Raw genomic sequence first — 72089 nt, 5'->3', positions numbered from 1 at the left:
GAAGAACTCTACGTGAAACAGCATGAGGTGAAAGGACATCTGCTCGAAGTGGAGCTGTTGTCATTGGATCCACGGGAATATGACAGAATTGAAGACTTCTTCACCAAATATAATGATCTATTGCTGCAACTCAAGGGTTGTGGAATTGACAAATCCAAGGAGGAGAGTCACCAAGTTTTCTCTATTATGTCAAAGCTCAGACCGGAATACTCTGTCTTTGTGTCTACATTTCATTCAGTAAGGCTTCCAACAGGTAAATCCTACACTATGCCTTTTCTCAAAGAGTTCATGGAGTCCCTTACTTTTGAGCAAGATAAACTCATTGGCATGGGAAAAATCAAACCTCCAAAAGCACATGCACTTGTTGTGCATGATGGCAGCCACAATAAAAATCACAGATCTGATTCAAATTAGAAAAATCAGCAGCAAAAAGATAAGGGAAAAGCGCATTCCCATCCAAAGAAGGAAGGGTACACCAAGCCCTTCAATGACTCCTCCGGCTCGAGAAATGAGAAAGGAAAGAAAGGAAATAGATGCACCTACTGTCAAAGAGGATTCCATCCAGAATCCTCTTGCATGAAGAAACAAATTGACCAAATGGCAGAAATCCTTCAGAAGCACAACCTTGGGGACCACATCCCTCAGGGCGCCAAGAAGAAAACTGAGGATCCGCCACACGGGAAAGGTAACAATTTTCCCCTGATGCATGGATTATGGATTCTGGTGCATCACATCATATGGCTGCTGCAAAGGAAGTCTATTCCTCTTTGGATGCATGCAAAGGACCTCCCATCCTCATGGGAGATGACTCACCTATTGAGGTCACCGGAAAAGGTAGAGTGGAACTTTTACACGGAAGCTTTGAAGATGTGCTTCATGTTCCAAAACTTTCGGTAAACCTGCTTTCAGTTTATCAGATCACTCATTCCGGCACCAGAAAGAGAGTGGAATTCACTCCAGATGCAGTGAACATATATGACCTACATAGCAGCTCCAAAATTGCAACCGGTGAGGTAAACAATGGAGCCAGACTGTATACATTTTCTGAATTTATTGAATCTGAATCCTCCTTATTGCTTACACATGCTGATGATAGTAGTAGGCTTTGGCACGAGAGGTTTGGTCACTTAAATTACAAGTATATGCAGCAACTAAGCAAGCATGAGATGGTGGAAGGCTTGCCAAATATCAGTTTCTCCAAAGGAGTTTGTGAAGGGTGTGTCCTTGGCAAACATCCTAGAGAAAAGTTTGACACTAGCAAGACTCACAGAGCATCCTCTCCTCTAGATCTGATCCATAGTGATCTCATGGGGTCTTTTCGTCGTCCTTCTATCAACAAAGCAAGGTATGTGCTTACATTTATTGATGATTTCTCACGGTATACTTGGGTGTATCTTCTCAGGAACAAATCTGAAGTTTTTGCACACTTTGAAGATTTCAAAGCACTAGTTGAGACACAGTCAGAGAGAAATATCAAAGCCCTCCGTACATACAATGGGGGGGAATATGTTAACATGGCACTTCAAAACTTTTGCCTTCAGTCCGGCATATAGTTGCAGTACACAATTCCATACACTCTGCAGCAGAACGAAGTTGCTGATAGAAAGAACTGATCTCTCAAAGAGATGGCTTCCTGCATGCTGCATGCTAAGTCACTGCCTCATAAGCTATGGGCCGAAGCACTTAATTGTGCTAACTACATCAAGAATAGATCTCCTCATAGGTCTGTCAAGGATCAGACCCCCTTTGAGGCTTGGAGTGGCACTAAACCGGAGGTCACCCACTTCTGTGTTTTTGGCTCCCAAGCATGGGCCAGGATCCCCTCTAAAAAGAGGAAAGCTCTTGATCCACAGAGCATTGAGTGCATCTTTGTTGGATACCCTGATGGTGTGAAGGGATACCAACTCCTAATTTCCTCTACAGACAAGCTCATCATTGAGCGAAGTGTCAAATTTGAGGAAAGTCTCTCGCATGCACCTCAATTGCCGCATGCAGACACCTTTTATCTACCTCATGTCCGAGATGATGACTCAGTACACTCAGATGCAAATACAGAGCATGCAGATGCCGCAGTAGAGCATGCAGATGCAGAGACAGAGTCTTCAAATACAAATCCAGTGCATGCATATGATGATCCACATCCAAGCCCAGATCGGGCTTCTAGTAGTGAATCAAATTCCCCTATCATAAATCAAAGAACAAGGAGCTTACGTGAGATATATGCACAAGACCACCCAGCTGCTAGAAATGGTCTTGTGGGGGATAATTCTGATCTGCAGAGGACTAGCTCAGAGTTTATTGAGCCTCCTCTTGCCCTCACTGCCACTGAACCATCGCCATCCTGGCATTGTCATTTGGTTCAGTCTTCTGATCCACAATCTTATGCTGAGGCTGTTGGGCATCCATCTTGGGAGTCCGCCATGGAGGAGGAGTATAACTCCCTCCTCGAGAACCAGACCTGGGATCTAGTCCCCCTTCCTTCAGGAAGGAAACTTGTCTAATGCAAATGGGTCTACAGGACCAAGAGTGTTGTAGATGGGCAAATCACTAGACAAAAAGCTAGGCTAGTAGCCAAAGGCTTCCAGCAAGTGCATGGCATTGATTATGATGAGACCTTTGCTCCAGTAGAAAAGATGGATTCCATATGCCTTGCACTTGCCATTGCAGCTACCCAGGGGTGGGAAGTACATCAGATGGATGTGAAGAATGTCTTTCTTCACGGAGACCTATCTGAGGAGATCTACATGGAGCAGCCACATGGTTTCATTTAGGATTCATCTTTGGTCTGCAGACTGAAGAAATATCTCTACGGCCTTAAGCAGGCCCCGAGAGCTTGGTATGCGAAGATGGATTCTTTTCTCTTATCACAAAACTTTGAAAGATGTAAGTCTGATCTGAATGTTTACATGCTCAGGACACATGATTCTCTTCTTATCTTAGTTTTGTATGTGGATGATCTCCTGATCACCGGCAGCTCGACTTCAGCCATTGCTACAGTCAAGAGGGCTTTGCATGATAGGTTCTTAATGATGGACATGGGTCCATTACACTTCTTTCTTGGTCTTGAGATCAGCCAGGATACCACAAGCATCAAACTCTCTCAGGTTAAGTATGCACGGGATCTCCTTGAGAGATTTCACATGACTGACTGCAAGGCAGCACCGACTCCTTTTCTGTCTGGGGTCCACCTTGAGGATAGAGGTAACACTCCATTAGTTGACAGCACTCTCTACCGACAGCTAGTGGGGAGCTTATTGTACCTCACCCACTCCAGACCAGATCTCTCATATGTAGTAGGGGCAGTTTCCAAATACATGCAGGAGTCGCATGAGCTACACTGGAATGCTGCCAAGTACATCCTCCAATATGTGCAAGGCACCATCACCTTCGGGATTCACTATGCAGCAGGCACTGCATTGAATCTCCTTGGCTTCGCAGATTCTGATTGGGTGGGCGACAGCATTGATCGCAAGTCCACCTCCAAATATTCACTCAGTCTAGGATCTGGCCCTATCTGTTGGTCGAGCAAGAAGCAGGTTGTTATTGCTCTCTCTTCAGTGGAGGCCGAGTACAAAGGAGTAGTCAACATCACCATTCAGGCTCTGTGGCTACAACACTTCCTCACTGAGTTAGGCATCCAGTTCCACCAGCCCACTGTTATCTGGTGTGACAACCAGAGCACTCTCAAATTTTGTAGGGATCCAGTACAGCGGCAGCGGACGAAGCACATAGAGATCCATATGCACTACATCAGAGACTTAGTACATGATCGGGTCATTGATTTGCAGTTTTGTCCTTTAGCATAACAGACTGCAGACATATTCACCAAGACATTCACTGAGCATAAATTTCGCTCTCTATGCGATCGTCTTGGAGTGAAGGACACAGTTGCTTAGCAATTGTCTTTTCTTCCTCTTTTCTTTTGATTACATTGTATTTTGAGGGAGGGGTTTTCCCACGAGCTTTTCCCTCTTTCCTCAATTTTAGTACAAGTTGCACTGTATTTTGAGTGACCTTTGGCTGTAGTTTCCAAGGCCAATTTTCTATTTTTCCCCATAGTGGTGTTCAGGGGGGGTGTTGGAAGTACTACACACCTACATGCGGACACTTAGTTAGAGCATGGGACTACATGCAAGATTCATTTTGCATGATTTACTCCCTGATTTTCTCTTTCTTTAACTCCGCAACTGGTTAGTTCTTCTGCATGATTTACTCCCTGATTTGCTCCTCATTTAACTCTGCAACTGGTTAGTTTTTCTGCATGATTTACTCCCTGATTTTCTCCTTCTTTCACTCCGCAACTGGCTAGTTCTCTGCGGAACTTGTTGTAGGTGTTGAGTCTTCCAATTGATCACAACTATGGTGCATTACCTTGGGATCTTCACCCAGTAATGCTATATCATGAGCATTATAACCTATTTTCTAATGAAGCATTCTTTTGTTCTTTCGATTTTCTTTTAGTGTTTTTTCTCTGCAAAGTTGTGTGTTCAACCTTTACTAGCTAGATTCATCTGTGCGGGTTTTCTAACACATTTATAGATTAAACCCCAGATCACCTGCAAAACTCAAGTAGATTACCTGCAACAAATAATATTCCCACAATGTGTTTCTCTTTGGCAAAAAAAATCTTGCCAACTTTATTCTCTAGTAACAATACAATCATATGACAACTTTGATTTTAATCCACAAATCCCTAAAATCATGCTCTCGCTCCTTTATTCTTTCGGAACAATACAATGATATGACAACTTTGATTTCAACCCACAACAAAATGATACTCTAATACCATTGTAATATCTCAAATAGATAAATTTCTAATGATTATGGAATATTATAAAATGTTTCATTTATTTTTAATTTTGAAATTTTATAACAAAAAATTTCACAAAATTATAGAAATTAATCTAAACAAGAAGCACTACAAATTTAGAATAATACGAAACTCAATTTTATTTATATGATAATAGCTATTACAATATAAATAATTAAGATAAAATAAGAAGAAATTGATTGTTGAAGCTCCCTGAAACTTCTAGATGTAGTCTCCTCAAGGAGTGTTGGGTTTTCGTCCAACACACACAATGGAAACCCAATGGTTTTCATCTTGGGGCTTGTTGAAGTTAGGAACTTCATTCTCCAAACCTCACTATAACAAATAAGCAACCAAACCAAGATATCTCAAATGATCTCGTCATCCTCCTTTTAAAGGCTCAAATGATAAATCTTCAATCTTCTACAAGTATTTTATTTTGATTATTTTAGTTTTATTCTAAAAGCTCCCCCTTACTTCATTTCACTAACTTTTAATTTTATTTTATTTTACTTAAGTGACTTTTGGCATTTTCCTTTAATTAATCTTTTTCTCTTCTTTTATTTAATTAAGTGACTAACTAAAGTTATTATTTAATTCGAGAAAAATGGTAAATCACCCACCATACTCTCTCTAGCTATTGGAAGTCATTGTTCATCATTTCAACCTTTAGATTTTCTCGTTCTGGTTCCAATGAGCTATTACAAAAAAGTGTTCCATCAAATATTACTCCTAGAATATCATCTTAAGCGTAATTAATTAAGTTAGGCTCAATAATAACCCCATTTACGGGAATTATCAGAATGCAACGGAACCAAAAGCAAGTTGTGTGGAATTGACCCTGATGATGGAATATACTAAGTGAATGTCATCGGATCCCATAAAACTCCTTAAAACCCCTCTAGGACCTCTGATGATGGAATATACTAAGCGAATGTCGTCGGATCCCATAAAACTCCTTAAAACCCCTCTAGGACCTTTGATGACGTAATCTTGCTCCTGTGCCCTGCCCATCATGTACCCTGAAAATCCATCCTAGTTGTACTACAAAGGAAACTGGAAATGAATACATTACAAGGTTGAATCATCATTATAAACCCACTAAAAGTGTTGATTTCCAAAAATAGATGCAAAAAATACCCGAAAAAGATGGTTGTGTTGCGTCTGATACAACAAATTGTGCACAAGAATAGTCGTGAAAAGATTATAACACATACCTAACAAACCATGTTTTTAATTTCAAAATAAAAATCCAAAACTAAGTTAATTGATAAAAATTAGCTAATATCATTGACATTTGTCACATTTTTTCTATTAACTTTTAATGTTAAACTTTTTGCAAACCAAATAAAATCAAAGAAAAGAAAGTGCATGCACATGCTTGAGATCCTTTTTTTTAATAAGAAGATAGATGTTATAAATAAATGTGGATTTTGAAGAGGATGATGCCATATATTACATTCCAATGCTATCATTGCTTGCCAACTATAATGTCTTATTGAAGTTTATGTTAAATTATTTATGGAATCTTTGTGAAGATTGTTTTCATGAGCAAGTTGATCGATTGAAATTGAATTGAATACATGTGGTTCCTTTTAGACCTATACTCCATGTGAACTCTTTATCCAGTTATTTTTCTCATTTCTCAATCTACCTTGTAGATTAATTTTGATTTAAAATTTTACTATTAAGGATCATTGACATAGAACCGTTACAAAAATATGGTCAATTTTTGTTTGCATAGGGACATGAACTTTTTTTAAGTTGATAATATATTCAATTTTATGTTCACAAAGCAATGGATCTTTTATCCTTTATTAGGTATGTACCAATTCTAAACTTACAAGTATCACACTCAATCATGAAGGGCCTATTGAAATCCAGTGTGGTTAACTACACAAAATAAATTAAAAATGCACCTCCTTATTTTTTAAATTATCTGAAGACAAGAACTAATTTATTCACCAAGAGAATATGCCAGAAAATTATGAAAATGCAACATAAAGGAGGTTGAAAGATCCAATGTCAATGTAACATAAAGGAGATGAATGATGCATTCTAAAGAATTGTATGCAATATTTCTACAGCACATTAAGTGGTATTATAAGCACTGATTAGACTAATTTCACTTGCACTTTAATGAGATATTTTTTAATCACTAGTAAAATTGGTTTCTTAATATAAGAATTGTCATTTGACATTGAGTTTAAGATTATTTTTTAGAAATTTGGTCTTTTGATCGAGGATCATTCTCAAGTGTAAGAGGTAGGATCCTCAAAATTTTAGTTGTAATATATCCCCATTTTTAACTCTTGTTTCTCATGCTCCCACCTATCTAGGAGTTTCCTTTGTGTATATCATGTATTCAGATGCATTATTTTGATTTGGTTCATATGTATTAGTTGTTCATCAAAACTTCATTATAAAGTAAATATTAATATTAACCATTAATTTGTACATTAAACAATATCACTGTTAATAAAATTTATATATTCTACATTAAAAAATTATTGTATATGCATTATTTTGATGGTAATTGTATTAAGAATGTAAAAGGCAAGGACTAAGGTACAAATAGCACTTGTTTAGTGTTATGTGATGATCTCTACTATTTTTGTATCCACTATGTTGTTCAGTTAAAAAGAATAAATATAGAAGTTACAAAGAAATAGCTTATGTTATATTTGTTAAGATAAAGTCAACCATAGTTCTTAAGCTTTTTGTGATGACAAGTGATACTTTAATTATGTTCTTTATTTATTCACTTGTTTGTTCAAGAAGTTAATTTAAAAGTTACAAAGTGACAGCACTCCCACAAACACCTCTATCTCAAAAACTACGCTATTTTAATAAATGAAGATGTGGAAATTTGAGTGGGCCCAATGGTTAAGGACATGTGCTTCCTCCTTGGAGATCACGAGTTCAAAACAAAAGGAAGATAGGGTTTGTACATGTTTGATTGATATAGCTCGTTGTGATGAGGCTCAAGGGTTAGGTCTCCCTTTAGCATGAGGCTCTAAAATGATCATTGATGGGAGTGTCTTCAGTGGTCTCGACCCTTGCCAAGTCACACGTTCCTACTAGTATTTTCTTGTGGGTTGTCAATACTAGCTTCACCTAACTTTTAGATCTTAAAGAAAAAAATTAAAAATAATGAAGATAGCCTAAACTTTCCAAATCATGTTTCATGTTACATGACATGTTAAGTTTGAGTCTTACCTCGCAACATTGTGAGAAAACTATTCATGTTAGGGAGAAATTTATCCAAAATAGTTAATGAACATTGTAAAAGAGTAGCACATTCAAGACTTCAACTCAAGCATGTGTAAAAGTAATTTGTTGTTGAAGTATTGAAGATGCGTTTTTTTTACATTAATTCTTTGAATTTTCACCACCTATCAAGGTTTGGAAAATCATTTCGCATTTGGCATGTCATTGAAACTGTGTCTTTTAGGATAAGAAAACACTAGTTTAAGAAGACACAATGTCATGTTGTCATTGATACAATAAAACTTTAACATTAATTTGATGTGATATACCTACATATGGTTAAATTACAAGCATTGAAAGCAATAAATCTGAAATGGAAAATATCATGGAACACATTATTTAAGTTTATATAAACATAAAAATGACAAAAGTTAACAAGTGAAATTAGAAGGAAAGTTGTTTATATCTTCTTATTAGAAATACTTTTATGCAATAGTTGTAGGTAATTCAAAGTAAAAAGTTAAAAATATTAAAAGGCATTTAAAAGTTATGATAATGCACTACTTATGCCTAGTTTAAAAACAAAATAAAAGAGTGGTTGTTCCATGTATTTAAAAGTTGAAGTAGAATTGAATAAATTTGGGTATATATTAGTAACTATTGACAATGTCATAAGTATAATTGGAGTTTTTAAATAAATAAATTGGTGAATAAAATATGTGGCATATTAGTACTACGCATAACACATCAAAGTATAACCAAACTAAATCACTTATTTTTTTATATTTTAAGTCCAAGTTATCTAATACTACCTAATTAATAGCAAAGCTACTTAGAACATATCTCTTAAGGGATTAAGGAGTTAACTGGTCAGTGATTATGGAAAAGTAATTTGATTCTTTTGCAAGTTTAATTTTATTAACCATGATGCTAATCAAGAATGCAACACATTTGATCCCTAGCTCATGCACCCAATGATTATTTTGGAGCCCCTACTATTATGAATATCATAATGTGATGGCTTTTGGCTAGATTCAAGTCTTGAAAAAGTGCATATAGACATTAGTGCATATATGTGTCAGAAACAGAACCAGCAGATACCCTATAAGGTACAGATGCATGGCGCTGAAAGGAGAGAAAAAACAGCATCACCCAAAGAAATATCGACGAACCCCATCGCCAAAACCTAAGAGAAAACGTCAAAAAAAGAACAAAATATGAAAAAAGGTCGCAGAGCAGAACGCGACAGCCAAGAAAGAAACCGCCATGAACTATGGAGAGGCGCCATGTAGAAGGAACCCCTCACAGGCCCTAAAAATGTACCCTCGGCAACAAAAGAACAAGCTTCCAACCGAAGACATGGAGCCAGCTCCAAACAATGGCGAACGAAGAATCAACACACGTCACAAAAATTGGGAAAGTGAATGGTGACAAGGACCCTTTATCATCACAAAACTGAACTAACCCACAAAAGAAGACCTGCAAAAAATTGTCTGCTAGAGGACACAAAGGATCAGCTCCATGAAAATATTATGAAGCGTGGACTAGGGGACGAGGGCAACTAGAGTTCCAGTCATCCTGCCCCTAATGCTAAAATAACCACTTGAAATGACAATCGGATGCAATTGTACCAGCTTCGAATTTGGATCACCAACGTATGCGGCCCTCAAATAGCTCTGATACCATGTAGGAATTTACAGGGTAAGTTCCTCAGATAGAACACCAGAGGACACCGCTCACAAACAGATCACAGATCAATACACCAATATTCTTGACGTGGTTAAAACCCTCAAAGAGGGAAACAGTCCACACCCTGAGCCAACACAATCACTTCAAGAAATTTATTTATAAAAGAATAAAAATTTACATAAGCTTCTCTCATGAACGGTCACCCTACAAATGACCCTCCATGCTCTTTAAATAGAGATCATGGACCAATCGGGTGTTAAGCCATGGATCAAGTGTTGGTAATACCAAGGAGAGAATGAACCGTCGGATCACTTCATGTCTAGAACATATCGTGACCGTTGGATTTTAAGTTATAAATGTACATAGTAAAGAAACACACTTTACCTAACTCTACAATAGACCAAGTTATACTTAATTATCTCCTATGTGTTCGAGTATCCTAACATCCTCCCTTAAGAACAACTTGGGATAGGGTTGAAGGATGTATAAATATGACACAATAGGAGAAGTAAGGAGGCATTAGAGCCTATCCCCCCTTAGTGACAACTTCCTTAACTCCGACCATCAATCAAAGTTTAGTAAACTTCGCCTCTGTGAGAGCCTTTGTAAAGATGTTTGCAACTTGATCATCGGTTGAACAATATTACACTTCAAGAACATGGTCATGAATGAGCTTTCTGATGAAGTGCATGTGTAGTTCAATGTGTTTGTTGCACGGATGTTGGACTGGATCTTTGCATAGTTGAATGGCACTTTGATTATCACACCAAAGTGTAGTAAGATGCTACTGCTGAAAGCCAAACTCTGACAGGATCTAACGAAGCCACAGGGCTTCCTTACTAGCTTTTATGGCGCCATGATACTCTGCTCTGTTGAAGAAAGAGAAATGGCACTTTGTTTCTTGCAAGCCCATGTAATAGGTCCAGAACCAAGAGTGAAGACATAACCTGCAGTAGACTTCCGATCATCAGGGTCACCAGCCCAATAGGAATCAATGAAACCAACCAATAGAGGAGATGCTTCTGCACTATAATGAATCCTAAACTGAATTGTACCTCGAACATAACGAAGTATTCTTTTAATTGTTTTCCAATGAATTTTATGTGGGTTTTGCATAAACCGAGCAATAAGGCCAACAGCAAAGGAAAGGTCAGGACGAGTATGGGTTAGATACAAAAGTTTTCCTACAAGCTGACGGTATAAGGTAGCATTAACTTCAGGGGAAGTACAAGTGACTAAAAGTTTGGCTCAAGACTGAAAGGGAGAAGGGGATGGCTTACAGTCTTCCATGTGAAAGTGGTGTAGAAGATCACAGACATACATGGACTGGGAAAGGGAAATACCTTCCTTGGATTGCAAGACTTGAAGACCAAGAAAATAATGCAAGTGTCCTAAGTCTGTCATTTCAAACTGCTTTTTAAGGCTTGTCTTCACATGGTTTATAAGGTTGGGATCACTACCAGTAAAGATAAGATCATCAACATAAAGAACAAGAATGATGAGAGACTTACCCACTTTCTTGGTGTAGATGGTATTGTCAGAATGACACCTAGAAAAGCCAGTGTCTAAAAGAAAGCTATCCATTCTGGCATACAAGCCCGAGGGGCTTGCTTGAGACCATAAAGAGATTTCTTAAGCCGACATACAAGGCTGGAGTCTGTTTGTATAAAGCCAGGAGATTGTTCCATATAGATTTCTTCATGCAAGAAGGCAGATTTAACATCCATCTAATGGACTTCCCATTTGAAAGAGGCAGCAAGGGAAAGAACAAGGCGGATAGAGTTCATTTTGGAAACAGGGGAGAAGGTTTCAGTATAGTCAATGCTTTCAACTTGTGAAAAACCCTTAGTAACAAGACGAGTTTTATGTTTATCAACTTTTCCATTTGGTCAAAACTTGGTTCTGTAAACCCATTTGCATCTAACAAGTCTTCGTCCCTTTGGAAGAGGAACAGATCCCATGTATCATTTGCCAATTGTGAACAATATTCTTCATTCATAGTTGCGTCCCAATCTGAATGGCCTGAAGCTTCTGCAAAGGTTTTAGGATCACAATTCGTCGAAGCTTGAGCCAGTAAAGAAGAGGCTCTATCGAACTAAGAACATGTACGTCGCTGATCTGTAGGATCACCTGCAAGAGCACTTGCTGCATCTCGAGTAGCACAGACCCATTTTGGAAGTTGAGGAGTTGAAGGAGGATCCTAAGAAGGTGCGGGAGGATTGTCATCCTCATTGTCATCATCTGAAGAAGAAATATTTTCAGAAGTAGAAGGGATAGAGAGAGGTGGCACATCCGTCGAACTAGGCTCGTAGGCCAATATATTTTCAACAAACTTTACATCTCTTCTAATAATAACATTTTTGGACTTAGGTGAAAAAAGGCTATATCCTTTGACATCTTCAGAATATCCAACAAAAATACATTTTTCACACTTAAGTTCTAAGGCTTTGTGTTTCTCATCGGGAATATGGGCCCATGCTTCACTTCCAAAAACACGAAAGTGACTTACATCTGGTTTAATTGAGCTCCATGCTTCTTCTGGAATGATATTCTTTAAAACCTTAGTAGGAGTGTGATTTACTATGTAATTTGCACAGTTAATTGCTTCTACCCAAAAATTAAGACTATGTCCTTTAAACTGAAGCATACAGTTAGCCATTTCCTTTAAGGTGTGGTTCTTCATTTCAGCTACACCATTTTGTTGTGGAGTATATGGAACAGTATGTTGCATTTGAATTCCATGCTTAATGCAAAAGTTGATGAATTTGTTGTTAACATATTCTCCGCCATTATCAGATCTTAGCTTAAGAATTTGATGTCCAGATTGTTTCTCAACAAAAGCCTTAAAGGTCAAGAACATGTTAAATACTTCACTCTTGAGTTTTAAGAAGTATACCCAAGTGCGTCTGGAGAAATCATCAATGAAAGTTAAGAAATACTTGTAGCCAGAGAATGAAACAACTGGAAGTGGACCACATAAATCACTATGCACAAGTTGTAAAGGGGTTGAGGGAGTGCCAAGAGGCACGTTTTTCAAAACTCTCCCGATGATGTTTTCCGAGTACACATCCGGAACAAACACAATCTCTGCAAGATACCATAGGAAGACTTGTCACCATATTTTCTTTACATAGATTTTGAAGGAAGCGATAGTTTAAGTGACCAAATCACTCCTGCCAAAGTTTGCTCACTTCATCATTATGAGCAACAAATACCGAGAGAAGAGTTGATGACCCAAAGTTGTTAAACTTATACAACCTTGTAGAATCATCAGCAATGTCAGTAGCTAAAATCTCTCTGAGATCTCTTAGGTCCTTAATTACAAATCATGAGGTGAGAATTCAACAATTTTACCTTCACCTGAATGAGTTATCTGATATAAAGATAGAAGGTTGCAGAATAAAGTTGGAACACATAATACATCATTAAATTGACCATTGTCTAGATGAATAGTTCCAATCCCTACAACACTATGAGATCTATCATCACCAACATATATTTTTGGTGTTGCAATCATTTAAAGAAGAAAACATGGCTTTGTTTTTTGGCCATGTGATAAGAAGCTCCAGAATCAATGAGCCACTCATGAGAATGAGAAGAAGAAAATACATTTAGTGCATAACCAGACCGAGATGCTTGACAACTACATGCAGAAAGTGTTATTCCTAAAGATGAAGTTGAAGTTGAAGTTGAAGAATGCTCCAAATGGATGTTATGCTTCTTCATTACTGCTTCCAACACTTCCATCTTCTTAAAGCATTTGAATTGTAAGTGGTCATCTCGATTACAAAAGTTGCAATGTTTATCAGTCTTCTTTCCTTTGTTTTTATTTTCCTTATCATTTTGTTGAATTGATTTTTCATTTTAAGACTGAAATTGCTTAGGACCCTTGTTTGATTTAGGACCATTCTTTTTAAGACACTGCTTCTTAGGATTCTTTGAATTTGGTTGTTGTTGGGCGGCTAAGGCTTTCTTAGAAGAGTTTCCAAGATTAAGAAAACCAAGATGTAAGAGTTTTTCTTGTTCTCTTATTAAAAAATCACAAAAGATATCAAAATAGGGGGACTTGTTGTCTTGTCCTTGAGAAATAAATGCTTCTCTAGTAGAATGGAATGTGGAAACAAACACAAAGTACGTTGGTCCCAACTTAGTAAGAATGGAATAAATAAGACTACAATCTTCTTTCTTAACCTTAACATCTTCCAAGAGAAGTCTAAAGGTCTTGAACTTGGACAAAAAATATTCAATGAAAGAAAAATTATTGGGGTCCAACATAAGCAACTCATTTTCGAGTTGATAGGCTCTAATTTTATTTTTAATTCCAAAAACTTTAGTGAGTTGTTTCATTGCTTCATTAGAGGTATCAAGTTCTGCGATATGGAATCTAAGGTCTAGAGAAATAAACATCACTATCAACCCATGTGCTTGATCTTGCCTATTTTCTCATTTAGATGTCTTATCTTCATCTTTAAGTTTAGTTTATTGGCCTGAGGCTATTTTGTAAAGACCTTTACTTCTATGTAAATCCACAATGTAAGACCACCATTGGAAGTGGTTAGTGCTATCAAGAGTAACTTGGCATGGACTTTCCATTTTAACAGAAACTGAAGTTGTAGATGTTAAAACTAAGTGTTCCAATGGAAAGATCTCGAAAAATTAGGCCGATTCAAAAAGAACAGCTCTGAAAACCGCTTCTCGATGAAGAAGTTATGGCTTTTTGAATAAAAGTTGTTGAATATGCCGACAAAGTGTGTGATGTGCGGAAGTGAATGACAATGTTTTATTTTAAAAAAAAATCCCCCCTTTCCAAACTTAATTTAATTAGCTCACTTTACAAAAGATTTTATGTGACCCACTTTTATAAATTAGTGAAAGTCACTTTTACAATGGTACTTTATGAGCTACTCACTAAATTGTAACTTAAATAAAAGATAAAGAGACTTTAGAATGGGTGAGAACATTTTTACATAAAGTAACTTTAAAACATAAATTACATGTGCTTTTTGAAAAAGTAATTCAACAAAAAGAAAGACTTGAACCCAAGTCCTCTATTCTCATAAAGTAATTTTGGACCAAGTGAGCTAGTTTAAAAGCTTAGTAATTTTTGGAATTTGGGATGTGTGCTTACTTGAAAAGACTTTTTTTCCCTACAAAACAAAAAAACACACAACCCAACACGGACATGCAAAAAAAAACCAAACCTTATGACTTGAAGTTAGCTTTCGTTGTAAACTATATTTTTTCCTCAATGTTTCTGATTTTCCGAGATCACACTAAGGCGCGGCGGAAAAGAACATACGCGTGAGAAAAGCCCTTCCTCTATGTTTCTAATTTGCCCACATCGCACAGAGTTGCAGGGCAAAGAGCATACGCAAAAATGAAAGGTATAAAACCGGTAATAAAAAAACAGAAAGCTAAATAAATCGAAATAAACAAAGAGATGAATAACTATAACTGCAAAAAAAAATTGTATACCTCCAAATCTTAAAAATGACGTAGCTAGGGCTACCGGAAACCTTTTCGCGTGAAACAAAAGGGGTTCCTCACTGGAACATATGCTCCTAACACAATAGAGTAGTCCTATCGGCCCTAAACCAATCAGAACAGTGGATGTAGGAAACAACAATCGAATGCAGTTGTACCAACTTCAGATTTGAATCACCAACAGATGCGGCCCTTAAATAGCTCTGATACCATGTATGAATTTACAGGGTAAATTCCTCAGATAGAACATCAAAGGACACCACTCACAAACAAATCACAGATCAATACACCAATGTTTTTGATGTGGTTAAAACCCTCAAAGAGGGAAACAGTGCACGGCCTGAGCCAACGCGACCACTTCAGGCAATTATTAATAATAAAATGAAAATTTACATAAGCTTCTCTCATGAATGGTCACCCTACAAATGACCCTCCATGCTCTTTAAATAGAGATCATCAACCAATCGAGTGTTCAGCCATGGATCAAGTGTCGGTAATAACAAAGAGAGAATGAACCGTCGTATCACTTCATGTCTAAAGCATATTGTCACCGTCGAATTGTAAGTTACAAATGTACATAGTAAAGATACACACTTTAACTAACTCTACACTAGACCAAGTTATACTTAATTATTTCATGTGTCAAAATATCCTACTAATATATACAATACCCAATAACTAATTAAAAATTTTACCATTTGACCAAAAATAATTATAACATATATTACCGACCTATGATATACAAAAGCTATAAAAATGAATAGAAAAATTCATAATAAATTCATGCAGACAGGAAAAGATTCAAAAGCTAATAAAGACAAAAAGTGCCATGGTTTCTTATTTTAACATGTGATATAAAAAAGCTATAAACGGAAAAATTCATAATAAATTCATGTAAACAGAAAAAGACTCAAAAGCTAATATGACAAAAAGTGCCATGGTTTCTTATTTTAACATGTGATATACAAAAGTATAAAAATAAATGGAAAAATTCATAATAAATTCATGTAAACAGAAAAAGAGTCAAAAGCTAATAAAGACAAAAAGTGCCATGGTTTCTTATTTTAAATAGCGTGTTCATCTTTCTTATGGTTGTCAATACCTTTTTAAATTGCTATCATCCATATTTTTCAATTGTTTCTTCGTGATTCAAGATGAAGGTACATAACAATCAAAAGTTCTAAATGCCTTGTATTAAATATCAATTACCATAAATAATAAAATATAAATATTGAATCATTGTCTTTAACAATCGTACATAATTCATGACAAAGCAATATCAAGGAGAGGTTCTTTGAATATTTTTAAACATTTTTAAATTGCAAATTCTCATGAACCAATAAGTAATAAATATATATATAACAAAATAATTTGGTAATATAAGTAGTTTATTATAAAACCAATTCACATGTAATTACAATTTGTGTAGAAAATTTAATTATGTGAAACATTGTTATTTTATTGTAACACAAATAGAATATCAATCTAACCTAACTAAATTTATTTTATTACATTGATTCAAATTCACTCCAGAAATTTCTCCATAGTATTTTTTTGTTTTTTACTTTGAGAAAATGACACCCTAACTGCAGAGGAACAAATCAAAATGTAACTAAATAGTTATTCAACTATTAAAATCATACAATCATTCAACTTTATTTCAAGAACAGAAATTTGTCTTTTCCCCTTACGAAAAGGCCAACTCTAATTGCAGCAGAACAAATAAAAATTTAATAAGATTGTCATGATACAATCAAGAGGCACAGTTGTCAATCATGAAATATAGGGTACATAACAAAAGGTAATAGAATGCTAAAAAATTAGAGAAGTCAATCCTAATTTTATGTGAAAACAATCTTGTTATCTTACCATACTTATGATCCCAATAAAATTAGAGGAAGGAGTTGAAAGGAATAAATCAATCTTTTTCCCAAAAAAAATCTATCATTCATGGAAATTTAGCAATTGCAGTTCTTGGGATTTGCCATAACAGAGCATCCAAATTTATCAGCAACAATTGTACAATATAGTTTCCTAAATACAGTAGTAAATTTAACAACTACAATTTAAGATGAAGTTGTCCAGTACATCCCTTTAGTGTCACAAAATACACGTGTATCCCATATCCTGTCATGTACAAATACAGCCCAAATATCGACCACTAGGATATGTCTTTCGTACAAATATGGCTGAATTGAGGTTACACTGCATCCCAGATGATGCTAACAATGAAATCCGCAGTGTATTCTTTACAAACTCATTTGAGAGAAATTTTAGAAGTAACTAAACCCTGAAAGTAAAAAGGCAACACAACTGAATCTAATCCCTCATTTCGCAACATGAATGTAAGTTTGAACGAGAACTTATTGCAATCATGCATAAATTGTTTGAAGGGGGGATCTGCTGGCTTTAAGGGCAATTCAAAGACAGATTATCTTCAATATGGGTTGGGTTCAAGGAAGATCTTATTCACCATTCAGTGAGTTCAATCATTGTGGGTTGATTTCAAGGAGAATATTCTTTGATGTCGGCTAACCTTTTCATCTCCCAAGTAGCGTGTGCAATGCATTTTCATTATATTCTCTTCTTTTGAAGTGTTACCTTGAAGCATTATCACTGAACCCAAGAGGTCAGGCACTACAAACAGCCCACTTGCACAGGTAAAACAGCCCTTCAAGGGTAAACCAAGGCAAACCATTAAACAGAAGCACTTCCATTCAGCAAAGTTATATCTATTGATGTATATATGTGTGTATAATGTATTTTATGTATCTCGCGTTCTAATGTAGTGTATCCAGATTCTTGAATGGTATTTAACTTATTTATTTTCTCATATTTTTGGCATGTGTGTGCCACAACAATATCATATCATATGACATCTATCCATATCCATTTAACTTAAGTACAAGCATTTTGAGTGATTACCATAATTAGCAATCCTTCTTACTCTCTACCTTAGAAGTCCAACACTTCAAAATCTGCTTTGTACTTGACAAACTGAGAAAGCCTACAGCCTATAGGACCATACATATATTCATTTTAGCAGTCATTACAATGTCCCACAATGGCATAACATGTTCTACTGAAACAATGGTTCCTCACTGGTACAGTGGCATTGGTAGTCATAACCTGAAAGGACAGACGGTACCAGGAAACTTTCACATCAGAAAATACCATAGGTAACCCATCTTTCACATCTAGGGGTAAACAATAAATTTTGGTGCCACCAAAAGGTAGGCATTTATTCACCCTGTCATGTTCAACACACAAACTTTCCTCTGAAAACTGAATATTTTCCCATTAAACTGCATATCTGCTACATCTGTTGAGAAATATTCACCAAAAGATTGCTTGATTTCATCGCACAAGCAAAATTAACCACTGGAATGAGTAGAGGAGCCAAAAGGTAGGCATTTATTCACCCTGTCATGTTCAACACACAAACTTTCCTCTGAAAACTGAATATTTTCCCATTAAACTGCATATCTTCTAAATGTGTTGAGAAATATTCGCCAAAAGATTGCTTGATTTCATCGCACAAACAAAACTAACCACTGGAATGAGTAGAGATAAGGTCCATCTTCTCTAGAGGTGTGGAGAAGTTCGAGAATTGTGTTCTCACTTCAAAATAATGTTAATAGGACTGCACATACATAATAGCCGTACATAACTTGGAAATTTCCAGGTGATGAGCAATACCAGAGATGGATTGGAGGTCTCAAGTGACCAATACATATCATCAAAACCAGGCTGAAAAAGTGGGCTCCAAAGAAATATAAGGCGTAAAATCGAACCCCCAAGTTTAACTAACTAACAATAAAAAATAAAATCAATGTCCCTATCCAACCAGTACACTTCTAATAACAAGCTCCCTAAACCTCAACCTCCTAAATCAACAATACCATCGCCACTGAAAGATACTGGATTGCAAGACCAGTTATGGTTTTCTTTTGAGACAGCACAATCCAAAAAGATAAATTTGGTCCAGTATTTTTTTACAGATTACCTGTGAATGAAAGAAAGCACCCATGATTATTACCATGGTGAACATATTATAATCGAAAGTAGCTTATTAAATTTTGTAGTTCTCATACAAGCAAACAGTAGGCATGCCATAGCCTGGCTGTGAACTCTCAATATACCATTAGTCCAGTATATTCAACATATTAGGGTCACAATGTCCACCAACATGAACAAATAACGATCTCATCAATATTATTTATCGAGAAGAGAGGTTTCGTGTCAAACAATAGTTACAATGATTTCCTAAAATCCAAGTCTTATAAGTCAAATTTAACATACAAATATTAACGCTGAACTAATGCATATGGCACACAGGCTCAGCAAAATATGAATTGCTACTAATTACACCATAAATATAAAGCAAGAAAACTTGCAAAAATGATTCCTCCAAAAGGATAGCTTCTAAAACTTACTATTACAATAGTATTATCTGTAATATTTGCGCAGGTGCTTTTCAGCGATATAAGTACCCCTAACTTATTTCCTTCAATCTTGGATTGTACTTTTTGCTGCTGCGTCAACCTTGATATTCGAAGCATCATCTATACGAGTTAATGAAGGAGCACCCATGTTCTGGATAGAATCAATTTCTGTGGCTGGAAAATTTGCTTGAGACTCGGCAGATGAAGCTTCTTTAGCATGCAAAACTGATGAAGTCGTGGGAGCAGTTGAGGACTGAACATTTGCTTCTAGAACCTGGCTAGTACTCCTTGGTACCTCCGCTGAGAGATGAAACTCTTCCCGAGTTCCTTCTCCAAAATGACCAATGGGATTGGGAGCTGCAGGGATATCTTTTACTTGCTGAGATCCTTGGTCCAGCTCCATTGATGATAATTCTTTGGAAGCATGGACTAGTTTTAAGCGGTAATCTGTCTCTGGTCGCCGACAGATTTTCCTCAATGGTACTATTTCCTGCAACTTCAAAGTGAAAATCTGTAATTTACATTTGTATTTGACATTAAAGAAATAACCAACACCTCTCTTAGCAGGACAAACCTCCAAGATTGACATTTGGCAAAACAAAATTGACCTTTGTTGTAACGCTAATAATATAAACATGTATCGGGGACAGACATTGGCATATGCACGCAATTGAGAAAAGATATCTTACTCCATAAAGTGCATGAAAAACATACCTCAGATTGGTCATTGTCATACCGAACCAAGAACCTACACCTACAACCCCGCACATCATGTCTCCTTCTTTGGGCATCCAAAACATGAGCATCAAAGTATAGTGCTTGTTCTTTACCTTCCTGGAAGAATTCAGGAAAATATTGAGGAATATCAATATGGATAAAAAAATTGAAAAAGGTCTTATAATAAAGTACTGAATGTAATTGTCAATTGGGGTTATCCGGGGTGGTTGGGAGGAAGGAAGGGAATCCTCCCCACCCAGGTTCAATTCCCACGAGTGACATGACAGATGTTGAAGTAGAGGATGTAACTGTGCATAGTTAATTCAAAGGCAGAACTACCTGTGAAAAAGAAAAAGTAGAGAATGTATTGTGCATAGTTAATTCTAAGGCAGAATGATACCAAAAAAAAAAAATTAGAGCAGTACCTGAAAACAGAGTATGAGGTCTCCTGGCAGCACGGCTACACATTCAGAAGATTCACAGGGAAGAGAACGCTGTCTCACACACTTTTTCACATTGACCCATTCATCTTCCTCAGCTCCAAATCCTGCAAATCTTACACGGACTTCCTGAAAATAATGTAAAAGTTGCTGAATTTTCAGGCACAAAAAAAATAAAACAAACTGAAAAATATATAGAAAATTTCAAGATAATCTCTAGTATCTATTGCTTCACAGAGATATTACAGAAAAATATAAACTTCAGCAGAAACTGACAAAAGCATGAGTTTTATCAGCTACTCAGAAAACACAAAAACAAGAAGGAATCCATAACTAACTCCTTTTAGTAGGCGCCTATTTATTTGAACAAACGCTAGCAGCAGACAATACTTACTGGATCACCTGACTCAAACATTCTGTGTGTGACAAATGAAGAAACATCGTACCTATGTCAGCAAAACACAACCCTCGTCAGATAGAGGCTTACACATATGGCAGAGAGATTATAATGATTCATCCTGCACTCCTATAAAATGCACAAGTTCACAGGAACAACTGCACATCGCATCAGAAATGTTCCAAAATTTCCACTTTATTCCCAATATCAAATACTTTGACCTCGGATGATGAGTCATTAACAGCAACAAAAGTTAAATAGGACATCAAACTTTAACTGTGCAATAATTGACAAGTAAAAAATGCCTTTCAGCAATGAACTTATAGAAGATGAAAAAAATCATCAAGGAAATAGATAGAGAAAAAAGAGAAACTTAGGCTTCATTCAGAAAAGGCAAATAGCCGGAAAATATATCAAATTCTCAGCTGCAGCCCCCACTTAATGATTCTACTTGACTTTAATTTCTCTAAGTAAATCTGAATGATGTCTACAATGACAATGAACATTTAAAAAAACAGAGAAAAAAGTGAAATGAATTAATGATTGGAAAACCAGCTAAATTGCCCTGTTATAAGCTTACACATCATGGTTTTATTACCCATTACATGGTGTGACTTGACGGTGGGTTGGTATTTTCTGTCAATATATATTATATTTTTAATTTTTTGAAAACGTTTCATATATTACTTCAGAGAACGGATAAGTACATTAGGAGTTGAGAACTTCTGAGGATCCTTCTGATTTGACAAAGGGTTCCATATTCCCTGCAAGGAAAACATCAGCCATTGGAATCAGGACAAAAAATCCACTTTGCCCAATTATGCTCCAAGGGAATCTGAACCAACTCAATCTTGCAATGGTACACAAAGCTGTGTATGTGACAGGGATGACAATCCAATGGGCAAGGTGGTAGTACCTAAATACCCTAGGCATCCATACACAAATCATTTGACAATTCCAAAATTAGGAAAACTGCATATCCTGCATCATAAGGGTGCCATTGTCAGTATCATCAATCAGAGTTTGGGTGAAGATGTATGGCAAGTTCCAAATGGCACATAGGATACATGGGTTGACTGAACCTCTATATATTTGAACCAATATCCCCTCCTAACTTAGGAAAAGTACAAATGCTGCATCCCAAAGGCATAATTGCCAATGACATCAATCATAGTTTAGGTGAAGATACATGGTGAGTTACAACTGGCACATATGGTACATGGGTAGATGGACTCTCATTCCCAAGCAGTCATTTGAACCAACATTCATTCCCTCTGCCCGAAGCAATGCACTCTGCAAGTGTTAATGGTTCATTAGGACTGACTGTTGTAATAGGGTTTGTGTGTTCTTTTGGATTGAAGGGAGGCAGATTGGAAGGTCTCTACCCTGATGAAATTAGAAAGGATCTCAGTTTAGGGGAGCTGGAAGGAAACTTGGGGGTAAACAGTGAGAAGCAACCTATTAAGAGTCAATGTTCAAGGCATAGTTGTTGAGAAATCTATAGGCCAGAAGTTAGGATGATTTCTCTATCTATGATAACTGCTTGTGATGTCTTTTTACCTTTTCTTACTTATTAGCTTCTTCTCTTATTATTATGTTCGATCTTATCATCAAACAGCTATTAAAACAACAAGAACAATAGTACCCAAGAACACAGGATATAGGCTGAAGTCAGGGCCAAAACCTCTCCACTTTAGAGGAAAACCCGTAAATCTCTTCTCTTCTTATAGATTCTTCAATTGACGAATTCCAAGACCTCTGGACCAAGACCAAGTACGACCTCTCCGGATGATGTGCTACCTTTTCCCAAGCAAAACCCAAGTCAAATCTCTTCAAGCAACACAAATTCGACACCCAGCTTCAGAATTTCAGCCTCTACTGCAGGTCTGAAATTTTCAGCCCTCTGCAATTGCTATTGCATCCACACGTGAGCAAAATTTAGCCTTACAAGGCCTCCCAGCAACTTCGCTTGCCTTCCTTCCTTGTCTAGGGCTAGTAGGTGACCTATTAGGTCCTTCTAGCAACTTTGATCCTGTTCTAGAAGATAGAGAATTTTGACCTTGAAGCAGCAAACCCTAGCCTTCCTTCTTCGCACATGTGAGAGAGAATTAGCCCAGAAACTTCTTTTCTTCGTCCTCCTCCTTCCTTGCTAGCCTTCTTGTGCTTCTCCTTTGCTTGAATGAATGAGAAGTGAATGTGTCCCAAGGAAGTCAAGTTCCCTCCTTCATACAGGCTTCTTAAGGTGGACGTGACTGCTCAAAATAGGTCAACTTCTTAGCTGCCAGGCCGACTTTGTCTTGAAGGGTATTTTGACACTTTTAAATAAAAAAATGTTTCTTTTTACAAGTTACAATGTACCTGACAGGGTCTTCAACTTATGACAATGACTATTTTGACCTAGGACAAACCCTAGAAGCACTCAATGGGTGCTTGAACTCTAAAATAAAAAACCTTGAGCGTGAAATCCATGCTCAAAAATAACAATAATATTTTTTCTTAAATTTTATAAAATACAAGAATCAAAAGTACATTATATATTTATGAAGACCGAACCTAGTTACACATTTTTCAACAAAAGTTGCAAGTGTATTAGGTTTAAGGGCAGAGAAAATCCACCTAATTACTGGGGAAGATGTCATGTTGATCCAAATCATCCCAATGCAAGAAAAAGCTTTGGATGGAAGATTTTTGGGTAGGATTATAATAGTAAGTACACTGCAGGACTAGGTGTGTTAAATTTGGTCAATTTCTTTAGGTTACATGCAAATATTTCACATTTTGTCTAAAGGGTGGATGGCATTTGTTTTCAATGTGGGGAAAATGAAGATAGAGACAAAATGGGGCATTTGTTCTGGGCTTTGTCAATGTTAATACTCAATCAAGGGACGCACTATTTTGATTTGGGGACAAAAAGAGTCGGTCCATCCATTATGGGTGAAGTTCTCATCCCTGCCTTTGTTGTCATAGAACAAACATATGATGAAGGAAATAGGGAACAGTATTGGAGTTTTTGTTGGTGGTCATGACGATTCAAACAAGTTAGTGGTGAAATATGTGTCGTGTATTCTTGTTGTAATGAACTTAGGGCGTGAGCTTCCTAAAAGTGTCGAGATGGTTGCAGGCTCTTGGAGATATGCTCAGATTTCAAACTATGTAAGGGTCCCTTTTTCACGTAGTTTTTGCCATAGATATGGGCACTTGAAATATGAATGCCCTGGTGGAAACCCTATGCCCATTAAATAAATCAAAATGGACATGATAAACCCAAGGGGGCTACTATTCTAGGTGAAGGTACTAAAAATTCAAAAGATGGGGTGGGGAAGAACGTCATCAAACCGAAGCTAAAGTGAGGGATAAAGTGTTGGAAACACTGAGAGGGGGAGGGGGTGAATCAGTGTTTCTCTTCAATTAGTTAATTTTTAATCTCACAGAGTATTAATCATTAGCATCAGATAAACATAAACACCATTCAACAATGCACAACAATAAAGACAATACACCGGGGTTTTTTGGGTGGAAACCCTTCCGAGAGAAAACCCACTGAACGCTTCTTAATATTTTTCTTCAATAATTTACATCAATAGGAAGCTCCAACTTCCAAGTTTTCAGCATCAACTGAAGGAGGCTCCAACCTGAACGACGCTCCAACGCTCTAGTTTACTAGCTCCAACCCCCTAGGTTTACCAACTTCTACTGGAAGGACGCTCCAATGCCCTGCTCAGGCCCCAACCTACCCAAGCACCACCCTACTGCACTGAAGTGTTCTCAGGCTCCAACCTAAAGGAGACTCCATTATCCTGCCTTACACCACCCTATTCAACAAGCGGACCACGTTTCACAAATTTTAGACTAGATCAACATGTGCTCTATATCCAAACAACATCAAAACAATTTGCTGCCTCTACAACACTATCACAAGATCATCAACTTCCTCTGCTCAAACCCTAGAAACATAAGTGACTTTGTTAGGTCAAATAGGTAAAATTCCAATATAAAGTTTCTTAACTTTTTGTTTGATTTTCAGTGAAATATTTCTTCCAATTGTTGGTCTATAATTTGTTGTAGGTGAAATCTCTATGAGTATGTTTTGTGGTCACTATTGATAATAGACAGTGGTAACTATAGGGAAGGTATTTCTCATTTTAAAGTAAGAAATATACAGTGACAGATTTGATAGATAGCACCTGGTAACGAAGGCAGACAATAGGAAAAAATATAAGCATGAACAATAGTCCTTAGAATACGACTCAAGCACTTGCTTTGGAATTACGCTACCCTGGAAACATATGCAAGCTCTATTCTGCCACTGCCCTTGTATCACTAGCAGTCCCACACCCTGCTTCTTACTTGCTAATTTTAGATAACAATGGTATGTTCTATGCTTAAGAGCAATATACTTCAATTTCTTATTAGCCCAATATCAATTTCCAGTTTAGCAATCACATTAACATCAATAGTAAATGTAAATATAACATAAACAATAACCAGAAGACAAGCACAAGAGGGCATAATATTTGGCAGATGCCAGGGAAAAAACCCCAATGTGGGGAAAACCCTTTGATGAAATCTTCTTATTATTCTTCAAAAGTTCAGCAAAGAGAGAAAGAGTACAATATACAAAATTCATTTGCCCAAACACAGTCAAACCTATCCAGTCAAACTGCAGTCAACAAGATGCCCTAACCAGAAAGTCAACGTTGGTCAACTTAGCATAATTACTCCAAATCAGCTTGGTCAAACCCAATCAATTCAACCTCCAAGAACAGTCTGAATTAGCCCAAAACTATCCAGAAAAAGTCAGTCAAACTCGGTCAACACAGAGTCAAACATGTGGTCAACGCTAGTCAAACAACCCATAAAACCTCAAAATTTGTGCCAAGAAATGCGGCCTGCCCAAACAAAATTTCTCCCAAGAAAAACACAGTCAAACAAGGTCAATTGTTGCCCGATCAACGCTTGTCAAACTTGCTGCAATTTGGTCAACATAGAAAATAGAAAAGTACAGTCAACCCTTCGCACATGTGGAGAGAAAGCTGCCCAGAAATCCGTACAACCCAATCAAATAAGGGGAGAGAGAGATATGTGAGTGATGATGAGTGTCCAAATGAGGTAGATGCTCCTTCTATTTATATGCAACGTTGAGGATGAAAAGACATGACTTTTGGGCTTCTGAGCCTACATTAGTTTGTTGGCCAACCTTGACAATTTGTCCATAATAGAAATAAATACATAATTCCATTTATACATGTCAGAATGAGACGATCTTTAGATCAATCCTACACCTCTCGGAAAGAGGAATCCAATAAAAGATAGCATCTCCATCATATGAGCTATCCAAGGTGGAGTTTGGCCCCAGTTGCCAAATTTAACACTCCCTCTCAACTAGGAAGAATTCCACCTACCAAACCATGTGACAATATGTACCATCTTTGACATCCTTGTTATACTCTGCTCTGCTCTGCTCTGATGAACCATGAAAAAATAATGATGAAGAAATAATCGAGAGTGTGTCATACCACTCTCCACTGACCCGAAGTCAGTCTCCAATGATCAAGAGTGTATCAGTCCACTCTCCACTGACCCGAAGTCAGTCTCCATTGATCCCAGATCAATATCAAACATCCTAGCATACGGAGTATGATAGTACACGATGCATCCATCAGTAGTACTATGGTCCCTATCCTCATTTCCCTACTCATTGGCCAGATGAGAGGTACTTCCCATGAGTCCCAGACTACATGGGTAGGATGTATCGGCAGGAGAAGGTGAACCACTCATCCTGCTCATATGCCATAGGAGAAGGTGAACCACTCATCCTATGCATATAAACCATCATGGGGTATCACAGGAGAAGGTGAACCACTCACCCTGTACACAGCACACCACTAGGGGAAGGTGATCCACTCACCCTATGGTCACTCATCGCTCCAAGAAGTACCCCAAGCCCCCCGTAGCTCCCAGAGCTCAATATCCAACTCAAACAGGACCCTCATAAGAGGGTCTCTCCATGACTCCAAGTCATTCACGAAAGGTTAAGAATTTGACCTTCCTCAAGGGCTTCGTAAGAATATCTGCGACTTGATCATCAGTCCCAATGTGATGGAGCCTTATTGCTCCCCGTTGTACCATATCCTGGATAAAGTGGTACCTGATATCAATATGCTTGGAGCGGTCATGAAACACGAGATTCTCAGAAAGACAAATCCCACTTTGGTTGTCGTAGAAGATAACGGTGGTATCTAGCACATGTCCAAACAGCACACTAAAGAGCTTCCTCAACCAAACAGCTTCACAGGAGGCCATGCTAGCAGCAATATATTCGACCTCGACGATGCTCAAAGCAATTGTTTTTTGCTCCCTGCTCATCCAGGATATCGAAGCAAAACCTAGTGAGAAGGAACATCCCGATGTGCTCTTACGATCCACCACACTGCCAGCGCAATCAGCATCAGAATAACCATGGAGCCTCACATTCCTGGTGATGTATCTCAGTCCATAGGTGATTGTGCCCCGAAGATATCTCAAAAACATTCTTGGCAACAATCCAATGTATCTGATGAAGCTCGACCATAAATTGACTCAATGTATTTACTGCAAAGCATATGTCCAGACGGGAGTTCACCAAGAACATCAAGGCTTCGACGAGTTGACAATACTCAGAAGGATTTCCCAAATCGGCCCCAGCAACACTTCCACATAACTTCTTGAAGTTAAGTTCCATCGGAGTAGTCACGGACTTACAATCCACCATCCCAAATCTTTCAAGTAACTTCACAATGTATTTTCCTTGAGAAAGGAAAATCTCACCTGGCTTTTGCCAAACCTCCAATCCTAGGAAATAATGCATCAGTCCTAGGTCCTTCATCTCAAACTCAGAAGCCAACTCCCTCTTGCATTGATGAATGAGAGGGTCTGCACCTGTCAGAAAGAGATCGTCCACATAAAGTACCAAGATGAGAGGTCTATCATTCTCAACCTTAAAGTAAAGGTTCAGATCAGCTTCACTTCTTGTAAATCCCAACTTCATCAGATAGTTGTCGATCCTCTCATACCAAGCCTGGGGAGCTTGCTTCAACCCATAGAGAGCTTTCTTCAACCTGTGTACATGTGTCTTACGATCTTGAACTTCGAACCCCTCGGGTTGTTCTACATAGACATCCTCCTTAATTGAACCATGCAAGAAGGCGGTTTTGACATCCACCTGGTGTAGGTTCCATCCTTGCGCGACAACAAAGGCTATAATCGAACGGATTGTGGTATATCAGGCAACAGGTGCAAATATCTCATCGTAGTCCACACCTTCCTTTTGAAAGAAGTCTCCAGCAACAAACCTGGCCTTGAACTTTTCAGCACTTCCATGGGCTCCATGCTTGATCTTGTACAGCCATTTAGATGTGACAACAGATTTGTCCTTGGGTCTAGGGACCACATCCCAGACATAATTCTTCATAATCGACTCATACTCTTCGTTCATAGCATCCTTCTAAACTTGGTGCTTCAGAGCTTCTTCGAATGTGCAAGGCTAAGTTTGAACAACGGTGCTCATGGCAGCTAAGTACTCTTAGTACCTATTCGACTTCTTACTTTCACGAAAGTTCCCCTTGGTGCAATATGTCTCTCAGCATCTTCAAGAGTTTCCCTAAGCCATGAGGGTCTCCTTTTTAAGGAGGGCTCATGAGGAGGTGGATCAATGGGATCCATTGTTCCTTCAACATCAGGCATCGGCTCATCCTGTGATTCTCACTGGTTTCCTGTATCTGCTTCCTTGTCCTTCCTTGGAATAGGAAGGTTCCTAATCTTCCCAAGGGCAGCATCTTCATTGAAGATGACATCATGACTGATCTCCACTTCTCTTTGACCAAGCACATAGATTCTATATGCCTTAGAAGTTTCATTATAGCCCACGAATGTTCCTTTCTTCCCAGATGCATCCAATTTGCTTCTCTTCTCTTTCGACACATTAAAATACATGAGGTTACCAAAAATTCTAAAATGAGAAACATCAGGTTTCTTACCGGTGAAAACTTCTTTAGGAGTTTTGGAGTCCAATGCTTGATGAGGACATCTATTTTGAACATATACGACCGTGTTGACAGCTTCTCCATAGGAATTTTGAAAGGCTTTGATCATGAAGCATGGCACGAGTGGCTTCTATAATGGAACGATTCTTTCTTTCGGCAACACCATTTTGCTGAGGAGTATATGCGATAATAGTCTCCCACTTAATGCCAGCTTCTCTACAATAGTCATTGAACTCATTGGATTCATATTTGGTTCCATTATCGGTCCTCAATATTTTGATCTTCTTCCCTGTTTGATTTTTGACCAAGGCTTTGAAAGAACAAAACCATGTGAACACTTCGTCCTTTTTCTTCAAGAAATAAATCCAAGTTTTGCGAGAGAAGTCATCCACAAAGATAGCATAATATAAATATCCTCCCAAAGATGTCACGCGCAACATACCAGATAGATCAGAATGAACCAACTGCAAAATGTCGGTAGTCTTGCTATCACTTGAGGGGAATGGTCCCCTTGTATGTTTCACTTCGGCACATCCCTGACAAACACCTTCATGTTCTACTTTAAATTCGGGCATACTTGTCACCATCTTCCTTGCATCAGGTAGAGCCTTATAATGTAGATGAGCAAACCTCTGATACCATATTCAATTTGAAGAGATGTATCACAAGACATGGCTCCTAATGGGCTTCCTCCAACTTGATATAGGGTATCAACCCTGAATCCAAGAGTAAATGCTTCTTTGAAATTTCTTTTCCGAACACGTACCTTTCCATCGATGAATGCCACCTTGTATCCTTTGTCCTCCATTGTCGAGATGGATACCAGGTCCTTCTTTAGATCAAGTACATATAGTACTTGTAGATGAATGGTGTGACCTTGATTCAATTGAAGAGTAACATTCCCAACTCCCTTTACGGGATAGGTGGCATTGTCTCCAAGAATGATTTCCAAATTTGTATATTTTTCTATCAGATTTGAGAGAGCTTCCTTATAGCCAGTAAAGTGCCTTGAGGCACCACCACTAATCAACGAATTCCCAAGGTATCCGGAGGAGAGGTAGTAGAGAGGGCGGATATAAGATAAAATTCTTTTTTCTTGTTATCTACAACATTAGATTCATCATACCTAGAGTTTCTTAATCTTTTGGGAGGTTGACTATTTCCATGTTGAGTGGCGGGAGCATTCCTTTTTCCTTTGGTGTTGAATCTGCCATTCCTTTGATTGTTGTTGCCCCTGAAATTGTTGTAGTTGTTGTTTTCATCATCTCAAGATGTATCCCTTCTATTAGGACACTCCCTAGCATAGTGGCCAAACCTGTTACAAATGAAGCATCTTCCCTTCCTTCCATCTTTGAATCCCGGTCTTCCTTGACATTGCTTCTTTGAACCTACATTGTTCTTTCTTTTAGCATGAGTGGAGAATGCAGTAGGATCATTCCTATTTGAAGGCATGTCTCTCTCCATCATCCTTGTCTCTTCTTGAGTACATCTAGTTAGCAATTCATCAAAATCTGGAATCCTGTCATTGTTGAGGAGAGTGGTGTTGAACACATACCATTCACGAGGGAGACCTCCAAGGGCAATGAGAGTGAGCTCCCTATCAACGATAACTTCTCCAATTGAAAGAAGCTCATTTTTTATTTCGGTGATCCTCATGAAGTAGGATTGGATATCTTCTCCTCTTCCCTTCTTTATGTCCTTCAACTTGTTCTTAAGGAAGAGAACTTGGTTTGCATTGCTAGCTTTAAACATGCTAACCAACTTGTCATACATCTCCTTAGAAAATCGGAGATGTATGCAACCAAATGCTTGTTAATAGAATCCCAGATGATCTTCTTAACTTTGAATTCACCTTTCTTGTACTTTGTCTAACAAATCTCAGCGATTGCTCTTCTCATTGATTGCTCTTTTCACTCTTGCTTGGGCTTTGTCTTCACCTCAGCTCTAATAACATGTTAATTTTAGATAACAATGGTATGTTATGTGCTTAAGAGCAATTTACTTCAATTTTCTTATTAGCCCAATATCAATTTCCAATTTAGCAATCACATTAACATCAATAGTAAATGCAGATAGAACATAAACAATAACCAAAAGACAAGCCAAGACAAGAGGACACAATATTACGGATGCCAGGGAAAAACCCCCAATGTGGTGAAAACCCTTTGATCAAATCTTCTTATTATTCTTCAAAAGTTCAACAGAGAGAGTACAATATACAAAAATCAGTCAAATCTGTCCAGTCAAACTACAGTCAACAAGATGTCTTAAATAGAAAGTCAACATTGGTCAACTTAGCAGAATTACTCCTCCAAATCAACTCAATCAAACCCAGTCAATTTGGCCTCCAAGAACAGTCTGAATTAGCCCAAAACAATCCAGAAAAAGTTAGTCAAACTCGGTCAACACATAGTCAAACCTGCGGTCAACACTGGTCAAACAACCCAGAAAACCTCGAAATTTGTGCCAAGAAATGCAGCCTACCCAAACAAAATTTCTCCCAAGAAAAACATAGTCAAACAAGGTCAATTGTTGCCTGGTCAACACTGGTCAAACTTGTTGCAACTCAATCAACGCAGAAAACATAAAAGGACAATCAGTCATTCACACGTGGAGGAGAGAAAGCTGCCTAGAAATTCGTACAACCCAATCAGATGAGGAGAGAGAGATATGTGAGTGATGATGAATGTCCAAATGAGGTAGTTGCTCCTTCTATTTATATGCAACGTTGAGGATGAAAAGACATGACTTTTGGGCTTCTGAGCCTACATTAATTTGTTGGTCGACCTTGAAAATTTGTCCATAATAGAAATAAGTTCATAATTCCATTTATACATGTCAGAATGAGATTATCTTTAGATCAATCCTACACCTCTCTGAAAGAGAAATCCAATAAAAATATCAACTCCATCATATGAGTTATCCAAGGTGGAGTTTGGCCCTAGTTACCAAATTTAACATTACTCAAATAAACACAAGCCCAAAGAGGAGTCTCCAACAACGCAGAATCACCAATGGTAGGCTCGTCCCCTTTGAAACTCGTGGTTAGCACTATATGTGGCTCAAACCTTGGATTAGACAACACAAACAAACTGATGGCAAGGAAATCATTTCATGGCCCACTAGAGGTAAGCCAGTGATAAAGTCCATGGAAACACTCTCCCACTTCTGCTCCAAGATGGGGAGGGGCTGCAGCGAACCTTCTGGATGGGTATGCTCTATCTTGTTTTGTTGGCACGTGTTGCACTCCCTCACAATCTCAACACATTCGCCTCCTTTCCAAGTGAACCTCTCACTGACCTTCTTGGAGGTCTTTAGATATCCTGGATGTCCTACGAAAGGTGAGTTGTGAGTTGTTTGCACGATTCTCTCTTTGGGTTTTTATTCTAGTACAAGATAGATCCAGTCTTTATAGTAGATAATGTCATTCATAACCTGATATCAGTCATTGTGGATCAATCCATCTAAAATGTCACAAACAAATTTATTCTTTCAATACTCCACCAGCAGCAGCGACTTCCAATCTTCCGTCAACTCTATGAGTGAGAAAGTGGGTGGCATCCTCGATAGAGCATCAGCCACTATGTTGTTCTTGCCCTTGACATACTCTATCTCAAAGTCATAGACCTGCAACTTGCTTATCCACCTTTGTTGCCTCTCACTCAGTCCCTTCTACCCCATGATGAGTTTCAAGCTATTGTGGTATGTTTTTATCTTAAATCTGCATCCTACCAGATATTGCCTGAATTTGGCCAATGCATGCATTATGGCCAACATCTCCTTGTCATATATTGAATAGTGCAGCTCATAATCTCTAAGCTTGTGACTTTTGAAATGTTATGGGGTGTTGATTTTGCATAAGGGACACTCCTAGTCTTGTCTCCGAAGCATTGCATTCCAGCACGAATTCCTGGGTGAAATCAGGTAAAGCAAGTGCTCATCACCTCCTTCATCCTCTCGAATGTTTCTTGTGCTTTCTCCAACTAGTTGAAGGCTCCCTCTTTGGTGAGACCTATATGAGGAGTTGTTAACCGTGAAAACCCCTTAACAAATTTCCTGTAGTAAGTGCAAAGACCAAGGAAGCTCTTCAACTCTGTGACATTATTTAAGGTGGGCTATTCAATGATTGTCTGGATTTTCTTCTAATGCACCTTTGCATATTCCCTAGATAGAGCACCTTTGTCATGCCAAACTCACACTTGAACTCTTTCGCATACAATTCCTTCTCCAGAATTCCCAGCACCTTGTCCAAGTGCCTAAGTGGTCTTCCCATGTCTTATTGTAGGCCAATATGTCATCGAAGAAGACCAGCAAGTACTTCTGCAACTACTTATTAAACACATCGTTCATACAAGACTGGAAGGTCACAAGAGCGTTGGTTATCCCAAATGGCATAACCACAAACTCGTAGTGCGCATAGTAGCACCTAAAAGTTGTCTTTGGGATGTCTTGCTCCCGAACCCAGACCTGATGATAGCCAGAACGAAGATCAGAAAATATTTGTTCCCTTTCAACTCATCAATCCTGAGAATAAGGTATCGGTTCTTGATTGTTTTCTTATTGAGAACCCAATAGTCTATACACATCCACAAGGTGTCGTCCTTCTTCTTAGCCATCACTACCGAAGAAGCGAGCGGACTAGAGCTCAAGCAAATATGGGCCAACCACAACAGCTCCTTTATGGCCTTCTCATTTCAACTTTATAAAATTTGGGATGTCAATAAGGAGTGGTTATACTATTTGCACACCCTCTTCAAGTTCTATGACATGTTCAAAGCCTCTATCTAGTGGTCTACCTAGAGGAATGTCAGCAAAAACGTTATGATGTTTACGAAGTAATACTTGTAAGTCCTCTAAGTGCAGTTGTGGATGATTCGGTTGCCTGTTGTCTGTAATAAGGCATTCCACTGCCCACTCAATATCACCTTGTCTCAATACAGCCTCCATGTAGTGGGATGATACAAGCTTGGGCGGGTATTTATGCATGGCTATTAAAACTACCTTCTTGCCATCTACTGGATCGTTGAACTCCATCTCCATGTTCCGATGGTCTATGGTGTACTTTCCGATGTAGTAAAGCCACTGACACCCCAGCACCACATTAGCGTCTGATGCATCCACCACAAATAAATACTCTGACACTGTATAATTCCCCATGGTGAGTTGTAGCTTGGGAATATACCTGTTGCAATTCATCTGATGTTTCCCTGGTATGACGACTGTAAAACCATCGAACTCCTCAATAGGAATTCCCCTCTATTCCACCAACTCTGCACCACCGTCAACCAGTGTTGTCACCTTGTGTCCGGCTATAACCCCCCCTAACTCTGAAAGTCTGATATTTGGGGAATCCCGACATAGAGGCTAAAATAGGAGATTTTCCCTCTGCATGCAAGGACTCACCTCCAACAATCTAGTGCATTTGCCCCTGTACCTGTCCATATACCTGCTCCTCATCCCCCTCATCATTGTCACTCTCCAAGTACACCTCAATGTAGTGAGTCTTGCCCACTTTGTCTTTGCCAGCACACTTGTGCCCTGATGCCCATGGCTCCTGACAACTGAAACAAAGTTTCTTCTTCCTCGGGTCTTTCCAAGTCTCCTCATCCATCTTCGGTTTCCCGGTCCACTCCCTTTGAAGGGGTTTGATCTCTTTACCCTTCTGAGGGAAAAAAAGGTTTAGGAGTGAATTTATTTTTGGAAGCAGCATCCTGTAAGTCCCTAGTTAATTGATTGTCGCATGAAGTGTGGTGGGTTCAAAACTCTTGACCCATCCACATAGAGGATCTACCAATCCCTCTACAAATAACATCACCGACCTAGCCTCCATAATATCCGTGACCATGACCGCTAGCCTCTGAAACTTTGCAATATAAACCTTTGGGCTACCTGTTTGCTTGAGTTGTGCCAGCTCTCTAAAGTAAATCTCTGATTCTTCCTGTCAAAGCACTCAATAAACCTATGAGTGAACTCTGTGTATGAGGTGATGTTGTTATGCCCCAATGTCAGCAACCCATGGTACCACCACTCATGGGCCTCACCATCCAAGTGTAGAGTGACTAGCTTAATAGGCTCCTCCTTAGTCATCTGATGTAACTGGAAATATGTATCTAGTTTTTGAACCCACGATCGAGCTAAACACTTGGTTGACCCAACAAAGTTGGGGATGGTCACATTCCCGAAAATTTTTTGTAGCTCTTGATTCTGCTTTCAAACCCTCTGAAATGGCTTGGGTCTGATTTTCAATTGAAGGTGGAAAAAATCAGTGAAGCTCATGGCAGACTGAAACTCCTGTCCCAATGCCCTGTACTCCTCCATGTACTCTGCATAGGGAATTCCATGACTAGACTGTTCAGGTATGTACTCTGGTGTCTCATGTATAAAATGAGGCATCTTGGGTCGGGATATTTTAGTGGCAGTGCGTGATTGGTTCTGCACATGGTTACGAGCCTGACTGCCTTCAGCAATGTTTGACCCTTCCCCATTCAGTGGCTCCTTCCCAATGGAAGTCCTTGTATTTGACATACCTTTCATTAAGTCTACCATCTCCTTCTGGCCTCTAGCTAAGTCATTTATTGCATTTAGTAAACTGTTAAAGGCTTGTTCTGCCCTGTCAGCCATATCAGGCTCTTCAATCTCAGGTGTTCCTTTTATCTCCTTCCCCTTTTCTAGTGTCTCTTCGCTCTCCGTATCGAGGATGTCTTCCTCTGTAATGGGGTTTGGTTTGTTATATGGGTATCTTCTCCTGTAAGGAATCCCTATATAAGGATTCTCCTGTCATGTACTCACTGTCAAGTTACAACTGAACCACTCAAATTATGTCCTTGCAACAATAACCCACGACTGAGCCAAGATTAAGACTCTGATACCACTGTAAAATTTCAATATAAAGTTTCTAAACTTTTTGTTTGATTTTCAGTGAAATATTGCTTCAAATTGTTGGTCTATAATTTGTTGTAGCTTAAATCTCTTCGAGTTTGTTCTGTGGTCACTATTTTTAATATTTCCATAGGCACAATAGACTCCAAAATGCACTTATAAATTTAATAAGCTTCAAAACTTACAATGGATTGATAATAGACAGTGATAACTATAGGGAAGGCATTTCTCATTTTAAAGTTAGATATATACAGTGACAGATCTGATAGATAGCACCTGGTAACTGAAGTCTGATACAGCCAATAGGAACAAATATAAGCATGAACAAGAGTCCTTAGAATATGACTCCAGCAATTGCTTTAGAATTACGCCGCCCTAAAAACATATGCAGGCTCTATTTTGCCACTGCCCTTGTATCACCAGCAGTCCCACGCCCTGCTTGTTACTGGAATAAACGCAGCCCAAAGAGGAGTCTCCAACAACGCCAAATCACCAATGGTAGATTGTTGAGTGAATTCAAAGATAAGATTACACATGGGAAAAGGAGGACTAAGGGCATTCTTGGATTCGAGTCGGTGACCAAATTTGAAGGGCGAATTTGAAATTTAGTTTGAAAGGTATTTCTTTACTTTGTCTTCATAGTGGAATAGTAAGATTAACCTCGAAACCAACCCACATTTGAGTCATCACTCTACTTAGTGTCTTCTACAAGCTTTCAACCAAGGCCCTCACAATCTGAATGTAAAAAGTGGCTTACAAATTGTCTGAGAGAAGCAGAAGAGATTAATGCCCCTGGGTTCTTACTGGAGTCCACTAGGATACAACAAAGAATTCGAGGTATTTTTCCTCTAGATGGGTCTGATATGGTCAAAATTCATTTTGTTAATGACTCCCTTACATCATTAATCTTGGAACAAAACTCGATGGAGGATGCTAGGGGTTGCTTGGATATTTTTGTAATGCCTTTAGAATTGTGGTTAGTAAATGAAAAATTGACTATTGATTAGTTGGGAATGATGATCCACCAGATTGGTTCTCATCCTTATGGAATTGGGTAAAGTCTACAAAGATTGTTTGTTATTTAGGAATTTTGTTTGCTAGTAGTCTTTTAGTTCTTGATATGTGGAATCAGTGTCTTAAACAACTTCGGTCCAAGCATATATTTTGGTAGTATAAGGATCTCCCCTTTAGCAGTAAGCTTACTATGGTTTCATGCAACCTTCAAGCCTCCAACACGCATTATGTGTCATGTCTCTTGTTGGATATCAAGTTGGTTGCAATTCAAGGGACTGGAACAGATCCTCAAGTCCTATTTTAAAGAATACAATGATGAGAGAGTACTTATGGCTCCTTAAGAAGAGTTTATTCTATGCATAGGGAGGAAGGGGGTCTCAATGTAATTGATGTTGCGAGTGAGGACATATTTTGGCCCAAAATGGATTTTGAATGCCTTGAAGGTTTTGCCCCATGTCAGATCCTCTTATGTTATTGATTCTAGTATGCCCAACATTTGTTGTTAATCCAAGGACCATTAGGGCTATTTGATATCATCTCGCCCCCACACCTCTTTAACGTGTCAAGGTCAATCATTTGTTGGAGATTGTGAGAGGCTTGGAAGTTTATTACCGCTATGGTTAGATGGAAATTCTCTAGGAACGATGCAAGTTTGGACTCGGCTTGCTGCCCTATTTAGAGTTTGCTTCATCAAGGGCAATGATTTCAAAGTATCCTAGATTTCATGCACACAAATTTAGTAAGAAAGGCATGTTCTTGTAGAGAGACCTTTTGGATTTCGAGGCTCGGGATTCATTGGATTGGAGGTTGTTCACTCTTCAAAAGGCAATATTGTGCTCTAATAAGTTGGCTATCAAAGATAGCATGGGACTACTTCCTCTTGAAGAGAAATATAAATGGAACACATATATGCAAGGCCCCTTTGGGGTTGGAGATTTGAGAAGCAAATTCAATACTATGATACCAAACAATAAAAAATTACCCTCTTATGCATTAAAAGCACCCATTATCTCCTAGTTTAAATGCCATAGGGGCATCTTTTACACCAATGTTGACTAGAATCATCAATTGCATAGTGTTTGGTTGTTTTTTCCTAGTTACTTGTTTATCAAGGGTTGCCTTCCAAAGCTAACCATGCCAAAAGTGGGATGAGAAATTGTCTTTGCCTTTGTTGCAACCACTCAAAGACCTTGAAGCACATTCTATCGGAGTGCAATTTTGTTAATTCTCTAGATCTTGCTGGAAATATGTTTAAGATCGACATTCAATTTTGTTTCAAGTCTAGCTTCATTGGCATGCAATGTTATTTGGTGATTTGGGAGTGCAAGTTTGTTAATTCGCTAGATCTTGCTGGAAATATGTTTAAGATCGACATTCAATTTTGTTTCAAGTCTAGCTTCATTGGCATGCAATGTTATTTGGTGATTTGGGATCTCCTTTGTTCTTTCTCGTTTCACTAGCAATTGGGACTATTTTTATTTTATTGTTTTATTTACCATCTAGAACCTAAGGTAATAATATGTGTTTTCTGATGAGATCAATTCAATCCAATCCTTTTATCAATCTTGGAAAGAAGAGGGTAGGTTTGTGATTGTCCACCAAAGGCTACCTTCTAATTAAAAATGCCAAAGAGTTAAAAATAGTAGCTTTTTCGGAATTTATTGTAACGTTAATAGGTATAAGAAAAAGAATATAATGCTCCATTGTATATATCCTTGTACTTTTATTTTCAAATTTCTCGTGAAAATTCTTTGGTTAATATAAGGCATATTTTTCCAAAAAAAAAAGATTAAGTTACCCTTCTACTGCCATCAAAGAAAAATATTACACCTAACTAGATAAAAGAACAATATGTATACTAGATATAAAAAAAATAAGAACAAATGTGTCCATGCATCCTTCTATATAACCCCGCCTTTCCCGCCTTTCCTTTTGCAAGTTCCCAGTATGAACCCAAAAGGCAAAGATCGATGTGGACCTATGTGGCATATTTCATACTAGCTTGTATGGCTCATATCATGAGCCCCCAATATTCCAAAGGGCCTGCAAGATATGATCCCTACAATCCCATGAAACAAAAAGGGGAGGGAAAAGATGAACATCCAACTTTAAACATTGATAACTAGCATATATTAAATATTATTTAATATCAATTATTTGATGTGAACCCCTACTAGTTCACACACATGGAAGAGTGGCTAAATCTGCAAGGTGGAGATGGTGTTTGATTGGGGGAGTTTGTGATAAAGCTTCTTTTATATGCTGATGATCTTGTATTGATTTCTAAACCGACCTATGGATTGCAGATGCACCTATATGCCATTGAGAATTTTTGTAGAGCAGTGGGGATGCAAGTCAATACTAGCAAGACCAAAATAATGATTTTCTCTAATAAAATGAAGCAAAGCCAACATACGTTCTTCTTTGAAGGTAACATTCTTGAAGAAGTAAATGAGTACAAGTACCTCGAGATTGATTTCAACAACAAACTTAATTGAGAGGACTGCAGAAAAAAGAGAAGTTTAAAAGGGTGGAAATCATTATATGCTCTTCAAAACAGATGTAGAGAGGCAGAGTTATGGGATTGGAAAATGATTAAAGTAATTTTTGGACTCCTAGTTTGTCCAATGATGCTATATGGATGTGAATTGTGGGCTAGCAGCACCCCCATCTCAAAATGGAAACAAATTGAAAAAATCCAAAAACGCTTGGTCATGAGCAAGTTCAAAATAAAAAGTTTGGTACCTTATGAGATCATGTTGAGTGAAACAGGAACAACTCCCATCGAAGCAATTGCTATGGTGCGACTCATAAGATATCTAAAAAGAATTGAGCAAATGGGGGTAGGTAGAATCTAGATCGCCTAATGTTATCTTCAATGAAGGCATGAGTGAAAGAAAGAAAACATGGGTGAGACAAAACTACACATGGATGTAAAAATGGAATATCTACTTAAATGCTTGTCCCACAAATAGCAAGGAGCTAAAGAATTTTGTTATGGAGAAGTTTTGTAAACGGGCATGGGGAAAAGAGTTGGGTAGAAAAGGGAAGTACTACATTGAGGAATTCAACCCTGCGTGTGATCAACAAAAAGAGTACATTGGAGCTAGCATTTCGTGGAGGGCAAACGTTCTTATTGCTCAATTAAGAACCAACTCGCATCAACTTCGATGTGAAACAGGACGATGGAAAAGGCCTAAAGAAGCTTGGGAAAAACGGGTGTTACTTTTCGCACGTGTGGGGCAGTGGAATCGGAAAAACATTTCATTTTGGAATGTGATGCGTTCAAAGACATTAAAGAAAGTTATGGGAATATATTAGCATCGGTTTCTTGGCATTGTCTTTTTAGCGAGGGGATTGTTAGAAGGTTGGGCCAACTCATCATCAATTTGAATAAGAAAAGGATTGAATTGCAAAAGGCGAAAAGCCGAGAATTGATGATCCCATAGACTATTTTTAGTCTCGTGGACATTAAAATATCATTTCATGTACAACATATATAAATTAAAGCCAATGTATACATGTGTGCCTACATATACAAGTACCACCCGACATTTCGTTATGGTATGCTCACCCTTATCAATGAAAAGGGCATGATGCATGTGGACCACCAAGACATGAACCATATGGATTCATAGGGCTCATGCCATACCAATCCACAATGTTCCAAATGGCTACAACATATAAGCACTACAAATTCATATGACGAAAAAAGCAGTGCAAGGAAGAACAAAGAACGATGAAGATATAACAAACTTATACTAATCATTCTATCATCTCACTTATTTGAATAGAGCCTAAACTACCATATAATTTCTTTTAGCTTTGATGCGAAGTATACATATCAAAAATAGAATATGATAAAAATTGAACATTTTAAAATTTATGTAAGAAACAATTTTACTTTTGAATTATGTGAGGATTTTTTGTTAAATCTTTGTAAGATCTGTAATATGTAGAAACAATAATGTAAAGGTAATTCTTTCTAACATAATTAATTGATTTGCTAACTTTGAACTAAGCAAGGAGCAATGCTCTTTACAACTAGGGTTTCACCCTAGTTTCTACACTCTAAACCCTTCTAATTGAATCTCTAGAGATAACAATGGCATCATCCCCTACTCACCCACCATCTAGTGACAACATAATGGTCTCAGCGGACTGTGCAGATGCCCCTTCCCTTCGCATCTCACATCCCCCTTGCATCCGATGCAAACCTTTCTCAACTCTCATTAGGTGTGTTGAGACCCCCTATACGCAGAGGTCCTTCAAAGAAGCCCTCTTTCCTTCATTACCGCCATCAAAATCAAAAAGTTTTTCCTGATTTAAGACTGCTAAAGCTAAAATAGTCTCGATGACAAAAGGTGCTCAGAGTGGACAAAGTTTTACTTGAAGCATGGCTTGATTTATCGATTCAATGATTTTTGGCAGCTGCTAGTGTATCTCAAAGTTTAGCAAACCCCTCCTTTAGGAAAAGGCCTTCATTTACCCTTGTGTTAAGAGCTTTTGCATAGTAGAGTTGATTCAACAGCAGATCAAGATCTTATTTTTCATTCAAGCCCATGGTTTTAAGCCAAATTGGGCATCTACTTAAATACATGGTTCCCTACCTTTGACCCCACTATGGACGCCCTCTCATTCGTGCCTATTTGGGTGAGGACTCCCAATCCACCTTTGCAATTTTTGGCATTGGATACACTAGAAATGATAGATCAAGGGCTAAACAAGTTCTATTTTTGTTTTGCAGCAAATAGTGAAAAGGCATTATACCACCTACGCACAAATGTTCATTGAGACGGATCTTATCCAAAGGACTCAAAAGTTTAGCCAGAGGCCATAGATTATGTATGGAAATAGAAACTCAATTACAAATAGAGGACATTTTGATACAGAGAATGACATGATGTTGCACATGCAGCAATTCAATGCCCTAATCACAAGTTGGCATCCTTCTCAAAGCCCCAAAATTATGTTGGGAAGCACTCAAAAATAAAATCAAATTGCAGATCCCCTTGATGGCATGGCACTTCTAAGGATCAATTAGTGGATCCCATAGCCAAACCCCCCACAAAAGCAGACATTGGCATCACCTCTATTTCGGGTCCAAACATGGTATGAAGGAGTGAGCTATATTTTTTTGTGCAGAAATAGTGAAAAGGCATTATACCACCTATGCACAAATGTGAATAGAGACAGATCTTATCCAAAATATGTGAAATTTTGGGCAGAGGCCATAGATTATGTATGGAAATAGAAATTACAAATAGAGAACATTTTGATACAGAGAATGACATGATGTTACACATGCAGCAATTCAATGCCCTAAACACAAGTTGGCATCCCTCTCAAAATGCCACAATTATGTTGGGAAGCACTCAAATATAAAATCAAATTGCAGATCCCTTTGGTGGCATGGCACTTCTAAGGATCAATTAGTGGATCTCATAGAGAAAACCCCCAAAAAAGCAGAGATTGGCATCACCTCTACTTCGGGTCCAAACAAGGTATGAAGGAGTACTTAGAATTGTTGCCAAATCACACAAAATCTCACAGGAAGTAGGGACTAGTGATTGACGAAATCGCCACACCAATATGAACCATGAAGGACCTCAATCCCTCAAAAGGAAGGAATTGGTGGATAAGATACCTAGATTTGAAGAAGGAAAAGTTGCACGGAAAGTTCTTGCAACCATGCCTAACCATGTGAAAAGCAATGGAACACAACCATAATATTGAACCCAGGCTCTCTAATTCAAAAGAGGAAGTGCTTCTGCCACACCTCACACCACAAATTTTCAGTTTCATTCCACTTCGTCAACTAAGCCCCAATGCACAAAGACTAATTGAAACGTGCTTCTGAAGCAAGGGTGGAAGAGGACATACTATGTCTACAGGAACCTATTACAGCCAACCAAGAAAAGTTAAAAGAATGAACCAAAGGTGATCAAGAAGAAGCTGAACAAGACTCAAGTTTCAACATATGTAACCAAGCACTGCCATGTATTTTAGCATGTATTGCTTATGTCAATCACTATGCACCAAATTTGTAAGGATCTGTCCATGTAATTTAGGGAAAAATGAATTCAGGAAACACAATAGGCACAAACAAGAAAGTTGAAGACCCTTCAAATTTTGTGTTTCATCATTGTACAGGTTATGTGTTATAAACATAATAAGTAGCGCAAGTTTTCTTGTAATATTACGCTGCAGATCTTTTTATACCAAACCTAACTGTTTCTGATTAAAACAAATAATAATATAAAAGGTATAACTTCATAAATCCTAAAGGTTTTATAGCTAGATCAATGAAGAGAGACTAATTCAATCTATCTTTCAATACTAGAATTTTTAACCATTGCACTTACCACGCTTTTCAAATCTCTTACATCACTCGTGATCTTGTCATATTTAAGAAATATTTGGATTGTAACTTTTAACTTCTACAAATTTACTATTCCTCTTTTATTCTCCGAGATAAATACTATTTTTTTGTAAGTTCGACATTGGTGAGGCTACAGCATGGTCATGTCCAAGAACAACACCCAAATAGGGTGGGGTATTGAATCGGCGACTTAATATCTAGGAGTGCCTTAACAGCGCACCCGATCACCATCTATCCAAGACCCCGTGGACCAGAGATAAATACTATTAAATAATAATAATCATCTAATTTTTAGGTAATGGCCAAACCAAACACCAAATTGGTTTATGAGACCCCCTTGTTTGTGGAACAAGAGACACATCTTCATGCAGTGATTTGATTGATAATGTCTATGGAGGTGTATATATTCTATCCCCCTCTAGATTTGAACCTGTGACCTCATAGGAGGAAACAAATGCTCTTAACCATTATGCCCACTCAATCTATAAGATAGTACATCTAAACTATATCCAACACCTTAACACAAAGTAATCGAAGAAAATATGCTTTGAAACTAATCACATTTTTCAATGATTTTTGGAATCAATGCATGTTTTAAGTTGGGGCAAAATTGGCGTTTAAGTTTATTGGTGATCAGTTTCTTGGTTAAAATCAAACTTTCACCTTTGAATATAAATACTATGTGAATGACTTTGTCTACTAATAATATATGTGGTTAATAAAAATGGGTCCAATTAAGTGTTTGTTGGTAGCAGTGTGTGAAATTATGTGTTTGTTGATTATCGAATTTAACTGAAGGATAAAGAAAACGCGGTGCATTACAGATAACTATTATTTATCTTGTGCGTCAGTCAACTACCAATAAATTTGCGCAACATATTCCGTCTATTACCTGGAAACTTTCGTAATTCAAAACTGATTACATGCAACTAACTTTGTGATAACTTCATATATGTTTAAAGACAGGCTGCCTGTTTGTAACTCGATATTTTTCTGATTGCTTAAGCTGATGTTGTGCTTGCAGAGACCTTATTTCAAGAGAAATATTGACCTATAGATTATCTTATTTTCCAATATTTCCAGATTTAACTTGGGGCACTACTAAAAGATTGAAGTCTTGTATTATTTATTTAGCTACCAAGGCTTTTCTTTCCATGTATGAACCTAAACAAGCTATGCAAGTTACGGTGCATGTGTTCATGCATTTCTGTTGAAATTGTTTGCTCGAGGAAACAAAATTACATTTGGAAGTGTGCTGATTATGTAATTCCACTCGTTTGGTTTAGCACCCTGATTTTGGTAGTATACAAAAACAACAGTGAACCTGCATAAAGAAGCTTTAAATCGTTTTTTCAGTACTCCCTGCAAAAGAAACACAGATCTGCATTTTGCTTGATTAATAGGAGATGGGACATTAGCTATCTTTTAGTTTTACAAATTTCAGAAAATACAAAATGTTCTCTGATATTTGAGAAGAGAAAATCAAGGTAGAAGCAGAGTTTCCAATGTAGATATATGCACACTTCAGTCAATATAAAAGAAGATAGTTCATTTACCATGCCCCATCTCTTGATGATTTTGCCTCAAACTCCATTTCTGCAGCATCTGGAGCCTTTCTTCCTGTGAAAACCAAAAAAAACATTAATAACACAAGAAGACATAATATAAGTATAACTTGAGCCTTGGAGATTGTCAAAACAGATTCTCAAGAAGTTCACAAGAAAGAATACAATAATGGAGATTCTTACGATCAAACCCAAATGTCCCCATGAATAGCACATTATCACCTGCATATTTTCGTGCACTAAGTAATATGTTCATAAAATACTTATATCAGATTGGTGTTTAAAAGAGCAATATTCTTGGGCACAACTAGTAGCGGCAAGTCATAGACTGAAACACTCGTAGTGGCAACTGTGGGAAGCCTCCATATGTTTTAAACAATATAAGCTTCAAAGAAAGAGACATTCATGTCTCATGGCAAATATTTTTAATGTAACTATAGTCTTGGACACTGAATCTGGCAATTTTTCCCAAAAAAACTTAGAAATCAAATATTGTCAAATCTCAGGCAGTGGAGAATTCAATTGGCCATAAAATTCATTAAAAAAATGTCAAGATTTGCTTTTTGTTAAACATATTAAAACAATACCACACACACACACACACACTTCTAGCCACATGGGTTAAGTCAATCAGTTTATACCAACCATTTCAAGGCAGAGATTGCTGAGAAGTCATGGGTTCAAGTCCAGTGGAGTCCCTCCACATTAGGACTACATGTACACCGGTAGAATTTACACTTTTTTAGCCCAGTGTGCCAGTTTGAGTGGTTGAGTGCCTTCAGCTTCATGCAAGAGGTCTCGGATCAATCCCCCAAGTTGGCTGCCAATGTTGTGTGCTTCACTCAATTTCCCTACCAAGTCAAGCACTGTAATCAGCCTTGACAAGATTACACTGGTTACTATCTGTGAAATGCAGAGAAGTACCTAGGGATTCCCCTGCAAAGTTTTCCTTGAAAAAACGAAAAGCACACAAACTCTTTTGAAAGTTCAAAGAGCACAAGGGGTGAGCTCAACTGGTCACTATTGTCGGGCATTGGGCTAGATCTGTGCAGACGAGTGCCTGTTTCAAATCCTACTAGGTTAGGCACACCAGACTATGCTGACAGGTTTATTAGTGATACCATCCACGAACGTGGGGAAGCATCACTTGCATTTCCCTACAAGGTTTTCCATGGAAATACACACACACTTTTAAAAAATATAATGACATTTGAACTTTTTTTCAATCTTGACATTTTTTTGGTTACACTTGAAATTAAAAATATCTATAATTGTTTTTTGGTTGAATATACGAAGTTAAAATGAAATTTATATTATTTATTTTCATAAAATATAATAGTGTAGACCTGGAGTCAAAGAAAATCTGATAACTGGTATGTGGCCAAAAGCCAATAGTTTTATTGCCAAGGGCAAGGAAATTTGACCAAATGTCAGGTAGGGATGACCCCACAATATCAGTCCAAGTTGGGCTCTGATACCAACATAATGAACAATAATTCGTATATGGAAATATCCAACATAAGCACGGAGTTGAAATCCATACTAGATATAATTGATAATGAATGAATGATAAAAGCGATAGATGATATGAAGAACCTTGTGACAATAGACTTTATAAGCATTAACCAGTTATGAAGGAGAAAGGTTATGTCACTTAGGTTGTCTCCTAGTTAATTAAATTATTATCATTATTAAATCAATATTACTTTTGGCCCATAATATTCAATCATTATGATGGAGTCAAACATTATGATAGATGCAAATTTACTTCCGCAAACTATGTGCTCCTCTTACATCGTTACACTCCATCATGTTCATTATCCCCTCTTCTGAATGCAGCAGCAACTCCATGGAATGTTGCCTTCCTTCCATCAATGACCGCAAGCTTATCATCATTGCAACTGATACCTTACAAAATGTACTAAGGCAATGTCATCTTTACAAAATGACAATAAGACAACAGCATTTCTCTCTATTAATCAGAACATTGCCTACTTTGGTGTACCAAAACGTCTATTGTCTAACCAAAAAACCCATTTGAAAATCGTTTGTTTAAAACCATGTCAACCAGGTTAGGTTTCACCCATGAGTTTGCCACACTGTATGACCCCCAAGCAAATGGCCAAGTTAAAGCCGTAAACAAAATATTGAAAATAATGTTATAGAGGATGGTGGATTCTCATATTATGGGCTTATCAAACCTATGTTAAGACTACCATTATCTTTATACCTTTTCAACTCATAGCATCGATGCAGCCTTACACATAGAATGCAAGCTCCCTTCCTCAAAAATTGTTATCGAAATTCTCCTCCATATCATCATCGTGTAGTGGTTATTATTCTTGTAAAGTTTAGATGAGCAACACCATAGCGCTCATACAAACATTGAGGTGAAAAAAAAAAAATTCCAAAGTGTTGTACGATTAACATGTACAGCCCTGCATTTCTCCAAGGATAATCTTGCACTTCCATACGACATCATTAAGAGAAATTAGGACATGCAAACTTTGAACCTCTATGTTATGGCTCATTTATAATCCACCATATATTGCAAAAGGGGAATACCAGCCCATTCAACACAATGCATCCCTCATCAAGCAACTTGTTAACAAGTTGTACATAAAGAGATTCTATAGATAATGCCCATCAACCCCTTGTATACTGTATCATAATTTACATTTATGCATCCTTTTCATTTGCTTTTTACCTTTGGGTTTCAGCATATACATGTTTCCTTCCTTTCTGTGAGTTGGCTACAAAATCCTTTATATCTTGGAATTCTCCAATGAGGCAAGCCCTATCCCCTCATACACAAAACTTAGCCTCCATAGCTAGGACTCTCTATTCTGCTATGCACAAGTTGTTGCTGTTGAATGGTGTCGCCATTGATGTCAAAGTCAGTTCTTTAACATCTTTAATATAACATGAACGCTTTTAATATATGCCAATGGATTACAATAATTGAAAGTACCAACGGACAAGAAGCCCCGGAAGAGAGGAAAGGAAGCCCAAAGCCATGAAGCCCCACTTTCCCCGCTCTTGTTGTGGGCCGTCGCAAATGAATGAGGAGGAACATATTAGACCATCATCATCTGATTGTACTCATCATGTCGTTTCCAATTGTAGGTGGCATGCCATGTGGCTCCTCACAGTTGACGAGATATGCCCTCTTAAAATTTGAACCCTGAAGTCTTGGTCAAGGTGCCCCAAAATGAATGGTAAAGGCAGCTCTATGATTGGTCCCAAAACTTGGTGTAAAAATAAATGTTGCTTATGTTAAATTTTGGGTAAATACTATGGGTCTTAGCAGTTGCAAAAAGGGCCTCCCTCTCACCCTTTTCATTGACCAAGTCGGCCCTTAAAAGAAGGATTTTATTTTTGAAAATGATTTTAAAAAGGCATTCAGTTCGGCCTCATTATGGAGGTAATTTTTAAATTAAATTTGAATTTATTAGGGCAGGTTGGCCTTCCTTTTATGCCCCCCTTTTTCAACTATAAATAGGGCACTGTGAGCCCTTGTGCATATCATCTTTTTATTGTCATTCAAATGTGAAATTAGCTCTGAAGTGAGGGTGAATCAATCTTAAGTTTGTGACCTAGTGTCTGTGGCATTGTGATGTTAATATCTGTTCTGGCACAAGGGTGTATGGACTGGGCGTTCAGGACAGCGATTTCGTTCTCTTGTTCTTTTAGGTTCTGGCACAGGTTCTGGGCACAAGATTGAATCTAATAAGTCGTATAGCTCCAGTCCTGAAGAACACTCCATTCTGGTGTGGTGTGGTAAGACTTCGCCCTGACATGAAAATATAGCAGTGCAATGGTTGTCTGATAAAAGCATGTGCAATGATAGTCTGCACATTTCCTGAGTGGAGCAATGGTCTATCAATGCAACTTTAGATTGATGCGATGATGCAAAGAGCAAGCAGTGCTCTGAGTTAATGCAATGGTCTGTTCTGAATTGTAGAATGATCAGTAAATGCATAAGGAGCAATACGATCTGTCTATCACAATGATATTGGTGTAATGAGTTAAGCAGTCTCGAGAAATTTTGAAAGGTGGTTTTTGCAATTCCTTTGGACGATATTCATGTAGCTGATGGACAAATCATTCGGGCAGAAATTATGTCGCCATGAGGTTTGAGGTAGAGGTCAAGCTTGTTGTATGTTTACATCTGCGTAATTGGAGGTCAATGTTAATCTGAGTTAATGCAGTGTGTTCAGCTGAGGGAAGATGCCAAATGCATCACCTGTGGTGTGATCTGAGCATTGTGTATTGAATCAGCTGGAGATTGTTGATAATCGATGTGTGACAGTACGTATGTGTGTTTTGTGCCTAAGTATGGAGTAAAAAGGAGCACATTAGATTAAGTATGCAATCTGATGTGCGAGTTAGTGTGCGTGAACGCAGAGCAATTGGAACCCAACGAATACACCTGAGATCTAACAGATAGAATGTTGTATGTTGTGTATTGTCAGATCGAAATGCTGGTGTGTATGGAATCTTAGCTATTGTGCATTTTGATGGCCAGGGAATATGGATTGAGATGCTGGGTGTGTTCTAACAGTTTGATGGCAGCCTGAGTGAATGTGGAGGCTGATTGTATGCACCAGTAGGTTAATGATTCAGATCAAATGCAACTGAGCATGGAATGTTAGAGGTTGTGTGTTTTAGGTGCAGGAAATAATAAATATACTTCAGTGTTTAACCAGTATGCCTGAGCATTGATCAAAGTTTGAGTTGAAGTTTGAGATCAGAGGAAAAGTGTGGTTTCAAGTTTGTTGTTGTGGACAGAATTGTGTACTCCTGTATTTGTACCTGCCATAATAAGTTTATTGTAATATGTTGTTGCCGATGGGTTATGCTGCTGCTACTAGTATTGCTATTGTTCTGGGGTTAGCTATATTGCTGTCTGAAAGTGTGTAAACACTGCTGTCATTGATGATAGAGACAGTGTTGTTGATAAGAATTATGCTGCTGCAACCATGTGTTGTTCCTGGATACATTGTTGCTGGTCCTATGACATGAGCGCTCTATATGCTGAGTGTAAGAGTTTGTGAGAGGATATGGATGTATGGCGCTGCTAGGGTTTGTCAGTAAGCATGTATTGTTAAGTATGTATGATGAGCAGAGAGTGTTGATTTTGGCAGTGTTGATGTACTGAGCAGAATTGGTTGTTGAGCAGAGTTTGCATTGCAGAGCTGGCTAATCTGCCAGAGGTTGTATTGCAGAGGTGTTTTGAATGGCGCTGCTAGGGTCTCACAAGTGAGATGCATTGTTTGAGCAAAAGAGTAGGTTTGTAATTTGATGATTTTTGTAGGCTGTATGAGCATTTAGGGTTTGTTGCTGCTTATGGCCAGAGGTTCCAGGGTTTGCATTACAGGTTGCTGTCCAGGCTTTGCCATTTAGATCAGATGTTGCATATGACAAAGAATACAAGTTTTGAATGCATTGAAGGTGGCAGCAGTGGGAGTGGAGAGATGGCTAGATCAAGTGCAGTGGCAATCTGAGGTTCTAGAAGACAATGTGATCTACAGCAGCATAATGTATCTTATTTGGTCATCTTTTATTTTCAGGGTGGTGCATGTAGGAGACAGAAAACTCCTCCAGGTTGGTCCCTATGAACATCTTCAATCTTCAGGGTGGTAGGGTGGTGCTAGGGCAAGATGGTGCCTGTGCAGCAAATTGGTGCTTGCCAGATGTGTGTGCATCTTTTCAGTTAGAGCTGATAAAAACAAGGGGTTGGTGCCTTCTTTTAGTTGGTGCTGGAGAATCTTGGAAGTTGGTGCTTCCTGTTGATGTAATCTTCAAGATATATATTAGAAGTGTTCCATGGTTTTCTCCCGTTTGTGTTTCCACGTAAAAATTTCTTGTGTAGTGTGCATTGTGTATGATGTTATGCATTGTTGAATTGTGTTGTCAATTGTCTAAGTTACCAGGATTCGGATCCGGATACGAATACAGATCCGGGTTCGAATAGAGATACGCCAACTTTTTGAAAAGCCAGGATCCGGATACGACAAGGAAACAGCAAATATAAACAAATATAAAATATTTTATAATTATTAAATTTAAATTTATATAAAAAATAAAAATAGAAACACATTTTTTTAAATATATAATTTTTAGTACTTATCAAAATAATTATTACAAGAATAATATCAAAATTAATGTATCATTTATAAATATAATTTAATTATATAAAAATATTTAAATAATATATATATATAATATTTTAAAAAAATTATTAATTTAAACAAAATTAATGTATCATTTATAAATATAATTTAATTATATAAAAATATTTAAATTTTAAATATATATATTTTTATATAATATTTTTAAAAAAATTATTAATTTAATAATTTTAAAATTAATACATCGTTTATAAATATTTAAACTTTAATTCATAGTTATTATATTTATATTAAATGGTTATGAAACTTAATTTATAAAAGTTACTTTTCTACACTTTAAAAAAATTTAAAATTTAATTAAAATATCTAAATAAATGTTTGGTGGCTTACCATATATGCATTAAAGCTTATAATAAGGAAAAAGTAACTAGCGGCAAACTAGAATAATTTATTATTCGCACTTTTGATTTTTTTCATTTTGGTTGACGCTCAATTTTCTAGTTTCACTGACACCCGTTAATAATTCATTTCTTAACCCGATAATGGTTTATTATTCCCTTTTCTGATTTTTTTCATTTTAGTTGACGTTGAATTATCCAGTTTCGCTGACGCCAGTTGAATAATTAATTTATTGACACATATTATTGGGTTATCCATTAACTCGTCCGCATATTTTTTCATTCTGATGTTTGCGCTGACGTCTGCTTCAGAATTTGGCGCTGACATCTGACAACTTAACACATCGACCAATGTTGGGGGCGTATCTCCTCGTATCCGGATCCGAATCCGTCTCCGATTCGGGGATCCGCGGATCTAGCCCTTTGGCCTGGTGGATCCGGTAACATAGTTAATTGTTAATGTTTACATGATATTATTCAAATGGTAAAAAGTGTGCAGTATTGATTCACCCCGCGCCCCCAATATTGGTGAATATTCCAACAATTGGTATCAGAGCACGTTCCTTCATAGCAGTCTAACCACTAGAAGATAGATCATGGAGTGCACTAGAAATGGAACCCCATTATTTGACAGACAGAACTATGTGTTTTGGAGTGGAAGGCTGAGAGCATTTGTGGAAGCCCAGGGATTTGATGTCTAGCACATTGTAGAAAGTGGATACAATGCACCTACCTCTCTTCCAACAAATGATGCCGGTAAGAAACTTTATGATAACAATGCAAAAGCTAGAAGTGCTATTTTAGGTGGCCTAACAAATTTCGTTTATATTAAAGTAATGCTATGTAAATCTACAAAAGAACTTTGGGATAAGCTTATAAACATATATGAAAGAGATGAGAAAGTCAAAGAGACCAAGTTTCAAATCTTCAGAGGGCAATTTGAGCAGCTGAAAATGAAGGAAGACGAAAATATTGCAGCCTACTTTCTCTGTGTTGATGAAATAGTAAACACCATGAAAGGATTGGGAGAACCAATAGAGAACAAAGTGATTGTTTGAAAGGTACTAAGATCTCTTTCAATGAGATTTGATTCTAAGGTCTTGTTGACCACTGGAGTGGCACTTGTAGATTTTTTTAAGACTCCATTCCCAAGGATGTACCAAAGGTTGCTTGTACCATTAGAGATCATCATATCACCAGAGTTTTTCAACTCTACTTCTTCTCATTTTCTTCTTCAATCATTATATTCCGCAGCCCTACGAGGATATTGTATAAATGTCACTAGCATGATGAATAAAGCCATGTAACAGGCCTAGGGTGTTGAAACTCGATCAGCAAGCAAGTCCACCTCGAAGTAATTTTGTTACTTTTTTAATTATTCTTGCTTTTAAGTGACGAATAATTTTTTAGGTTTGTTCACTCACTACTTTACTCCAAACACAGGGTGACAGCTAGAAGGTTGAGCCCCTAATGTATATTAGTGTCTAAAGTCAATGTATATTACCATCCTAGGTCATCTCTGAAATTTCGTGGAATTTGCCTAGGTCAAAGTAGGATATTTTAATAATTAAATTCCCCGCAAAACTGGATTTTTTAATTTTTTTTCTATGTAATGATGTAAATAAGTGGTCTTAAGAAATGTCTAGGGCGTGTGACTACTCGAAATTCATCTTCAAAGACCCAACATTATCCTAGGACCCACTTTGAGGGTCAAAAAAACGACTTATAGTCCCTCAAAAGCCAATTTTTCTAATTTTAGTGGCAAAAGTGAAAAAAAAAAATTCAAAAAAAAAAATCAATAATTGAAACAACAATAAACAAAAAAACAAAAACAAAAACAAACAAACAAAAAAATCCGAAGTCAATGGAAGTCAAACAAGTGGCATGGCATTTCCAATGAAAGTCAAAGATGATGCGGCAACCATGTGGGGCCCACCACATGAAATACAACTCGAGTCAAAACAAGTCAAAGGGTAGTCAAAGGTAGTCAACAAAGTTCCACGATGTTCATGAGGCACATCGAATTGTTAAAGTTCACTTTTGATTTAATTTAAATCAAGTTTGGAATTAAAGTGCACAGGTAAACTAAGTGAGTGGGAAGGAGCCCCACCTCACTAACTTTGATCTACGTGTAATCAACAAAGGGGATACCCACATGTAAATTAAAAAAGACCACACAGGCCCAATCAAAGTCTACATGCAGTTGTCAAAGGAATCTTAGCTCAGGTTTTATGATTTAGAAAGAAAGGAAGAAAATTATTTTAACATCCACAAGGCTAAAGATAGCCTATGGGACAGATCGCTTCTTCATTTGGTTGATGTATTCAGCCCTTTTCCTGAAAATTGCATAAAAATTGCATAAGGCAGCAAAAAATTGCTAAAGGTAGCAAAAAGTCCACGTAGGCAGCAAGGCTCCACGCACATGCCAAAAGGAACCTCCACGCAGATTGGTGGACAGGCAGTGAAGATTTTTTAAGGCAGAAAATCAAGGAATTAGCTCCACCTTTACGCTAGCATATCACAATAAATCTTAACGCATTTCCTTAAGTCATCTCCAGCTACACGCAGAGTTAATTAGAAGCAAGATTTAGTTGACAGTTCGATTGGGATTTGCATAGCAGATTTGGTGAAGCTTTGCCATTTCATTTCCATAACATGTGGCAGAACACAGAGAAGTACGCACCAGCCAGAGAAGGTGATACGCCTGTACACATGTCTGTTAGGAGGATTTATCACAGCAATTAAGTGCAGATTTGGAGGGAGTTTGCCTCCATTCACCTCAGCCATCTATACACTTGGCAAGCCTGTGACTTACATCAACCAACAATGAACAGGTGAAGAAGGCAGTATGTTGGGCAATTAGCTAATCCTCACTGCCACCTACAGCAGCCTTACAACTGTCATCTTGCCACTTGGAAATTCATTGGAGCATTGAGATCTCCACCACATCTACACTTGTCATTGGGATTTGCCTTGGAATCATCTCCCATTTTCTTATTTATACGAGTCTTTGGCTCTCATTATGTATCTTTGCAACGAACTATTGTGCTTGGGGAAGCTCTACTTCTATGTACACTTATGCTTTATATGAATAAAAAAAGACTTTGGGGTTCATTCATGGGTGTTTCTCTCTTGGAGGTTGTGCTTGGTCCAATGATAGTATATTTTTACGCTTATGTTTTATTTTGTTCTATTTTCTCATATGCTTTATAAAGTTGTGAATGTACAGCTATCTTACATTTACAGTCGTTAATTTGATATGCTCTGGGCTAGACAGCTCTATCTATTTTCACACAAATTCTACAGTTTGTTTGTCATTGTGTATTGTTTAAATCCATATGAGCTAATGTGCATGTGAAATTTTGTAAGGAACATCTTTGGATCGATTAGCAAGCGTGAGGCGAAGTCTTTAAGAGACCAACCCACTCTTGGCATAGCTCTCAAGGAGCTCCTATCGTTATTTGAATTTCATAAGTTTATCTTTTGAAAGTGTTTTGTTTTGCAGGGTCCCTTTTGACATAGTTTGTGCATAGGTCAATATTTCAATCAAATTTATCTCATAAACTCTTGTGCTTTCATTTCTTATCTAGCTAATCAAGAGCTCCTTATAAGCTAGACAAGTGATGGGGTTTTTTCCCATCACTTGATTTAGTTTTTGTATATTATATTGTAGCATTATCACTCATTTTGCATGCTCTTTTTCACACTAACTTTGGTTTTAGTTTTGCAGCCCTAACATTTTTGTTGTAGGTTCTCTCAAGCTTCAAGTTCCATTTTCAAGGAGGTCGTGGGCATTAGGAGGGCTTGCAAAAAAGGCTAGGTCGTGTATCACTTTGGGAGCTTGTATTTCCTAATTGTAGCACCATCTTCATCTCTCTTGAGGCTCCATACTTGAAGGAATTTCCTTGTGGTTTCAAAACCTCATATTGTACTTCCATCAATTCTTTGGGTAGCTCTCAAAGAGCCATTAACCTCATTGTAAACCATAATAATAAAAATTTTGCTTTTTGTGGGAATGTGGGTTCTACCCATTGGCATCCTATCTCTCCATTTAGTGAGAGAGCTTGTAGGTAGATTGATTGTTAGTTTCGACATTTCCATTTCTGCTCACATCTCATGCATGCTTTAAGTTGGAAATTAACATAACTACGCATCACATTCCCTTTCCCAAAGTTCACTACAATTCGCTTGCACCATTTACATTGATTACTACAAGTCACAAATTACATTCCATTTCATAGCGATTTATTTTTATGCAAACATCTCTTTAACTTGATAAATTTAACTTGGTAATTGTCTAAAATTCACTTATGCTTCATTATTGTGCAACATTTTCATATATTGAGTATTGATGCATTGTGTATTTGGGCAATTTCACTTTCCAAAGCAACCATTTATTTTATGTCAAGCTAATCTCTCAAGTTAAAGTTTCATTTCCCAAAGTTACTTTGGAAAATCTTACATGCACCAAGCATCACTAAAATTTACCTCCAACTTAAGTTGGTTGTATAGACTTTAGGGACCCTCCACCTCTATTGACTCCTCACTGTCAGATCTGACTTTTCGGGCGAGGGTGAAGTCTGGGGATAGGAGTTCAATTGAAACTTTGCTTTTGAATGCAACTAATAAAATAAACCAAGAGCACATCTACATCACATCTTTACTTTACTTGCAAATGCAATTTTCCTACTTATGCTATCTTGGATTTACTTGAGTCTTGTTTATATCACTTTATTTCAAGAGGCATTTATTATGCAAGTATTGTGAATTCTTTTACTTTTGCAACATTTAACTTTCTTGTACTTGGAAATTCTTTCATTGGTGCAATTCTATTTCAAAGTTATTTCATATGTTGTTGCTTTGATGATCATTTAAGCTCATGAGTAATTGATGTCATTATCTTGTCATTTGGGCATTTACTTTCAAGTACTATCTCCTTTATAGTTGCAATTGATGTTTATATGCTTATCTTGGTCTAACATTTGATTTTGCAGGATTGTCTATCATTGTATCTTGATTTTATTTTTGAGCAAGCTATTGTTATTTAGTTGAAGGCATTGGTCTATACCAATGTTATCGGAGCCGAACCAGTCATCGAACCGAAAAACCTTGTGAACTGGGAATTGGAAAAAAACCGGATAAACAAACAAACAAACAAACAAAAACCGGTTTACCCAAAATACACAAAATATTCATATTTTAAAGAAAAAGAGATATATTCATGTACATCCATATGAATCCAAACCATTTATACACAAATATGCAAAAGTTCTCATTTATATAGCAAGTAATAGTGCATATAACCAAAATAGCACTTAGTGCAAAACATCGTTGAACCAAAAATGTTACAAACATCAAGAAGCGGGCTCTAAAAGGCCTTTATAATCCAAAATAACATGCTAGACCATAGTATTATACTACACCCTATAATGCTACAAGCTATAGCTATAGCAAATCAATGATCAAATCATCAATCATCATCAGAATCATCATCCTCCTCATCCTCATCTAAAGAATGAGTAGCATCCCAGTCTGCAATGGGATTATGGCATGATTCCCCTAGCCCTGAAGCTGTTACTAGTGAAAACCCAAAAATCTCTGGGAAAAAATAAATCTTTGAAGTAGCTCAAAAATATTCCAACCCAATAGCTCTCCAAGACTCCAATCAGCTCTTCAAATCTGCAAAAAATCTCCCTCAAAACAACCCTGCAAAAAACTCTCTAAATTCTCCTCATTGAACTTAGCTCAAGAAATGCAAGAGACTCGAATGAATAGTGTGAGTAGAATAGAGGGGGTGGGGGTGTTTAAATAGCTTTCGGCGGGGGGGGGGGGGGGCTAGATTAGGTTTAGAATTTAGGAAAAATAATAATAAAAGTAAAACCAAAAAAAATGAGAAAAAAAATCATTTTTTTGCTTGCCTGGCCGTGTGGCCGTGGGGCCGTAGGCTGGCAGAACTGGTCATTTTCGGTTCGGACCGATTTTGCCTCCAAACCAGTCGAACCGGTTCGATTCCAATAACACTGGTCTATACTTTGAATATATCATTGAAATTTGCTCATTTATTCATATGCTTGCTTAATTCTTGGAAACAAGTTATTTTTTGACAAGTAATCCAAATTAACCTTTCTCCTAGAGACTCATATCATATAACTTTTCATTAGGAACCACCCCCCTTAGCTAACCTAGGAAATAGCTTAAACAAAGAGAGTTGAGAATAGGTAGCAGCCCCTTCTCTTAGTTCTTACCACCAACCATACCTTGTGGGGTTAACGGTTTTTCTCACTAACTGGTAGGTGTAGGCGGTAAGCGTAACAGGTCCCAATTCTAGAAGAAAGATCAGACATAGATATGGTCAGCATGGATGACCTACATGAAATACTTACAACTTTCAAAATGAGAACAAAACAGGACAGCACAATTATTTCAGCGGTGCAACCTGAAAAATAAAGTCCCCACCAGGGACAATTTGAAAAAAAAAAGATGCATGGCAGGTCCTAGCAGGAGTGTTCTATGTAAAAACGCAGAGGAGATTGTGGAACACCTATTCTTTTTCTGCCCTTTTTTTGTGGGAGTGTGGAACTCGGTAAGAAATTGCCTAGGTTCTCTTTGTGCATTGTGATCTCTATTGTCCATATGGTTTTATGGTTGAATTTCTAAAGTGTAATTGCTTAATGATAAACTGGAATTGTTAAAAGAAGATTTATATCAATAGAAGTAATTATCAGTATTTCAAGATTTTGTGCTTCTATCTATTGCACTTAAAAACTCAACATTGTTGAGGACCATTCCTAAGTTCAAATGTACGGTAAGGCTTCATTTTTAGAATATTTTTTTCTCCTTATGCTTTAACAAATCGAGTTATCCCTCACAAAATGTCTAATGGTTATTGGGATAGGTTAGACAGTGACTTCTTAAAATAGGAGCCTTTGGCTACTTTACTTCCATGTAGAATGGCAAGTCACTGTATATGGATGGCCCTTGTGAATTTTACAAGAGATGTGGGTCACCATCGGAGATGACTTTTGTTGTATAGTATCTGAAGTGTACTCTTTTAGTAGACTTTCTATAGTCCTCAATTAGCATTTAATGAAACTTATTCCCAAGAACACTACTAGATTTACCATTAAGGGCTAGAGGCCCACCACCTTACTCAATCTTGCTTAAAAAGGTTGGCTAAGAAAGTGGCCATGAGGATACATTTGGTTGCATTCGTTATTGAGCCTGTGATTCCAACATCCCAGCATCTGAAGTGGACCTAAGAGGCTAGCCAACAATCCCTTTTTCTAAAGACTAAGTTTAACAATACTTATGATCAGACATTGGTCCTTCATTTTTTAGAAGTTGACTTGTTTTGGTTTTGGACCGAGGTGTGTCGCCATGGTGAATACTCTCTTCACTAATGCGTCAAACTTTGTCTCAGCTAATAATTCCTTGTTCCCACAAATTATCCTACATCGATCTATTCACTAGGGGTGCCCCCTAGCCCCCTACTTGGTCCTAAGGATACATCTGGCTGCATTCATTATTGAGCCTGTGATTCCAACATGCGAGTATCTGAAGTGGACCTGAGAGGCTAGCCAACAATCCCTTTTTCTAAAGACTAAGTTTAACAATACTTATGATCAGACATTGGTCCTTCATTTTTTACAAGTTGACTTGTTTTGGTTTTGGACCGAGGTGTGTCGCCATGGTGAATACTCTCTTCACTAATGCGTCAAACTTTGTCTCAGCTAATAATTCCTTGTTCCCACAAATCATCCTACATCGATCTATTCACTAGGGGTGCCCCCTAGCCCCCTACTTGGGCTATTTGCTAAAGATTTCCCATACTTAGAGGCAAGTGCAAGGCATTTTTCTCCCGAATAGTTCAAAGATGGTTAACAACCATTTTGTAGATGACCCTCTCCTCTTTGTGAACATTGAGCAACACCTGATTGATGGGTCCATTACCTGGTTGGACACCTTTTGCTCTACATTAGGTGTTGTGGTTAGTAACCACATGATAATTTTTGTTGATTTGGTTGGAGTCATGCAAACTCGACATATATTCAACACGAGGTGATTGTAAGATATTTGAGCATTCCTTTTTTAGTGGGTTGTCAATCGTGTCTATGTGGCAATGGTGTACCTAGAGGTTTCAAAAGCAAACTCCATGTTGCGCATCATAAGGACCCCCCATTTGCGCAGAAATTGAGAGTTGTTGAGTGTATTATCCCGGCTTCACATGTCAATTATGTCTCTTGATGGTTTCATAGCAATGATCAATTTCAATGATTAGAGTAGATTTTGTAGTAATATTTGTGGTCTGAGTATGATGGAGAGAGGGGCCTTCCTCTAGTTCCATGGGATGCATGTTCCATGCCCAAGGATGAGGAGGGATTGCCTAGTTGATGTTGCTACTCAGGCCATTATTCTTGCAGCAAAGTGATTAGTGAGGCATAGGTAGCTTCATTCCTTGGCAGATCTTGTTTCAACATAGGATTATGACTGTGCAGCAAATAGGCAGGGTGCAAGGAACCTTTGATCTATGTGATATTGTTTCCTTTCCCTACCTATTTCGAATTTCGAGCTCACTCATTTTCAAGATCATATGGTCAGCTTGGTAAGTTGTTGCAGGTTTGGTTCGATGGAATTGGGAGGGGACAGGGCAAGTTGGGATTTAGCACAATGTCCCATATGGAGTTAGAGAATGCAAGCTACATGTATTGTGAAAATGCATCGCTTTCAAGGGCGCAGTTTTAGCAAGAATGGCATATTCTTCTGCGGGCATTTATGCGATGCAACCACACATGTTCTTAGAAGGATCAGCACTCTCTATTTCAGGAGTATGGACTGATTGCCCCGAATCATACACAGATTTTGGAGTTGAGAGGACTCATCATGTAGAGAGACCTGTTCAAGATAATATAGGGATGCGCAAACCTTTCTAGAGGAATAGGGGATAGAGCTTTGGTCGACCTTGACAGCAGTATGAATTCCGACCACTGCATTTAAATTTGCATCATAGAGATCCATTATCCCCAGTTCTCCATGCAAGATGGGCGTTGATTGACCTGAATGATAGATGGGTGTGCAGACTCCATAGTGTTTGGTCTGTTCAACTTTCTTATAAGCTAAGAGTATTTACCTAGCTAATCATGTTCCAAAGGATCCCATTTAAAGCCCATTTGGCCAAGAGTGGACTTTCTAACAACCTTTGCCATGTCTGTCATCACTCAAAAATGATGCAGCACAATTTTTAGGAGTGCCAATTTGCTAAGAGCTTCAGGAAATATTTTCAGGAACAGTATTCAGTTCTACTGCAAGGCAGGGGTCATTGATGTGCTGCCTTGTTTCTAGATTGCCCTGTTGATCAAAGATGCTCAATCTCTAAAGTCAATACAATATTCATATTTTATCTTAAGATTCATACCATATTCAGATTTTATCTCAAAAGTCATACCATATTCAGATTTTACCATGTTGCATTACAGAAGAGGCTCTGAGCTCCATTGTACATACCCTTCAACTTCTTCTTTATTCTACAAAGAGTGTTTGCCTAGCTAGTCATGTATCAAAGGATCCCATCTAATGCCCAATTGGCCGAAAGTGGACTTTATAACAACCTTTGCCATGTCTGTCCTCACTCGAAAATGATGCAGCACATTTTTTAGGAGTGCCAGTTTTCTAAGAGCTGCTGGAAGTATTTCCAGGATCAATATTCAGTTCTGCTGCAGGGCAGGGTTCATTGGCTTGCTGTCTTGTATTGCATTACAGAAGAGGTTCTGAGCTTCACTGTATATAACCTTTCACTGTTTTGTTTATTCTTTGTAATATTTTATTGTAAATATAAGATGTATTTAACAAAAATTAAAATTAAAAAACAAATACATAAAAATTATAGTTGTGCCAAGATCAATTAGAGGTTGGCACAGAAAAAAGGGTAGAATTGGATGAATAGTATTTATCCTATCTGCTTATCTATCTCTCAAGAGAAAGATACATAAACAGACGAACAGATAGATATATACATGCACATAAAGATATAGATAGATCATAGAACAATAGACAGTCAGATAGTTCTGCTGCAGGGCAGGGTTCATTGGCTTGCTGTCTTGTATTGCATTACAGAAGAGGTTATGAGCTTCACTGTATATAACCTTCCACCTTTTTGTTTGCTCTTTGTAATATTTTGTTGTAAATATAAGATGTAATTAAAAAATAAAAATAAAAAACAAATACATAAAAAATTATAGTTGTGTCAAGATCAATTAGAGGTTGGCACAGAAAAAAGGAAAGGTAGAATTGGATGAATAGTATTTATCCTATCTGCTTATCTATCTCTCTAGAGAAAGATACATAAACAGACGAACAGATAGATATATACATGCATATAAAGATATAGATAGATCATCGAACAATAGACAGTCAGATATTGTGTGTGTGTGTGTGAGAGAGAGAGAGAGAGAAAAGAGATTAGAGTGGCTTTCCCAATAATTGTATCTATTGTTCAATGGTACAAGTCCATCTATTTATTTATTTCCCTCCATTATTCTGGACTATAGAAGAGAAGCATGAATAAAATAAATCTCACAAGGAATAAAACCCAATTTCACTAGAAGAGTAGTCTAGAAATGCACCTGAAGGAACAGCTGCAGAACTAGTCACCGCTCTCTTTGCTACTGAGTCATCGCGAGGTAACGGTGTAGCATTTCCTTGCACCTTAACAGATTTTGATTTTTGTGAATACCTCTTGTTTTGAAACCAAGTCCATACCTGCATTACAAAGTTGAGATTAAAAGTGAGTTGAAATCAAAGACATGAGATGCCTAGCAAATAACATTTGCATAATTTTATGAAGACAGCAATGGTTGAGTGGAATTCCAAAGTTGGACCTGCTTTGTTTGTACAATAATTTTCCCATCCCTTTCTGGTGATGCACTGCATTTCAATGCAGCATGTTATTATAATTTATCACTTCAAGGACAAAAACATAGAATCGAGGAAATTTCACACCTCCAAATCCTCATCACGATCCCTAAAAACTCAAAAACAATCTAACTGCCACTTCCATCTGTAAAATGTAAAATCAAATAGATATCTCTCAGATACCTGAATTTCTCAGCAAGTGAACGGATCACATCACGATGAGGAATTGCACCTTTAGAATCTTCTAAGACCTTTTCCATTTCTTGAACCTTCAGAAAACAAGACACTACAAGATAAGATTGCTGTGTATAAGCATTGCAATTATAGACCAATGAAAACCAAGACCTTCTATAATCAAAGCTAGTTCAAAGTTGTAGTTTAAAATCAAGCGAAAAGTTTCCTTGAACCAAATGAGTATATGTTCTGCAACGAGTAGTATTAGAGATGCATATGCATATCCATTATGAGGCATTTTATTACAATCTACATATTCATCCCAACGAATCAACATACCAAATAAAGCATTTGAATAATATCATCATAATACAAGAATGAATAAGAATCCTTCAATGCATAATACAAAAGCTATGCAGAAACAAAGTCAAACAACTCAAACTTGGCAAGGGCTCAACAAACCCAAAATGGAGATCCAACTCAAGGATACATAAAATATTCAAATTTTCACAAAATAAAATCAAGGGTTTTTATTTTGTTGCTCGTCTATAAAAATAAATCGTATAACATAGGCATAGGCTTGTGTAAATAATAAATAGCCAAATGAAATACACATCAACTTTCAAAATAAACATTAAAACTGAACACTGAACTTCAAATTATTTAAATTGCAAACAGAGCTTTGGTTCACTAGTAATTTCAAGGAATTCTTAAGTTGTCCACAGGGGTTCCATTCTCATCATGGTCTACCCATCCAAATGGCAAGATGAAAAAGGGATGATAATGGGTCCAAGCCTCAATGATTTAGACAGAATAGATACCCCTCAATCCTAGCAAACCCAGACGAAGTATAGATATGAAATGCAACCCCTGACCTCGAGGTGTGTTTTTAAAGAAACTTTCAAATTTAAAAATAAATAAATTAACTAACTTTAAATGCTCCAATTATTATGTATCAAATAGATTAAACTTCAAATTTACAGACTATGCCACGGTTGATCAACAATGGCATAAAATTATATTGATAATGAATCATTAAACCCTCAAACTTATGCATGGGAATTCAGACGCTTTGCCCTTGCATCTTATGGTGTTGATAAGTCTATCCGATCTCTATCTAGACATCTAGCCAATTAAGATCCTCATCTTGGAATGTTGCCTCCATTTTTTTCCCTCAATCCAATCTGATGTCAGATTAACCCCATCCAGCATAATAGCATAACCAATCCTACTTGCTTCCATCTATTGCACAAACAGTAGATCATTCAATCGTTTCTAGGTCAGCCCAATGCACCTCTTAAAGCAAATGTGTCCAAACATGCTCTGATTATCCTTGCATACAAAGCCACTACATTTTCTGCCTCAGTGCTCTAATGGTGTTGAACTGGTAGTAATCAGGGCATCTGTCAAAAGATATTTGCTGATAAGCTACCACCAAAAGTACCCTCTCACACATGTCATCCAAAAATATAAAGAAGACCAAGTAATAAGCAAGTACAAGTGGTACCTGTAGGAGCTCCAAGCCAAAAAATACCATCAAAGAACATTAATAAATGGGCCAAAAATATCCAATGAAGGCTCAGCCCACAATGAAGATGGAAAAGAAGACCGCATGTGTACATGCATGCTAAAAAAAATGCCAAGTAAAAACTCCATGATGTGATCTCCAAGGTGTAATCATTTCCTCAATAAATGTGCAAATATCTAAGTACAAAAAGGAAGAGGTCAACATATCGAATAATAGCCCACAGTCAATGTGCAAAGAATATATACCAGCCAACTAACTCCATGGAACAAGGGACGACCCCATCATCAGGCAATGAAATACAAATAAATATAAATATGCCTCCAAGTGTGTGCCAATTAGGGGTGCGAACTCAATGCTCCATATCATAATAAAGTCATCCAAGTGTTAATAACCTCCAAATAGGCTAGGCCACTCACAACATAAGCTCAACGATGCCAAATAAAACCATAAAAGGACTAGAAAACACAAACACATGAGGAACAATAATTAATCATCAAAACTTAGGGGAATCTTTAGTTAATGAGTTCCCTATTCTAAAATGCACCAAGGGTCCATCAAATATGTGAGCAAATACTAAGCAAAATTCTCCAATACTCCTCATATGCTAGATGTGAGCCTTCAACCACCAAAAACATACCATACCACCATGATGAACATATCCATCAATAATTACTAGGGTGGTCCATCAATAAGAGCCACAACATCCCACATCATCAACATCCAATATCTTGAGAGGCTATAACCACCACACATGCACAAAGAGTAATACCATGATGCTAATATAAGTCATATGAAGTAGCAAGCAACATCATCAACTATCCACTGGTATGTTGATCCATCAACCAAAGATATGCCCCCAATAGAGGAACCGTGGCAATCCATCACAAAGGAGAAATGAATCTCCTCCAACCAAGGCAATCAAAGCAACCAAATGATAGCACCATCTCCAAAGAGGCCAAATCCTCATGAAGGTGTGATCCTGAAATACATGATAAACTTACGCAGGGTTAACCCTCATATGCAATATGAGGGGTAACAGTTCTTATAAATGGTTCAGCCTTGAAAATTTTCAAACCAACAAGGAGGTTGAGGCAAGGGTTCTCATTGTCTCCCTTGCCCTTTTTAGTATTTACTAGTGGCTAAAGGACTAAGCAGGGGCATGATTGAAGCAAAAAGATTAGGTGTTATTTCAGTAATCAAAATTGGTAGGGCAATTTCAATTTTCACTAACAAATTTATTACTTGTAGATGATGTTCTGCTGTTCTCTAATACTAGTGAAAGAGAAGCTGAAGGAAATATTGAAGATGTATGGAGTAGCTACAAGTATTTAACTAAATGTGCAAAAACCTTCTATCTGCTTTAATGGCCCGGAATAAAACAATGAGCAGAGATTCTTAGGATTCTTTCCTTTCAAGCTCTTAAATCTTCAAAATGGATTTAAGTATATGGGTTTTCTTTTAAACCAGATGGATATGGTATATAGGATTGGGGTTGGCTGTTGGAAAGAGTTGAGGACAGAATTAACAATTGGGGCAACAGATGGTTATACTCAGGGGGTGAGAGATTGACTTCGGTAAAATCCGTGGAGGCAATCCCTGCCTTTTGGCATTCATCTGCCTATATTCCCAATGTGATCTTGGAAAAATCAAAAGGCATGCTTTAATTTTCCTTGGTCCAGGAAGAAAAATGAAAATCCAGGTCGTTTATTGATTGGATCAGAGATCCAAGAAAAAGTATAAAAATGTCTCAATCCACTGCAAGACTATAGTTTAGATCTTTCCCGTGATTGGAAACTGCCTGGCTTGTGCAGATTTTGTAATGGGCTGTGGTGAAAGAGTAACTTTGCCAGTAGATCTGTAGGCTCATTGCAGGAAAGAGGATTGGGAGACCCCAACTGACACATATCTGGAACAAGATTGGAAGTCAACTTGGTCTTAGTTCTGAAAGGGGAGCAAGCAGACTTATGGAATGCTTATCATGATTATCTAGAGAAAGGACATGTCAAGCCAAAAGAGGAATTCCAGGACAAGATCTGTGTGTTGTCAAAGTCTGGACAATTCCAGGAAAAGATCTTATTATGAATGAACGACACTTTAAGTATGGATGTATAGTATTTTACTTGTTACAACCATCAAATCTGATTAACATGTCACCTTCATATAAATAACTTGCAGCTCACTATTGTTATCTTTGATCTTATTTTATAAACTTACATGGATTAAGCTTTTCAATCAACTTCTAGTATTACAGTCCAGACTCCAAACAAATATAGCAGCAAACTACTGGACACCATAATTATCATATTTACAAAGAATTATATGACTGAAAGATATTTTCCTCCCTTGACAGCATAAGAAGCAAATGGAGAATTAGTGCTTACTCACTGATGCCAATTTCATTCTAACAGTATTCTAATTGTTGTGGGCACATAATTTAGTTAGCAAGAAATAAGCAAAGCTCTATACCATCTTAAGGTGTTCGATTTTACTATAGCCCATTACGGTAACTGAGTTATCATAGTATGCCTATTTGAACTACAGTGAGGGCAGAAATTCTATAAGAACATAATTTGGCCTCTGCACAAGATATTCCTGTCTTGCAGATGAAAATATGACTGCCATGTGAAAAAACTTAAATTAGGGCCTTTTAAACTGAGTTCACATCTGACAATGTTAATATAATTGCTCCCACCAGCATCATCGTGCAGACTTCCCAAGCCATGGGAAGAATGTGGGTGCCTAGTAAGCACAGAGTTTCTTTGGACACCAAGCTTTACCAGCTCAAAAGAAATGATATTCACCTGTTCAGACAGCCACTGATCCCTAAGTTATGACATGAATATAAACATCTTGAAACCTTAACTACTTGAACAAAGGTTATATCTAGATTGATGCTACCCTCAAGAATGACCGTTACAGTGCATAATTGGTACAATGATATTGCACTAAACCATTAACATTGGTAGGGCACATTATCCAAATCGGCAATTGGAAGTTGGAACTTCAAATCAAAAATTGAATCTGGATCCAGACTGCAGCAGTAATGAGACAAAAGCAATAAAACAACTGCACAAAGGTAATAATTCCAATCTAAATGGTTTCCCAAAAGCATAGTGGCACTTAGCATTGTTCTAGAAGATGCATTGGCACTCCCACTTTCTACTGACAATGGATACACATTTTTAGTCCCATTGACCTGCTTTTGTGGTCTTTTGTTGGACATCAATAAAACTATCTTATCTTAAAAGGGAACACAAAAACCTCCATATGCAAGGCAAACAATCTACATCATGAACACAGAATATGAATTTCACTGGTAAAAGGAAGAAATTGGTCTGCGTGCTTTCCTTGCTTATAGAGGGGCAATGCAAAAAAAAAAACAATCCACACAGTGATCAGGAACTCCCATGAAAAAATAAAATAGAAACCAGGAAACAAAATTCTCCATATGGGTGGCCAACAATCTAAGCACGAATACGAAATGTGTGATTTTCAGTAGTAAAAGGTCCTAATTGGTCTCGGATATGCTAGCTATCCTTGATTGTACAGAGGCAACGCAAAATTGCGAGCCGGACAGTGAGCAGGTCCCACAAAAATATAAAATGAAAGAAAATCGGAGAACACAAAATTCTCCACGTAGATGGCAAGCAATCTATATCATACACTGAATGTGTGATTTTCACTACCAAGGTGGTAATTGGTATCAGACTAAGTCATCTAGGCTGTTAGTAAGCTGTTTATATATGAACAATGCAAAAATACAATCCAGACAATGATTAAGAATTCCCAAAAAAAAATTAGAAAAACCAAACAATAATATTTGATAAAAAAAAAACAAAAAACAAAAATTAGAAGGAACACAATTCTCCATGTAGATGACACTAATTTAAGCATGAACACCAAATTTGTGATTTGCACTAGTGAAAATTGGTAATTGATCTCAGATATGTTAGCTCTCCTGACTTATATAGAAACGATGACACAAACCAATGCAGAGAGCGATTAGGAACCCTCACAATAAAATAAAATAAAAATAAAGCACAAAATTTCCATCTGGGAGGCAAACAATCTACAGCATACACCGGAATATATGATTTCCAGTAGTAAAGGATTGTTATCGGTCTCGGGTATTGTAACTCTGCTTGCTTATATAGGAACCATGTAAAAATACAATCCAGAGGGAGATCAGAAACTTCCCACAAAAAATTAATAAATAATGTAGGACCCAAATTCCTCGATGTGGATGGCCAACAATATACAGCATGCATTGAATGTGTGATTTTCACTAGTGAATAGTGGTAGTTGGTCTAAGATATGATAGCTCCCCTTGATTATATAAGGAGGGGAATTTGTGTCTGATTTTCTCAAACAATCAGATCCATTTAATCAGCAAGAAATAAAAAGTTAGAAAGGGAAAACATACCTCCTTGGAAGAGAAGCGGAAAACAGGAGCCCCACTTAGCGGCGGTCGCCCCATCGTGCGATAAGACCTACTGGTAACTCGTCTCCTTACTTCTCTGCAACCCGCTTATAGCTTCAAGATCACTCCGGGCAGCCTGACAGTACAAACAAAAATACGTCAATAAAATAAAAGGGAAAATGATATCGCAAAACAAAAACAAAGCCATTGCAAACGCAGATTGAATCCTTCTATAAACTTGATCAACAAAACTGAGAATCTCTGTATATAAACTTATCAATAAAACTGAGAATCTCTGTAAGGAAATAAAAATATGGAAATTAATTGTATTTGATAAAAGCGTGTGCTGTCGTGGCTCTGATCATAAACGCCTATGTCATTCGTTATTTGGGGAAAATCTTGTAACATCCAAAAATAAGAAACACCCACTAAACGAGGGCAAGTGCTTGCCAAAAAATGGAGGGAAAGGTGGAAAATAATTCGCCAATATGAATCTGGGACTTGCTTAGCCTTGGAGTAACAGATAGAGTGTCAAGATGAGAGTGGAACGCCTTGAAAATCAAACTAGAATACGAGGATAACTATGGATCCAAAACCATATCAGAGTAATAGAAAGGGTTTTCCTTCCATGACAGGGTCAAAATCCCTAATGTAAGCCTCCAATATATATACACACCCACCTTAACTAAGCTCTAAAGATGAGGCCAATACAGCATGTGCTCATTTATTCCACTCGTGCTAATTGCATGATTTTGCGTGTTCCCAGTTGGTTTGGGAAAAAATATTATCGATACACCACGAGGAATCTATTTCCATAAAAAGATAGTTTTGTGACTTTTACTCTATTTGCTAAGTATTATATTATGGTCCGTTTGATGTTAGGTTGGCTTATGGGTTAAGGATTAATTTTTTAATATTTTTTAAAAATTCACCAAGTTTAATATTTTCTCTAACATATATATAAAAGAATAGAGCTTCAGTGGGCCTAATGGTTAAGAGCATGTGTTTCTTCCTAAGAGGTCACAGGGTTAAAACCAGAGGGGGTAGAGTATGCATGCGTTCGTAGACTTAGCAATCAAATCGTTGCGCAGAGTTGGGTCCCTTGTCCCACAAACAAGGGGATCTCATACGAGTTGGGTCCCTTGTCCCACAAACAAGGGGATCTCATACACATACACCAGTCCCTTGTCCCACAAACAAGGGGATCTCATACGAGTTGGGTCCCTTGTCCCACAAACAAGGGGATCTCATACACCTATTTGGTGTCTGGCTTGGTTGTGACCTTAAAAATGGATGTTATTATTATTATTATTATTATTAAGAAGTGTTTAGGAAATATTATTATTATTATTATTATTATTATTATTATTATTATTATTAAGATTAAGTGTTTAAGAAGAATAAAAGCTCATTTCGAGGGGGGTTTTATGAATAAGGTGTTTTTTACAGAAATTTATGATAAAATTAATAAAATAAAATGAAATGATATTTTAATGTTTATGAGACTAAAAATAGTCTATGGGATCATTAGTTTTATGTTTTTCGCCTTTTGCAATTTAATCATTTTTTTATTCAAAATGATGATGAGTTGGCCCAACCTTCTAACAATCCTCTCACTAAAAAGAAAATGCCAAGAAATCGATGCTAACATATTCCCATAATTTTCTCTAATGTCTTTGAATGCATCACATTCCAAAATGAAATGTTTTTTCAATTCCACTACCCCAGACGTGCAAAATGTACACACACGTTCTTCCCAAGCTTCTTTAGGCCTTTTCCACCATCATGTTTCACACCGAAGTTGATGCGAGTTGGATCTTAATTGAGCAATAAAAACCTTTACCCTCCAGTGAATGTTAGCTCTAATGAACTATTTTTGTTGTAGATCAAACGTAGGGTTGAGTTCCTTAATGTAGTACTTCTTCTTTCTACCCAACTCTTTTCCCCATACCCGTTTACGAAACTTCTCCATAACAAAATTCTTTAGCTCCTTGTTATTTGTGGGACAAGCATTGAGGTTGATATTCCATTTTTGCATCCATGTGTAGTTTTGTTTCATCCATGTTTTCTTTCTTTCACTCATGCCTTCATTGAAGATAACATTAGGCCATCTACGTACTCCTATTTTCTCAATTCTTTTTAGATATCTTATAAGCCACACCATAGTAATTGCTTCGATGGTAGTTGCTCCTGTTTCACTCAACATTATCTCATAAGGTACCAAACTTTTTATTTTGAACTTGCTCATTATCAAGCGTTAATTAGATTTTCTCAATTTGTTTCCATTTTGAGACGGGGGTGCTGCTAGCCCACAATTCACACCCATGTAGCATCACTAAACAAACTAGGAGTCCAAAAAGCACTTTAATCGTTTTGGAATCCCATAACTTTGCCTCTCTATATTTGTTTTGAAGAGCATATAATGCTTTCCACCCTCCTAAAATTCTCTTTTTTCTGCAGTCCTCACAATTAAGTTTGATGTTGAAATCAATCTCGAGTTACTTGTACTCATTTACTTCTTCAAGAATGTTGCCTTCAAAGAAGAGCATATGTTGGTTATGCTTCCTTTTATGATTCAGGTGGATATTGGTGGTCACCCGCCTATTCCACCTAGACCCTCCAGTCAGTTTCATTTGTTTTCTTGTTTATTTCAACATTTACTATTTTTAGCAGTTTTTCGGGTCCTGAACATTCGGAGCAGTTTTGACCCCCTAAATGACCTTTTTTTGAGGTCTGTTTCAAGCCCATGGCCATTGGCATCGGCATGCGTAAAAACCTGTAGTACTCAGAGAGACATTTCCAATAAGGTATCATACGCGCTAAATGGAGATAATATGACCAAATTACAACCCCGAGAAGTTTACTGCCTAACTAACCCCAACGGGGCCCACAAAATCTTGGCGTTACATCTCTTGGGGTTAGGGTTTTAGTTGTTTAGGGTTTTCTCATGTTTTTCAATAATAAATAGGCCCTTGAGCCTCATTGTAACACAATTTAGTTAGCATGTAGCCGTCACATCTCTTCTCGGAGATAAGCTACCATCGCCCATCTTATTTCCATTTTGTTTGTAAGCATAGTTCAGTATTTTTCTATTAATTAAATGAAGTACTTTTTCTGCTACATCTCTCTATTTATGATTATATTTGTAATTTGTTGTGTTCCTGTTTAAGTTCGAATCAATGGTATTAGAGCAGTCTGCTCTTCTCTGTTTTTCTTTGCATGTCCCCAACAAGGTCAGGGTATAAGGAGTTAGGGCTCGATCTGGTGGAACCATTGCAAGATCAGCCTCACAAACCCTGACGACCTCCCATGGCAGAAGAAAATAAAGATGAGGGGGCAAGAGATCCTTTCAAGATTTTGCTCGAGGAAGCCCTCGAGCGACAGAGGAACGTGATGATGGATAACTTTGCCCAAATCCTTCGACGACTACCCACAAGCAACGCATCTTCATCCAATAGACACTCTGGAAGTGCC

General features: G+C 37.6%; 1 protein-coding gene across 3 annotated transcripts; it reads right to left on the bottom strand.

Moving 5' to 3' along the window:
* Window positions 1–19383: 19383 nt before the first annotated feature.
* On the bottom strand, window positions 19384–69394 carry LOC149255334 (protein SAWADEE HOMEODOMAIN HOMOLOG 2-like). Of its 3 annotated transcripts, none has more exons than XM_089460459.1 (10): window positions 69296–69394; window positions 68619–68751; window positions 62677–62762; window positions 62460–62505; window positions 62205–62340; window positions 45045–45108; window positions 21190–21241; window positions 20781–20924; window positions 20353–20472; window positions 19384–20134 (listed from the first exon to the last, which is right to left on the bottom strand). In XM_089460459.1, the coding sequence occupies exons 2-10, from the start codon at window positions 68670–68672 to the stop codon at window positions 19703–19705; spliced, it is 1134 nt and encodes a 377-aa protein (XP_089316585.1). In that variant the 5' UTR covers window positions 68673–68751; window positions 69296–69394; the 3' UTR covers window positions 19384–19702. The 3 variants fall into 3 exon arrangements, with proteins under 3 accessions (XP_089316585.1, XP_089316584.1, XP_089316586.1); XM_089460458.1 differs by lacking the exon at window positions 69296–69394 and adding an exon at window positions 69066–69273; XM_089460460.1 differs by lacking the exon at window positions 69296–69394 and adding an exon at window positions 69066–69272 and having other exon boundaries at window positions 19384–20128.
* Between the last annotated feature and the right edge of the window lie 2695 nt (window positions 69395–72089).

The sequence above is a fragment of the Pinus tabuliformis genome, chromosome 7, assembly GCF_031772625.1.
Source record: "Pinus tabuliformis cultivar Carrire ecotype Pingquan chromosome 7, CPIR1, whole genome shotgun sequence".
Classification (NCBI taxonomy): Eukaryota; Viridiplantae; Streptophyta; class Pinopsida; order Pinales; family Pinaceae; genus Pinus; species Pinus tabuliformis.
Note: the sequence above shows the minus strand (reverse complement) of the source record. Positions and strands in the feature narration are given on the sequence as shown.

Coding starts and splice junctions, on each gene's coding strand:
- LOC149255334 (XM_089460459.1), bottom strand. CDS start 68,672: ATGGGGCGACCGCCGCTAAGTGGGGCTCCTGTTTTCCGCTTCTCTTCC. Junction 62,341..62,459: donor TTATTGTACAAACAAAGCAG/GTCCAACTTTGG, acceptor TTTGTAATGCAG/GTATGGACTTGGTTTCAAAA. Junction 20,473..20,780: donor ACCTCATACTCTGTTTTCAG/GTACTGCTCTAA, acceptor GAATTCTTCCAG/GAAGGTAAAGAACAAGCACT.